This window comes from Gopherus flavomarginatus, chromosome 3 (genome assembly GCF_025201925.1).
Source record: "Gopherus flavomarginatus isolate rGopFla2 chromosome 3, rGopFla2.mat.asm, whole genome shotgun sequence".
NCBI lineage: Eukaryota > Metazoa > Chordata > Testudines > Testudinidae > Gopherus > Gopherus flavomarginatus.
The window spans coordinates 182,929,000-183,001,088 of NC_066619.1; the positions used below are offsets into that span (position 1 = coordinate 182,929,000).

At 44.3% G+C, this 72,089-nt stretch overlaps 1 protein-coding gene across 2 annotated transcripts; it reads right to left on the bottom strand.

Moving 5' to 3' along the window:
• Window positions 1–8,108: 8,108 nt before the first annotated feature.
• Window positions 8,109–58,270, bottom strand: QRFPR (pyroglutamylated RFamide peptide receptor). Of its 2 annotated transcripts, none has more exons than XM_050946552.1 (6): window positions 57,931–58,270; window positions 28,101–28,259; window positions 22,241–22,302; window positions 20,030–20,265; window positions 15,684–15,781; window positions 8,109–9,345 (listed from the first exon to the last, which is right to left on the bottom strand). In XM_050946552.1, exons 1-6 carry the CDS (start codon window positions 58,268–58,270, stop codon window positions 8,942–8,944), a joined length of 1,299 nt encoding a protein of 432 aa, XP_050802509.1. In that variant the 3' UTR covers window positions 8,109–8,941. The 2 variants fall into 2 exon arrangements, with proteins under 2 accessions (XP_050802509.1, XP_050802510.1); XM_050946553.1 differs by having other exon boundaries at window positions 8,980–9,181.
• Window positions 58,271–72,089: the final 13,819 nt, after the last annotated feature.

Here is a 72,089-nt window from a genome sequence, read left to right on the forward strand (position 1 = left end):
CCCTACATGCAAGTTAGGCACGTTGACACCTACCTTCCCTCCATTTGTGAGTTGCTCTGGGCTTGGGTAGGTGATAGGTCATCTAGATATCTGCAGTGAGGCACCAGTGCACATGCTCAGAGGTGGAAACCTAGGTCACTTTTACCCTGAAAATTTAAGCTCTAAGTGAGTTTAGCACCTAAAATATTCTGTGGGAGATTTCTGGATCACAGTATAGCCTAAGACTGGGGCTTAGGCATCTAAACTCGAGGTTTAGCACTGTCTGATGTTTAGGCACCTAAATATTTTGTGAATTCCATCCTACATGAATAACTTTATGCATATGGATAGTTTCATTTAAATCAATGAGATTACTCACCTATAAAGAGTTAAACATGTTTTCAATAATGAAACTTTTCAGATGTCATTCCTGGCTTATTAAACTTTCTTAATAAGCATAAAATTAGCTTCTATTCATGTTGTACATTAGTCAGAAAGGTAAGTGGTGGTTAGTAACACTCAGATTGATTTTTATGCAATCAGTCCTCCACACCAAAGAATTAAACGGTTGGTAATTGCATCAGTGGGATAGCACTAGACATACTTCTGCATGCCACACAATTAGCCTGTGAAATTCATGGTCACAAAATAAATTCCTGACTTAATTTTTTATCAGGAGTCAGATTAAAAACTGGACACTTTTATGGACAAGAATATAGCAAGTTATAATACTAAGGATAAAAATGCAAAACCTTTAGAAGGTATAAAGCTTCCAAGTTCAAAGTGTAAGCCAGTTTCTAATTAACAGGGGTTAGCAAGAAACTTTCCCTAGTGTCACAGGGTGCTCTATTCACCCTGGAGCACCTCCTTGTGGCCACAGCTGACATGCTTTTCCCCTGGGTGGGTTGGGTCAGGAGAAAGGAGGTGTGGCACAGCTTTGGCCAGCCCCAGGCTTCTCCAGGTTTGTGGGGGAGAGGCTCAGGGCTTTGGCCAGCCTGGAGCTACTCCAGGTGGCTTGGGGCTTCCGCGAGCCCGGGGCTCCTGCAGCAGGGGGGAGGGGCTCTCTGGGCTGGATGGGGCTTGTGGTTCTAGCCACAAGGGGCAGGGATCTCAGGGCTCCTCAATCATAGGGAGGGTGCAGGTGGAAGGGTCAGAGCAGTGTTTTCCCTAGGAATTGAAACTCGTGTGTGTGTGTGTGTGTGTGTGTGTGAATTTACAGGGCAGAGGGTCAGTGCCAATGAGGGGTGAAACCGTGAGGGTTAAGGTGGGCTGTATGGCACCATAGTAAAAACCGAGAACTGTTTCATGATCATTTTATTAGATTTAACTCATGTTTTGAAATCACACAAATTAAAAGTTGGCTACTCAAGCCTTCTATGAAGCACTGCATCTATATCCTTCTTGGTTTCTTGTTATAATTTTGCACAACTATGTTAATGAACTTCTTGAATGCAATGCATTCATCTTTGGTGGCTTCTCATGTGTCCAGTACTTCCATTCCTTCAATTGATATGTTCATTCACATGGTCAGGCAGAAGGCGACTTCTTTCAGAACACAAAATTCTATTCGGTGATGAAAAAGAACACTCAACTGTAGCTGTTGTGACTGGGAATAGCAAGAGATGAATTCCTACTTCTTTCATCCCAGGAAACATAGCATAAAGATCGGGTTGAGCCACTAGTGATGATAAAAAAGAAGTTGCAGTCAAATCTTCATTAATTCGTCATATCATACTCCACTCTGTGTTCAAATCCTCTAATCTGTCCTGAGAACATGACAACCCATGGCTGGTAGTGCCTCACTCCACTCAACTGTCGGTATTTTATAGGACAGGGATCTGTAAAAGTAGAGATTGAGTAGAATCTAGAAGTAGCTGTTGTAGATTTAAGATTCAAGTCTGTGTACTTTTTCAATTGTCTTAACAAACACATCTTGTCCTCTTCACTTAAGGATTCAATATAAATGCCTTCATTAGTCAACTTCTGGACTGAATTCTTTGCTTCTTCCAGTACTTTTTCAACGGATAGCTCTGATTGTCCAGCAATAGAACCTACATTTGGATCAAAGATCTGCTACTGTTGTAGCAGATGCCTGGATGGCATTGTTTAATGACCCAAATGGTTTCAAACAGTAGACTTACAAGAGACTGGCAATAGTTTTCTCCGAATGTGCTAGCAAAAGTAATCCATCAGCCTCACTACTTAGATCCATCCCATCCTTCCAAAGTCAATAATAATGGCTGGAGTAATTTTAAGACAACAGCCAAGGATCACTCATGAGAAAGCCAGAGGGTTTTCCCAGGTTGGACTAATTTGAACTTCAGTCCCAGTGTCTCTTCTATATTTTCCAAGATATTCAGTCTTTTTGGACTCTTGATGAAAGAAGAAAATAATGAAGACATTAAATTTATAGCTTTTTAAAATGTCCTTTGAAGAGTCTGCAGTTTGTACTAGTGCTAGTTGGAGTAGATGGCCTCTGCAGTGTGTATAGGAGAAACTAGGGTTATGCTTTTCTCTGAGCAAAGCTTGTACTCCACCATGTCTTCCAGAGAAGTTTGCAGCACCATCAAATGCACAAGCAGCCATCTGTTTGGGGTCCAACTGACAAGCATTTAACTCTTCTAAGATGTGGGTTGTCACAGATGCAGCTGATGTGTCTTCTATAACTTGAATATCTAGAAATGCATCTACTGGCCTACCACTGACATCAAGATAATGTTCACAATAACTTAATACTTGATGCCCATTTGCATCAGTGCATTCATCAGCCGTGTATGCAAATTTTTTTGACTATGGCGAGAGTGTTCTTCACTTTTTCCAACTGTTGCACCACATGCTTCTAGCCAGTCAGTTGAGTTTCTTGCCAAAAGATAGTGAGCATTTGCTGATCTTGTTCAGAACCAATGTTCAACTTCAGAATGAACAAGTGACAATGCACTTAACACTGGCCTCCAGTTTGTAGTGTGTGGTATCTCTTGCTTAAATAGAAAGTAGGATGCCACAGCCATGTTTGTTCACAAGAACTGTGTTGTATCTCCAGCATTCTTAACAGCGTCATTAACACTCACCGGTGTTGTCCTTGCTCAGTGGAGACTCAGAGTTCAGAGGTTCTTTCACATGAGCTCACCTCCCAGGTGCGGGGCAAGAAGGCGCCTTACTTGTTCCTCCAGCTTCTCACCGCTCGCTCTGGCCACTGTTGTTCATTGTGCCACCATTCACTCCATCGCTCTGATGGCACTGGCCAGTGTGACCTCTGTGAGCTGGTCTTGTGAGGTTTCACCCAGCTCTCAGTGATTTCAGCTGAGCTCTCAGTGGGGGGGACCTTGCTGCTAGTGCAGACTGGGCCATCTCAATAAGACGACCAACATTTCATTACCACCACCCCACCCCCATTCAAGTGATTTGTAACCCAACCCCAGCCAAAAAATCTATCACTTCAGCAAGACCACCCTGTTTGCTGGATACCTAGGTAGATTAGGTGTGACTGTAAATACAATCTGGTCCTGAAGCCTTTCCCCCGAGCCTCCAGCTCATCACTAGCTATCAGTGAGAGCTCATGTAGACTTTGCTTACAAATCATAATTTTAAATTATTAGGTTGTCCAACATCACCAAAATGAATGCACTGACATTGTCATAAAAACAAAAGCTGTATAACGAAGCTAGTCTATGTTCATACTTTTCAAATCTTTTATACTTTTTCAGATACACTTTATATGCTTTTAAAGTATGTATTAGTGTTTCAGTTTCAATTCAAATTTCCAAACAATCACTACACTGGCAACACTGCATGTAACTAGTCCACAAAACTGGGAGGGAGGTGGGTTGGGAAAATTCAGGGGGGTGTGCGGAAATCTCTGGGGCAGAACCAGGGGCTAGCCTCTCCAAAGAGAGGCTCCACCCATCGCCCATGTTAGTACTGATAGGATAAATCAGGGGTAGGCAACCTATGGCACGTGCGCCGAAGGCAGCACATGAGCTGATTTTCAGTGGCACTCACACTACCTGAGTCCTCGCCACCAGTCTGGGGGGCTCTGCATTTTAATTTAATTTTAAAAACCTTATTTAGTTTACATACAATAATAGTTTAGTTATATATTATAGATTTATAGAAAGAGTCCTTCTAAAAACGTTAATGTATTATTGGCACATGAAACCTTAAATTAGAGTGAATAAATGAAGACTCAGAACACCACTTCTGAAAGGTTGCCAAGCCCTGGGATAGATATTAGAATTACAAGAAAGTGTTTAGTGTTTGGACTCTATTAAATGTTTGTGAGCTCTTGCATGCACTAATCTTACTTGCAATCTTTCTGTTCCATACTGTAATGTTATTATATTACAATATGGAATACAGATATAGCAAATAAGTGAGTGTAGAGTGAGTGGTTGTAGTGTGAGCCTCTGTGACTCCATGAATCACTGTTCAGGAAAGGTGAAGAGCTGCTCTTCTACAGAAATTATTAGGTCCCTCCCAAAAGAGGAGACCCATCCATATCAGACAGGGTGTGGTTGGATCTTACAACTAGAAACTCCCTACATCTGGATTGAAGAATTGTCAGCCAAAGGACTAAAGACTCTTGTAGTTGTTCTGCTCTTTTCTCCATGAAGATAAATCCTGCTAGTGGATTTCTCCTATACATGGGCTGGGGTTACCATGGGCTAGGGGAGGCTGAGCCTCCCCAAACAGCCAGGCATGGCCCTGCCCACACTCCACCCCCAGTTCTCAGAACACTCCTGCTTCTCTCTCTGCTGTGAGTCAGTTCTTCCCATGTGCTGTGGCCCCAGCTTGGGCTGGGGCCATGCCACCCACCCTGCCAGCACTGTGGGGGAGGCAGAAGGCTGAGGCCACACTGCCTGCCCTCCCAGCACTCTGGGGCTGGGGCCATGCTGACTGTCCTCCCAGTGTTCCTGGGGCAGGGGGCTGGTGGCTGCAGTGGAAGGCTCTGGGCTCTGGTGGGGGGCACAGAAGGGATGATGCTTCAGGCAGAAGGGGCGGGGTTGGGGGCTAGCCTCCCCAAGCCAGTCATTCACGCACCCATACTCCCATAAGCAGAGAGCACATGGCAGGAGGAACATAGAAACTTCAAACAAAAGGAACTAAGATTCCCTGTGTTGCTGGGACTCTGGGAAGCAAGAGATTTCTAGGCATAAGCAAGAGATCCCCAGCTGCTTAGCCTAGGTTACCTCAAAGGACAAATCTTGCTGATTATAGAAGCCTCAATTACTTTTATAACCTAAGGCTGTAACTCAGTGTGTCTGTATTTGCTTGCCTTAACCTTGTAAATAAGTGTAATATCCTTTTCCTATTTAATAAATCTTTATATAACTTCTTGGATTGGCTACAAGCATTATCCTTGGTGTGAGACCTAAAGTGCAGCTGATCTGGGGTAAATGACTAGTCCTTTGGGACTAGGAGCAATTTGAATATTGCTGTGATTCTTGGTTTAAAGGTGTCAAGTATCAGAGGGGTAGCCTTGCGTTAGTCTGGATCCATAAAAGCAGCAAAGAGTCCTGTGGCACCTTATAGACTAACAGACGTATTGGAGCATGAGCTTTCGTGAGTGAATACTCACTTCGTCATATGGATCCCCATCCGACGAAGTGGGTATTCACCCACAAAAGTTCATGCTCCAATACGTCTGTTAGTCTATAAGGTGCCACGGGACTCTTTGCTGCTTTTGGTTTAAAGGGCCGTCTATCACAGCGACGCACTCACCTGGGTGGCAAGACAGACCAGAGCACCAAGGGAACTGTCTAAGATTCCATTAAAGCTGTTGAAGTGCCGGAGGAGTCTGCACTTGGTGCAGTTGGGTTGGTGAAATTTAACTTAAGAACTCAAGCTATTTGGGGTTTGTGCCCTGTTTGCTTAACAGTTTGCCCTGAGGTTGGTATTCAGGCTCTTGTCCCACCATTAGGAGCAACACAATGTGAACAATGCTACAGCAGATCATTTTTACTGTAAAATTTAAACTGCTATAATTTCAGTTCTTTATACAATAAGCCTTATAATAAGAGACTAAGTAGTACACAAAGCAGCATTCACTTGGAAATTTGACAAAATAACTATCAATATTTCTGGTCGAAGTCTGTCATTGAATTTACTGGTACAAGTAAACAAAAAGACTCAAGCAAAGCTACGCATAACGGGGTGCTGTTCAGTTACAGAATCTGTAAAAGAACAGACTCTCATATCACTGACCAAACAATTTCCCCTAGTTAATGTACAGTGTATGAGAACAAACTAACATCACTAAGCTGCATGCTCCAATCACAATATAAATGTACTGAAACCTTACAGAGAGATTTCCTGCCTATTGGAAACATGAAAACCAAAAGCTAAGATCAGATAATCTCCTCAGACAGATGCACAAATCCAACAGACTTCAAAGGAAGTTAGGCATGTATAGCCAAGGGCAGACTTTATCCCCAGAGTTTCCCAGTAACATTCTCTACTACTGTGTTCATCTCTGAGCCAGATTCTGATCTCTGTTACACAATTTACACAGTTGGAGCTCTACTGAAATCACTATTTCATCTAATTCATACACTGGTGTAAATAAGATCAAAAGTCATCTGTCTTCAAATCTGGCTTCCTTTTGTGAGTAAGTCTGGAACTTTAAACTATCATTTTAGACAATTTTGTGCCCTATAAATAATAATAAATAGCCTTTTAAAATAGCTAGGATCTCAAACCAGCACTGAAATTTCTTTTCGGATGTGAAAATGTGGAAGCATTCTGATGTGGAACAGATTTAGGGTCAGATTCTCATTTACATTTAAGTTCCCTTAACAACACTAGCAGCGTAAAGGAGCCTTAAGATAGGTGTAAATTACAATGTCAGAGCAGTGGGAAGGGTCATCTCTCAGACTTGAATTCAGCAAATCACAGTTAGGGTGAGGTCAGAGGTGGAGATCAAAGGGCACTGAAATCTCGATCTCTTGTTCAGGGATTCCAGCTGCATCTAAACTGAAACCAAAAAATAAGCAAGTTGTGGTTTTGGATCCAAATCTGAACCAATTTCGGTGTGGAATCAAATCAGAGGATAAGAAACTAAACACACTTCTTCTCCCTGGCCCAGAAATGCAAATAAGTTCAAATTCAAAGTTCTTGTTTTCACCCACTTCTAGTAATTCACATTTGTACTGACTTCACATTTTCACTGTGTGCCACTTCAACCTTGTAGTTTGCTAAAAGCTCTGAGTGAGTGATTACTGGGCTATCCCTGGACAGAAAGCAAACCATTTAGGAAACAAAGAAATTCTACACAGAAAAATAAAACTAGAAGATTCTACTTATGATTTTACTGAGGAGGGACCTGATCCAATGCCCACTGAAATGAATGGAAAGCCTCCTATTGACTTCAGTGGGTTTTGGATCAAGCCCTGTACTCTATACAGGCCCTATAGCAGGGGTGGGCAAACTTCTTGGCCTAAGGGCCACCTCGGGGAATAGAAATTGTATGGTGAGCCATGAGAATGCTCACAAAATTGGAGCTGGGGTGCGGGAGGGGTGAGGGCTCTGGTTGATGGGGTGGGCTCTGGGGTGGGGCAGGGGATGAGGGGTTTGGAACACAGGAGGGTGCTCCAGGCTGAGATAGAGGGGTTTGGAGAGCAGGAGGGGGATCAGGGCTGGGGCAGGCGGTTGGGGCATGGGGAGAGTCTCATGGATGCAGACTCTGAGTGGCGTTTACCTCAAGTGTCTCCTGGAAGTATTTTCTTTCTCCGGCTCTTACGCAGGCACTGCCCCTGCAGCTCCCATTGACGCACTGGAGGGGACCTTGGAGCACATAGGAGCCAGAGAGGGGCTATGCCACAGCTTCCGGGAGCTGCATGGTGCAGCCCTTGACCCTGCGCCCTGGCTGGAGCACCAGAGCAGGACCGAGCCGCGTGATGTGGCTCCCCTAACCCAGTGCCCTGGCTGGAGCAGGGCTAAGCCATGTGGTGCAGACCCCTCGACCCAGCAGCCTGGCCGGAGCACCGGAGCCTGCTCTCCAGCAGAAGCTTGTGGGCTGACTTAAAACGGCCCACGGGCTGTAGCTTGCCCACCCCTGCCTTAGAGTGATGGCATTGCTATAGTTAGTCAGGCAATGTATCTAAATTGGGACCTTAAACAACCAACTATATTTTAGGGAATGCATCCTCCAATTTCTACACTGTATTGATGACTTTACTGCACTTCTTGACATTATACATTTTTCAATTAAAAAGTGATGCAGGCCAGTCCACTGTTACATTTATATTTGTATTCAGCTAATTATCCTATGATGACAGTACATCAGTTAGACACACATACGTACATTGTTGACATCAAATTGACTTCCCTTAACAAATGCCTTAGTATGCATACAGTGTGTAAGTCTTACTCCATACAGACAAATTCTGGCTGGCCTTTCACATACATAGCACAAGAGAAATGCATAATACACCTGATGCGTCTCAACCTTGCTTCCTCCCAGACTCTAATCTGCAGTTCCTTTGTCCACTGAGCCGCAGAGGGCAGGTCTTGGTAGAAGTAGCATAGTCCATATGGAATCCAGACCTGCCCAGAGACAGTATGTGCTCACCCCACTGATTATACCTTCAGGCAATTTGCACAACCAGCTGTGCACATTCCCATGGCCAGCCAGAACACAGGCACAAAGTAAACACAGAGTTGCTAATAGAAGAACGGTGTTAGTTTGCCCGCATTTGGGGGCAAACTCCATAGACCCAGAATTTAGCATAAGAAAAATATGTCTTGAAATCATAATGGAACTTCTTTTCCAAGGTTTCATTCTTAACCTCTGTAAAATATATTACTGTTTTGAAAACATATTCTAGAGTTATCATAAACCATAAAATATATTCTTTTCTCACTTCAATGTGCAAAGTAGAAAATAAAACAAAATGGTTTGTTGAAAGATATCAAATATAGGAAGCAATTCTCTAATACTGAAAAAAAAAACCCACTGTTCATGATGCTAGGGTCCATTCTCTAATGCAGAGTGCACAGTGAGTTCTGAGGCAAACAAAGCAAGGTGCCTTTTTGTATTCTTTTTTGCAGCTGGCTGATCACAGAATTTGACTTCAATGTTGCCATCACTGAATGCTTCTCTCCTGGCCTCCTCTAAAGCACTGGGCTCTCTTTGAGAAAGACTTGCCTTTTGCTGCATCATGGTAATCCCTGAGTTTCCAAGTCGCCTGGAAGGGGATGGGTTTTCCTTGACAATACAAAAGCAGATTGCAGAGAGGAAATTTTTCTTGAAGTTCTCGTTCATAAAGGCATATACCATAGGGTTACAAATGGAATTGAAAAACCCAATGATCTGAACAATAGCAAAGATCATCTTGATAGTGACATCATCATACTCACTTTCAAAATTACCTGAGAAAAAGGAAATATAATTATATAGATACCCATACCCCGTACCCATCCTTGCAGGTCAGAAGTTCTTGTTCGGCTTCAAGAAAAAGTTCTTAGATGTTTTTATCCATTTTAATTATGGGTTTGACCAGAAAGCAAAGCAAAACACAGTCATATCAAGATAGTCTGAAAATTGCAATTTATGAATTGCAAAATTAACAGACAGCTGAGTGACACAAAACTACCAGTCAGTTACATACTTTGTTTATTTAAATCCTATTGTCCTCCATGTTCTATCTTCACTTCCGATTTGTAAACATTGTTTTTGTCACCCTACACTGTCTTCTGCCATTTTTACAGCTCACACAGTGGGAAACTAGCGCTCTCCTCTGTGCTCACACACTTTGGGTCCAATCCAGGCCAGATCTAAGCAGGTAATGCTCCAGCCATTTAAAATAAATAGCAATAAACATGAGTATTTATAGAGCACTCATATGTTCAAAGCACTTTACATATTAGTTGGCAGTGTGGCCTAACAGAGAGTGCACTGTATTGGGACTAACAAGAGCTGGGTCCTATTCCCAGCTCTGCCACTGGCCTGCTGGGTAAATCTCTGTACCTCAGTTTCCCCCTTTGTAAAATGGAGATAATGATACTGACTCCTTTGCAAGGTGCTTTGAGATCAACAGATGAAAAGCACTATAAAAGCAAATTGTCATTAGCTGAGTAAATATTAGCCCCAGTTTAGAGACAGGGGAAAGGAATAAAGGGGAAGTGACAAGCCATGCAATGAGCCAGTAGCAGAGCTGGGCTTACAACTCAAAACCAACTCACAATCCTGAGCTTAACTCACCAAGCCTCACTTTTGTCCACCTGTACCAGGAATTGAATTTCAGAGTCTCATCTCTGGTCAGTGTAGAAGCAGGGTTTCACCTTCAAGGAATGGGTGACCTGTCTTTTATATAAACATGCATATCCTCTTGCATTCACAAAATCTCCTTAAGGAATGGATTACAGTCTGGCTGTAACTAATGACACTGGTCAAATCAGGATACAGCTTTGAAATATTCACTGATAACCACAGTCAATCACATGCTGTATATATATGTCTTGAATTTCTGTATTTAAGTACAGTTCACACTGAAATGGATGTAAATCAGACCAATGTCTGATGACAATTACAGAGCACAGGAAACCAGCTTCCTCAGTGAAGTGAAGTGGAAACACTGGCCCTACATAATTTTCTCTGTCTCTCTCTCTCCATTCATACACCCTTGTAAGAACATGCAAGTGTAAACTCCCCTATAAACTCTTTTCTTATCTATTATCTCTCATCTGGCTCTCACCCCAATTTCTGAATATTCAATATCATAAAATATTGAAAAGTGATTCTCCTCTTTCAATTCTTCCAAAAACAGGATCTCCATACTACACGTTTGCAATGAAAGGTGACGGTGTTTGTTTTGCTTTGTTTTGTTTTGTTTAACAATAAAACATTTTGATCAGAGTAGTGTACAAGTAGCAGAGAGTGATTCATGACATGGAGAAAAGTATAAGTTTAAGAAAGGTACAGGCTAATAGTTCCAAAAAAAGCATTTTTATATAATGGATGAATGGCTTTGGTTGTAGTGAATTGTGTGTTTTCAACTGATGAATCAATGTAGTGAGGAAGAGAAATGCATCAGCCCCTTTGTTCTGCGCTGATACTTGGTTGCTTGTGTTTTAAACAAGATCCTTGGCATCTGAGGCACGTAGAAACAAAGAAAGACTGCAGTAGTCAGGATCCACAATTTCGTTTGAAATTGCTATGAGACAACTGCAGCAGCAATCAAAAAGTAACTTAGGGCAAAACCTCAGATAGTCTCTGATTTGCATTGAGGATGTTTACCTGCAGGGCAACTCTGTAGCATACTCTGACATTGCACTATCTGCGGGGCCAGTTCTGACAGCTGCAGACCCTTCATGTTCACGGTGAGAGGAGCCCCCACAGGGAGACAGTACCGTGAGCAGTGCTTGAGTCCTACTGGAATGTTACGGGTCACTGTTCTGGCACTGCTTGGGGGAGCTAGAAGGTGTAATGGCACTTCCAGTATTTCCAGTACTTGCATTCTGCCACCTCTTGAGCACAGCACTCACATGCTGACTGTGAGTGCTTGTTCTTTGCTCCTCCTCCATGCACCATAAAAGGAGAGTGTGTGAGAAAGGCAAGCCTACGATGGGCCTCCTAGACCCCGAGGCACAAGAACAGATCTGCTGGGTGCCAACTCCTTGTCTTGTGAGATTTGACTCAGGCTTGAGAAAAAGCAACAGTAGGAAGGAGACATTTTAAATTCAGATTTGGGAGCAGGTGTCAGTGTGTTCCTCATTTGAGACCAATTGTCTTAATTGCTGTCCCCAATCAGGGACTGTAATGAGGCAGAGAAGCCCCACATCCACAGAAAAGGGATAAAGGAGAGTCTATGGGCCTAGCTAACCTCATCTCACTATACCTGCAGCCAGTTCCAAGCCTGGAGGGGCAATAAAGGAGATAGGCTAACTCAGTTCAGGGCTGAAAGAGCTAGTAATGATGAGAATGAGAGTACAGCTATCTGTGAGAGGAAAAGAAAATGCATTGAAAAAACCAATGGGGTATTGAACAGGTGGGAGAGGAAGATGAAACAATTTTAAATGAAAAACTTCAGTTAGAAGGAACTTCCAAAAGCTATAAAAAAAGAGCAAAAGTACTTCTCCAGGCCGAATGGTATAAGCTTTGAAATGCTTAAACACCTATCTGAGAGAAGTCTGAGGGTGATACTAAAATTGGGCAATAGCATATGAGGAAAAGATGATCTGCCAGTTGAGTTGAAGCATGCAGTTACTGTTCCAGCAAGGAAACCAGGCAAGCTGAGATCTTGATCTGATGCATACAGGCCAATTTTTCTGGATATTGAAAGAGCTTATGGAAAGTTCTGGAGAGAGGGTTTACTTCATAAAGTGGCTGCCATGGGCATAAAAGGAAAGAAATCTAGGTGGATAAGGGATTTCTTAAGTAAAAGAACTATGCAGTGTGAGTAGGAAAAGCCTACTCCAATATATGTACCCTAACAAATGGCACTCCACAGGGTGATCATGATGAATGATCTTCCAAAAGAATTAAGTGTAGGAATGGACATCACTTTATTTGCTGACGATTTTGCCACAGGGGTCACAAACAGACACCCAGAAAGAGCTGCTAAAAGAGTAAATGTACTAAGGACAGGCGCAGAATGGAGAAACATGAGGCTTTAAATTCTCAAATGACAAAACTAAAGGAATGATATTCACTAAAAGAAAAATTTTAAAAGATTATAAATCATATCTATATGGATAGCAAATAAGTATAGTTAAAAGCTACAGATTTTTAGGGCTGATATTTGATAGCATGCTCACTTGGAAGAATCATAGACTCATAGACTCATAGACTCATAGGTCAGAAGGGACCAATCTGATCATCTAGTCTGACCTCCTGCACAAGGCAGGCCACAGAACCCCACCCATCCAATTTTATACAACCCCTATCCCAGGACCGAGTTATTGAAATCCTCAAAAATGGTTTGAAGACCTCAAGCTGCAGAGACACCACCAGCAAGCGACCCGTGCCCCACGCTGCAGGGGAAGGCGAAAAACCTCCAGGGCACCTGCCAATCCGCCCTGGAGGAAAATTCCTTCCCGACCCCAAATATGGCGATCAGCTAAACCCTGAGCATGTGGGCAAGAGTCACCAGCCAGCACCCAAGAAGGAGTTCTCCGCAGCAACTCAGTACTCATCGCATGCAACATCTCCCCGCAGACCATTGAGCAGACCTGTCTGGTGGTAATTCAAGATCAATTGCCCAAATTGACGATCCTATCATAACATCCCCTCCATATACTTATCAAGCTTTGTCTTAAAGCCAGGAAAGTCTTTTGCCCCTACTACTTCCCTCGGAAGGCTATTCCAGAACTTCACTCCCCTAACGGTCAGAAACCTTCGTCTAATTTCAAGTCTAAACTTCCTAATATCCAGTTTATACCCATTCGTCCTCGTGGCTACATTAGTACTAAACTTAAATAATTCCTCTCCCTCCCTAACGTTAACCCCCTTGATATATTTATATAGGGCAAGCATATCCCCCCTCAGCCTTCTTTTGGCCAGGCTAAACAAGCCAAGCTCTTTGAGTCTCCTTTCATAAGGCAGTTTTTCCATTCCTCGGATCATCCTCGTAGCCCGTCTCTGAACCTGTTCCAGTTTGAATTCATCCTTCTTGAACATGGGACACCAGAACTGCACACAGTATTCCAGATGGGGTCTCACCAACGCCGTATACAACGGTACTAACACCTCCTTATCCTTGCAGGAAATACCCCGCCTGATGCATCCCAAAATAGCATTTGCTTTTTTAACAGCCGTATCACATTGGCGACTCATAGTCATCCTGCTATCAACCAGTACCCCAAGGTCCTTCTCTTCCTCCGTCGCTTCCAACTGATGCGCCCCCAACGTATATCTAAAATTCTTATTATTAATTCCTAAATGCATGACCTTACACTTTTCACTATTGTATTTCATCCTATTTCTATTACTCCAGTTTACAAGGTGGTTCAGATCTTCTTGAATAGTATCCCTGTCCTTCTCCGTGTTAGCAATACCCCCCAGCTTCGTGTCATCCGCGAACTTTATTAGCACATCATATGGAAGGTACTTCTCGAACCTCCTGGTGTCTGAATAAAAGAGTACTTCTGATGTTATATAGAACTCCAGTAAGACCAATTGATCAGTACAAGTACCAGGTTTTTGGTTCAGCATAAAAAATTAATTTGAGAAAGCTTGAGTCAGTCCAAGCTCTGGGGTTGCAAATTGGGTGTGGTGCCTTCATCACAACACCGCTGTGTGTAATTCAGATAGCTGCAGGTGAACAGTCCATTGCTTTAAGAATAAAGCTTTTAGATTTAACTTTTTGGGCTAAAGTCACTGGAGACTGTGAAGATGAAAACACCAAACTGATATAGGATGAATGCTGGGAATTAAGTGGGCAATGTGTAAGGCAAAAATTCAAAATGCCTCATGTAAGCAAAGTTAAAGTGTGGACAAAAGAGCTTGGTGAAAACAAAGACCTAAAGAGCTTAAAATCTATAGCTTTGGGGAAAATATATTATGACTGGAAAAGGAGCATTAAATGTGCAAGCTATAGCAAATGAAAACGTTTGTGATAAGTGGGAATGCTACTGTCCAATATATACTGAGGATCCAAAGATGTAAGAACAGGAAGAATGGGAACAGCTTTCTGTGTTCCTGAACTCAGAATCAAGCAAACTACACAGCTATCAAATTTTGTAGCCATTTTGACAGCTGAACTGGCAGGGATAATGCTGGCATTAAATTGGGTCATAGATGTGCACCAGACGCTATGGTCACCCTGTCTGTTTCCTTATCTGGACTACAGGCAATTGGCAATGACTCTTCAAAGAGCAGAAATTATATTCTGAATGAAATATTACTGTTAATAGATTTGATGTAGCTGGGTGTAATCATAGTGATAGCATGGATCCCAGTGCAATGACCTGCCAGACAAAATGGCAAAAAAATGCTGTTGAAAATGAGCAAATTGATTGAAAGAGCCCTTTAAATACATTGGAGTTTAAAAATCTAATTAAAATGAGTTGAGAAGAATGGCAAAAACTATGGGCAAAAGAAACAAGGAGAATTTGAAATATGCCCAAGAGTAAAAAATGCTGATATACTCCAAGGCCCTGAGATATAGAGTGAAGTGACTATTTAGAATTGTAACTGGCCGTTGTAGATTAATAGTAATTTGTTTCTAACAAACAAACAAAGATGGATTATGTGGGGTGTGCAAGGTCCAGGAAACAGATGATCATCTTCTCTGGGAGAACAAAGAGTGCACCTTGAAAGGGAGTATTTTATATGAAGAAAAAACAAAAATAGAGGTTTTAAAGTTCAAATTTTTTCATGGAAACACCTAGTAAGAGCACTGAGAAAATGAGGCCTATTAAAAAGATATACTGAAATTCTTTCAGAATGCTAGGAATTAAAAATGAAAGACTTTAATTTTTAATTACCTATCGTGTCCAGTGCTTGGGGATCACAGACTCAGCAAGTAAGTCTGCTTCACCATAAAACACAAGAAGAAGATGACAAAGTTGATAAATAGATTAAGAACTACTGTTATATCATGAGAGACTGTTTATTGTTCCAGATTTAAAGGCACATATTCACTTTAGCTGGCAATGGGCACTAGAGCAGCAGCACTAGAGTTTGATACATCAGTGATTCCATTACTAAAAAGAAAAAGACACACAAAAGTAAATGCTCTAATTTAAGAAGTGTGGCAGGTACTCACTGTATTCTATCATCATGTGAATCACATGGAAAGGGGCCCAGCAGACTGCAAATAAAACCACCACCATCACCATCATAACGATTGCTCGCTTCTTCTTCCTGAAAGTACACTGAGGTAGAGTTTACGGAATAACTTTGAATAAACTGTTGATTAGCACAAATGCCTCAAGGTCAGCTTCTAAAAGTATTTAGGTACCCAAAGATACAGATAGGCACTTAATGAGATTTTCAAAAGTGCCCACTTGCTTAACCCTCCTTGAAATTGCTGAACCATATCAAATAAGTAATAAACAACAAGACCAATGTCATATTTTCCTAACTCAGGATCCAATTTGAAATGCAAAATCTACTTACCTTCACGCAACTGCACTAATAAACTCTGTCATATACTTATTCATCTCTAAATATTTAGACAGATGAGTTTTTGTTGATGCATTGAAATGCAGTTTTTTCCCCAAACAGATACATACTAGCACATAGACTGAAATGTTTTCAAAAGTGACTAGTCATTGAGTGTCTCAATTTCTGGGTGCCCAATTTGCAACACCTTAAATGGGCCTGACTTTCAAAAGGTGGATGCTCAGCACTTTCTGAAAAGCCAGGACTCCTCTGGGAGTCAGGGAAGAGGAGCAGGCTGGGGCTGTGTCACTCCACTTCCCACAGGAAGTGGCCAGCCTTCCCACCCCCAGCATAGGCTTGAGGGGCTGCGTAGGGCACCAAAATAGCTAGGGATGGCCCTGCTTGATGTAAGTGAAAAACCTGCTTAGACAAAGATTGTAACTTGCTAAAACTGAGTTTCAGTCACTTGAAAAAGTATTTTGTTTTTATTTGTAACCACACTTATTTAAATATCTATTCTTTATTAATAAACATTTGTTTTATTACAAAACCATCTCAGTATTGTGTATTAACAGTGGAATACAAGTCCTCAGCTAATCTAACATGCTGGTGCATGCACGGTCTCTTTGGTGGTAGTGATGTCTCTATGGAGCTCAGGAAATGGGGTTTGGAAAGCAAGATCTGGACTACCAAAGTCCAGAAGAGTTCACTGGCAAGACAGACAAGCTATTGTGTCGGGGAACTGAGGCAGAGCAGTACCACAATGGCTCACAGTTGTGTGTGTCCTGAGCCAGAAGTCACAGGTAGCATACTCTGGACAGGATTTTCAGACAACGTGCTGGTTGACTAAGGTTCACACTTCAAGCACTGGTAACATAGATTTGTAAGTGATTCGGAGAAGGTATTATTAGGGAGATTGGCATGCTGTATGGAAAAAGGGTAGAACTCCTAGTTTTGGGAAGTTTTAAAACCACTGTGCCTTTAGCTAAAAGTGTACTTAGAGTGCGAAGGTCTGGAAGGCATTTTAAAATTTGGTGTATTGGATTGCAATCCAGCAGAAATTATCATGGGAAGTAACATACTAACTACATCTAAAGCCATTAATATAGTAACCTGCAGTAAAAGTGAATGTTGCTTTGTAGTCCCAGAAAGGAATTGTAAAGACAGAGAAACAGCTCAGAGGAAAGGGACATCCTTGGCCTTGACTTATCAGACAGACCCAGTGAGTCTCCAAGGACACGTGGGGCAGAGCCACTCCCAGTGCCAGTGGAGGAGGCACTGATCAGAGCTGACAGCCAGCAGGAATTTGCACCAGATTAGCATGAGACCTATCCTGGGGGGGGCCCCAGTTAGGGAAACAGTGAAAGGTTTTTTGAAGAGGAGGGAAGGATCTATAGAGAAAGTCCTATGGGGAAAATTAAAATCCTGGAAAGCTTTACAAACAGCTGGTTTTGCTTGTTAAGCATTGTAGGGAGCTAATGACATTACCCCCACAACTGTCCTTTTGCAGGTCACCTGGGGACTTATGAAAGGTTGAAAAGGAACTTTTATTGTTCAGATATGAGATGGGAGACTATTGTAGGTCTTGTGACTTATGTCCAAAGTGCAAGGACCTGCAGGGTCTCACAAAGCTCCCAGATAGCCCTTACCTGCGATCAATGAGGCATTTCTTAGGGTGGCAATGGATATTGTGGGCCTTATGCCCCAGCCAACCCAGAGGAAAAGGAAATATATTTTGGTGGTAGAAGGGCTTGTGGTCACAGGTACCCCAAACATGAGTCACTGTTGAAAATCTTAGCCCAAAGGTTCTGTTTAGGGCTGAAGTTAAGGTGCCCAGAGACCACAGTGATATAATAAAAACAGATGGATCATGTGTAGCTGTTTCAAACATATATGTAAATATGTGATATTTAATAATTTAACAGCTTTTACTTAACACTTTTAATGCAAAAGAGAAGTGTTTAAGTTATGGTAGGCAGTCTAGAGAATATTGTATTTTACAAATCAATTTTGTTGTTATAGCTGTTCAAGCAAGTCTAATTCTGATACCTAGAGATGGAGAAACTACTCAAAAACCCATGATATATCAAAAAGCGAGGATCTTTTCCTGGGACCTGGAATATTGACTGTATCTGTAATGCCTCATTACTCTGTCAATGTCCAACATAGATAAGGAGCTGGATGGAACCTCACTACCTGATTATTTTTGTTGCTAGAGGATAGTGTTTGGAGGAATGGGGTCTGTACCAGCTCTTAGGAGTACATGCCCTGCTTTCACCAAAACACTTTGCAGGCTCAGAGTATGTCTGGATTACTCATGAACTCCCATATAACATTATTACCAGAAGCTGTTATGAACCCAATATAAACTTCCACCACTTGAGCTAAAGTAGCAGCTCTATTGGCAGACAGAAATAGTAGAACCTTATCCTCTATGTGGAGTTGTCACTAGCTGGGGATTGGCACATACTTTACAAGCATGTTACATTACTATTTTATTCAGTTTTGCAACTTCATCCTTATCCTCATTTTGATTGATGTTAGCCACTTGACTGAGCAATCTTTTCTCTTTAAGCTGCTACTTATTATTCTCCTTGGATTCAATATTTAATATGGTACTCTCCTGTTTTCTGTGCACGTATTACTAGAAGTTGCCATCACACCAGGAAACAAACTTGCCAAATTAAAGAAAAACTGCAGTGTAATATATAAAGTAGGGTAATTGCTACACTAAATTACAATTAAGCGTAAGTAATTATACCATTTTGTTGTCTGCTTGTTAATTATTCATTTTTTTAATTGCATTTCAAAACACAAAGTTCCCATCTGGATGGTCTCATGAAGCAGAAAAAGACTGAGGGCATTTATATATCTTTGGAAACTACCCAATTAGAGTGTATCAAATTAGTTTTCAGGTAAGATCCAATTTTTTTTCATTTTAATATACTACTTTCATTTTTAAAAGGCTGATAGAACAGTGGCTATAGACACACAAATACTGAACTCACCTTAGAAAACTTTTGATATTATTGATCTTATTGGATTCTAGGTGGATTCTAAACAGAACTGTATTTGATCACTCCCAATCTGCCTCAGGAATGTAACAAACTGCTTCTTCCTCCCAACTCATGATCTGCATTTTCAAAAGTGTTAATTATAGGTGCACAATGTGGCACACCTGAAAAGGGTCCAATTTTCAGAGTGTGGGAGCTTAGCACTATTTGAAAATCAGGCCCTTATAAAGTGTCTCAGGTTGGGCACCAAATATTAAGTCATTAATAGGCTCGTATCAAATTCACAGCCATGAAAAAAGCGTCACAGACCCTGAAATCTGGTCTTCCCCCATGGAATTTGGTCTATTATGTGCTTTTACCCTATACCATACAGATTTCAAGGGGGAGACCAGCACTTCTTAAATTGCACTCCAAAAGGGAGTTGCAAGGGGATTGCAAGGTTATTTTCGGGGAGTCACGGTATTGCCACCCTTACTTCTGTGCTGCCTTCAGGGCTAGGTGGCTGGAGAGCGCCCAGCTCTGAAGGCAGCACCCCACCAGAAGCAGCACAGAAGGGTGGCAATACCATACCATGCCACCTTACTTTTGTGCTGCTGCTGCTGGCGGCGGCTCTGCCTTCAGAGCTGGGCTCCCAGCCAGCAGCCTCTGCTCTCCAATTACCCAGCTCTGAAGGCAACACAGCTGCCAGCAGCAGCACAGAAGTAAGGATAGCAGTACCACAACCTTTCCTACAATAACCTTGTTACCCCCCACAACTCCTCTTTTGGGTCAGGACCCCAACACCATGAAATTCCAGATTTAATTACTGAAATCATGACATTTACAATTTTTTAAATCCTATGACCGTGAAATTGACCAAAATGGATCATGAATTTGGTAGGGCCCTAGTCATTAGTCACTTTTGAAAATCTTGTTGATAAGTTTTCTTGCTGCCAGTCCCCATATATGCTTTTCAAGACTGAGAGTTCTAAATATATGGTTTTACTTTACAAACCTTGATATTTTAGACATTTCATTCCCATGAATGGTTTGAAGAACTGAAGCATCTCCCACTCGTTTCTTAATCCAGAGTTCATAACCAATCTTACTGTACAACAGAAGCATCAGCATCAGTGGAAGAAGGAATAGTATGACAAGAATGAAGGTGGTATATATCTTTTGGTGAACGGCGCTTGTCCACTCTTCCAAGCAGCAAACATACTCTTTTTCATACAGAAAGTCGTATTTAATCTAAAACAAATGAAACAGAAATGAGTCACTTTAATAAGGACCCTAACTATGAAGAGTGTCATATGTTCTAAAGCCCCTTGCTTTATAACAGGAATTCAGTGGAGACACCTTTCTAGTGAGACTATTCTTCTGATGCATTTTCCATGTGAAGGACTGTGTTCACCATAGCTTATGCAGGGTAAAAACTGTACTTCCTCTCTGCAGCAGAGGGATTGCCCTCTAAGAAGAACAAGAGGTGTTTTAATTGACACCCTCCTTCAGGGTTTATGCTGAGGAGGGAAGTGTCAGTTTCTCCTGGAAGCAGCTGCTGAGATGTGCTGAAACAATGTACTGTTTGGGCTAATTACTTTTAAGGTTATGCTGGCCATCTTGGCCAATACAACAGGAATTGAACTGGGGTTCCCCAGAACCAAATATGAGTCTATACAGCTTGAGCTAAACATATAAGGTGCTTTCTAGCTAGGGCTGTAATGGGAGCATGTTTTCTGTGGACCAGGTACACTGGCTCTCTGTGTACCACTGGTCAAAGTCAGGTTGATTTGTATTGCCACAAAGGAAACATAAGCCTGCTCCAAATGTCTTATTTTAATTTTCCTCTACAACTAGGGTTGTGGCAAGGACTATTTTTCTATAGCAGCTATCACACTTTTAAAGTGGCTAAAGTAATATTAGTAAGTAGTAGTATATTAATAATTAATACAAATCAATAAGTTAATGACAAACAGTGCATTCAATTTATTTAATCTTTCAAGAGACTTTTGATAAATAACCTCATTTGAGGTAATTTATCAAAAGCTCCTTGGAAGGCTAAAAAAAGCCAAACATATCTAAAAACATTGTTTAACCCTAGCATTTTTTTAATGTATATAATTTAAATGCCAATTTGGTTGGCACATCCATTTTCATGTGAACAAAAGGTACAGCTGCATATCTAATTATGTGATCTGGGCACTAATCCTGCAACTAAATCCACATAAGCAGTCCGCTTTCCCCTCTCTTCTCCCCCTCTGCACGCACAGAATCCTACTGAAGTCAGCCTGACCCTGCACTGGTGCAGGACTTCTGCCCAGGTGGATCAGACTGCAGGTCAGGGCTTTGGTTTGCATGCACAAATGCAGGTATCTGTACACAGCTTTTGCAGTTGTAGTTATGGAGGCTGACTGACAACTTCTCAAACTTTAATGAGTTTTCAGAACAAACTTGTCTTGTCAGCCAACAAACAAAGATTTCCCAAAAAACAACTGTCTATACACAAACACAGCTTTTAACCAACAGTACGTAGCTCATGTCTGTATAGACTACTGCCCCTTTGTCAAACACCAATATGCCAAGTTACACTTTTAAAAAGGATTTTTTAAAACTCCAGACTCCCAAATAGCTGCTTCTAATAGTTAATGAAGGTTTTGAATGGAGTAACCGTTGCTTAAAATGTAACAGCTATGGAGAAATAATTATAGGAACACGCCATGTCATGTAAAGATATTCATTTTCAAAGTCCCAAGCTATTGTGTGTCATTGCAGATATAAAGCAATGGGAAGGTGCAGTGCAAGGCACAGATGCAACTATTCATCTTAAAGACAGAGAAAGAGGCACAACTACAAGAAGGCACTATATTCTGGAAAGCCAGCACAAGGTTACCGGGAGGCAATCCAAATGCCCCAGGTGCCAAATTCTATCCACACCCTGAAGTAAAGGCTTTCCAAAACTGCCCACAGTCCTTTGCCAGTTTCCTTTTCCTTTTCTCTTTTTACAAAGAGGGCCCAGAAAGTCAGATTACAAAATCAATTACTCTACGTAAAGAAACACTGAGAACTTTTACAGTAACTTGTGACCAGATTCTGCTTTATCCCCACTCATAAATATTTGGAGTTTATTCAGCCTTGTTGCTATCCCCTGCAATGAGACCCTGCAAAAGCTAAGTCTGAAACAAGGGCTCCCTCTGAAAGTGTGATTACATGATATATCATACCATACCTCCAGTCGCTGTACATGCCACATAGGTGACCCAACAATAACTGCCAGCAACCAGACTATTCCTGTAAACAAACAAACATCTTTTTAATGCTCAGCAGAATAGGGAACTTAACATGAATTCGTTTTACTTTAATAGCTTCAATTAGCAAAACAAAGTGATGTGGAGCTTTGTGCTGTAAACTGAACTCGACATTTAAGGTGAAATTTCACAGTCAACATTTGTGGACAATTGACTTATTGTAAATATGAACAATAGCAACACTGTTCTCTTCATCAAGGCCTTTCATCAAGCATTTCCTTCCTAAGCCCTGGTCTATACTACAAGTATAGGTCGAATTTAGCAGCATTAGATCGATTTAATCTTGTACCCGTCCACACGACGAAGCCATTATTGTCAACTTAAAGGGCTCTTAAAATCAGTTTCTGTACTCCTCCCTGACAAGGGGATTAGCACTGAAATTGACCTTGCTGGGTCGAATTTGGGGTAGTGTGGACGCAATTCAACGGTATTGGCCTCCAGGAGCTATCTCAGAGTGCTCTATTGTGACTGCTCTGGCCAGCACTCTCAGTTCAGATGCACTGGCTAGGTAGACATGAAAAGCCCTGTGAACTTTTGAATTTCATTTCCTGTTTGGCCAGCATGGCGAGCTGATCAGCACAGGTGACCATGCAGTCCCAGAATCGCAAAAGAGCTCCAGCATGGACTGAATGGGAGTTACTGGGTCTGATCGCTGTACGGGGAGATGAATCCATGCTATCAGAACTCCGTCCCAAAAGACGAAATGCCCAAATATTGAAAAAAATCTCCAACAGCATGAAGGACAGAGGCTATAACAGGGACCCGCAGCAGTGCCATGTGAAATTTAATTCGCTCAGGTAAGCCTACCAAAGAACCAGAGAGGCGAACCAGAGAGGCAAACAGCTGCTTCAGGTCAAAGCCCCAGACATGCTGCTTCTATGAGCAGCTGCATGCCATTGTAGGGGGAGCCCCAACAACTACCCCACCCCTGTGCGTGGACTCCATCAAGGGATTCTAACGCAACAGGGATGCAGATTTTGGGGATAAGGAAGATGATGATGAGGAGGAGGTTGAAGACAGCACACAGCAAGTAAGCGGAGAAACTGTTTTCCCCGACAGCCAGGAACTGTTTATCACCCTGGAGCCAGTACCCTCCCAACCCACCCAAGACAGGTTCCTGGAACTTGAAGGTGGAGAAGGGACCTCTGGTGAGTGTACCTTTGTAAATATAATACATGGTTTAAAAGCAAGCGTTTAATGATTAATTTGCCCTGAAGACTTGGGATGCATTCGCAGCCAGTGCAGCTACTGGAAAAATCTGTTAACGTGTATGGGGATGGAGAGGAAATATTCTTTATCTCTCTGTGTTATCCTCAGGAGAGTGATATCATTCACGGTCACTTGGTTGAAATATGGGAATTTTATTAAAGGGACATTCAGAGGTGGCCGTTCCTGCTGGGCTGTTTGCCTGTGGCTGAACAGAAATCATCCCCGCAGTTAGCCACATGGTGGGGGGAGGGGGTGAAGCGATCATCCCAGAGAATTGGGGGTGGGAGTTCAGTTGGGTTTGTGCTGCACATTAACCAAAAAACTGCAGCACCTACTTTTAAATGGTCAACCCATTTTAAATGGCCAACCCAATGAGTGCTTGATTTGGGAAATGAGGGCGCTGCTGTTTGAAACCATTCCCACATATTATGAATGTTAAAGAAGCCAGAAAACTGTAGCTTACCATGGCTGCCTGCAAGCCAAATTCTGTTTTCTGCTGGCCCTGCATGTGTGATCTCTCACACCAAACTGGCAGGCCCTCAACATAAGAGGCAAAATGCGACCTTGTAAAGAAAGCACATGCGCTATGTAACGTTAACAGCTTGGTTCACCGTGAAAGAGTCTACCCATTGTTCTCTAAAATGTGTCTTTTTAAATATTACTCTCCCCTTTTTTTCCTCCCGCAGCTGCAAATGTTTCAATGCTCACCCTATCATCTCCATCCCAGAGGCTAGCGAAGATTAGAAGGCAAAAAAACGCACTCACGATGAAATGTTCTGAGCTCATGCAGTCCTCCCACACTGAAAAAGCCCAGCAGAATGCGTGGAGGCAGACAATGTCGGAGTGCAGGAAAGCACAAAATGAACATGAGGACAGGAGGGACACGTGAGAGGACAGGAGGCAGGAGCAAGAGGAGAGGTGGCAGGATCAAGATGATAGGTGGTGTAAGCGTGATGAGACAAGGCAGGAAGCAATGCTGAGGCTACTGGAGGATCAAACTGATATGCTCTGTCTTATGGTTGAGGTGGAGGAAAGGCAGCAGGAGCACAGACTGCCGCTGCGGCCCCTCTGTAACCAATGGCCCTCCTCTCCAAGTTCCATAGCCTCTTCACCTACACGCCCAACGCTTGGAGGCAGGGGGTGTCTCCAGGCACCCAATCACTCCACCCCAGAGGACTGCCAAAGCAACAGAAAGCTGGCATTCAATAAGTTTTGAAGTGCAGTATGGCCTTGTTCTTCCCTCCTCTCCCACCCCTCCCAGGCTACCGTGGCAGTTATCCCCCTATTTGTGAGACGAATTAATAAAGAATGCATGAATTTGAAACAAGGACTTTATTGCCTCTGCAAGCGGTGATCAAAGGGGGGGGTGGGGAGGGTGGCTCGCTTACAGGGAAGTAGAGTGAACAAGGGGGTGGGTTTTCATCAAGAGGAAACAAACAGAACTTTCACACTGTAGCCTGGCCAGTCATGAAACTGGTTTTCAAAGCTTCTCTGATGCGCAGCGCGCCTTGCTGTGCTCTTCTAACCACCCTGGTGTCTGGCTGTGCATAATCAGCAGCCAGCCGATTTGCCTCAACTTCCCACCCCACCAAACATCTCCCCCTTACTCTTACAGATATAGTGGAGCACACAGCAAGCAGTAATAATGATGGGAATATTGGTTTCGCTGAGGTTAGTAAACTGCGCCAGTGTGCTTTTAAACATCCAAAAGCACATTCTACCACCATTCTGCACTTGCTCAGCCTATAGTTGAACAGCTCCTTACTACTGTCCAGGATGCCTGTGTATGGCTTCATGAGCCATGGCATTAAGGGGTAGGCTGGGTCCCCAAGGATAACTATAGGCATTTCAACATCCCCAATGGTTATTTTCTGGTCTGGAAAGTAAGTCCCTTTGCTGCAGCCATTCACACAGACCAGAGTTCTTGAAGATGCGAACGTCATGTACCTTTCCCAGCCATCCCATGTTGATGTTGGTGAAACATCCCTTGTGATCCACTAGTGCTTGCAGCACCATTGAAAAGCACCCCTGGTGGTTTATGTACTGGCTGTCTTGGTGGTCCGGTCCCAAGATAAGGATATGGGTTCCGTCTATTGCCCACCACAGTTAGGGAATCCCATTTCAGCAAAGCCATCTACTATGACCTGAACATTGCCCAGAGTCACCTTGATAGGAGCAGGTCAGTGATCGTGTTGGCTACTTGGTCATAGCAGCCCCCACAGTAGATTTGCCTACTCCAAATTGATTCCCAACTGACCAGTAGCCGTCTGGCATTGCAAGCTTCCAGAGGGCTATCACTATTCACTTGTGAACTGTGAGGGTGCTCTCATCTTGGTATTCTTGCGCTTCAGGGCAAGGGAAATCATGGAACTTTGTGACCTGCAAGTGCCCTTACTCATGCAAAAGTTTCGCAGCCACTGGGAATCATCCCAGACCTGCAACACTATGTGGTCCCACCAGTCTGTGCTTGTTTCCCAGACCCAGAATTGGCATTCCATAGCACGAACCTGCCCCATTACCACCACGAAGTCCAAATTACCAGGGCCTATGCTTTGAGAGAAGTCTGTGTCCGTGTCCTCATCACTCCCATCACCGCACTGCTGTCGCCTCCTCGCCTGCTTTTGAAGTTTCTGGTGCTGCATATACTGCAGGATAACATGCATGGTGTTTATAGTATTCATAACTGCCGCAGTGATCTGAGCAGACTCCATGCTTGCCATGGTATGGTGTGAGCAGGAGAGCAGAGTGGCAGCGGAAGCGGTCGTTCAATGACGATGGTTTGCAGCCCTACTGCACCGTCTGCTGCCAGCAGCACCCAGGACAACAGCGGTGGCTGAGCTGAGCAGGCTGCACACTTGCCGTGGTATGGCATCTGCGCGGAAAAAAAGCAAACGATGGTCTGCCGTTGCTCTCACGGAGGGAGGGGCGACTGACGACACGGCTTACAGGGTTGGCTTACAGAGAATTAAAATCAACAAAGGGGGCGGGTTTGCATCAAGGAGAAACACACACAACTGTCACACCTAAGCCTGGTCAGTCATGAAACTGGTTTTCAAAGGCTCTGTGATGTGCAGCGTGCCTTGCTGTGCTCTTCTAATCGCAAACAGCCTAGTCAGCAAACAGTGCCCGCGAACTTTTAAACGTGCAAAGGCACATTCTACCACCATTCTGCACTTGCTCAGCTTATAGTTGAACTGCTCCTTACTACTGTCCAGGCTTCATGAGCCATGGGAGAAAGGGGCAGACTAGGGTAGATGCGACCGCGCAGTGCTGCCGGCTGGGAGAGCAGCCTGAGGCAGAAGCCTCCAGCTCGCATGATATTCCAGGCAGGGCTGAATCTCCATGAGATGAAACTTAAAGAGAATGACCTGGAGTCACTCCCATTTATGTCCAGGCGCCCCTGACTGACCTCACCAAGGTCAGCCAGGAGCACCCAGGAGACGACAACGGCGGCTAGCAGTCATATTGCACCTTCTGCTTTTGCAAAGGCAAGGAGCTGCTGCTGTATCGAAATGCAGTGCCACGTCTGCCAGCAGCACCCAGGAGACATACGGTGACAGTGAGCTGAGCGGGCTCCATGCTTGCCGTGGTATGTCGACTGCACGGGTAACCCAGGAAAAAAGGCAAGAAACGATTGTTTCCTGTTGCTTTCATGGAGGGAGGGGAAGAGGGAGAAGGGCCTGACAACATGTACCCAAAACCACCCGCAACAATGTTTTTGCCCCATCAGGCATTGGGAGCTCAACTGAGAATTCCAATGGGCAGCGGAGACTGTGGGAACCGTGCAACGCTCCGAAAGTCGACGCTAGACTTGATACTGTGGATGCACTCCGCCGACTTAATGCATTTAGTGGGGACACACACAATCAACTGTTCAAAATTGACTTCTAAAAAATCGACTTCTATAAAAATCAACCTAATTTTGTAGTGTAGACATACCCTAAGAATCTCAAGAGCCTGCAATCTAAAGGGCAGCTACATTTGATCCCCAGGCAACATCTGCCCTGTGAAAAATAAGATCAACATTACCTTATGTTCTCTTTGCATAGCAGATATGAGTAATGAATACAACCTTGCAAATGGTGTGCTTCTTCAGCAGTACTTGTGTACTTTGAATATCTCTTGCAAAATGGCTGTAACAAGGTTATCAAAATCCTCGTCAAAACCTATTCAAATAGAAACTATTTTGGAACAGAAATCAAGGCTTTCCCAACTACCCACAAATAGGATATCAGCAAGGATGGCCACTTCAGTTTACATTAGCCCATTAGTTCGTGAAAAACAAAATCAGGCTTTTGAGGCAGGCAGATTGAGAAAGTTGTGGATGGTGTTAATTTAAAAAATAGGAGATAGAGGTGTAGTAGAAAGACAAGGGATTGTCCCAGTCTTGCATGGACAGTATTTCTGAGTCGCTTCATAGAATATGGCTAGACTTAGCAGTAACTCTGTACCATTGCACAGATCAATACCTTCTCTACTATGGTGTAGGAGGTTTGCAGTTACTCACAACGAAATCATTCAACTCGCAAATGATGCATGTTGTATGAATACTGCAGTTGCCTAAGATCTTACCCAGCATTGTGAAAGCTCTTCTGTTGGTGTACTGCCATTTCATTTTTAAAGGATGCACAATTCCCTGATGCCTTTCCACAGCAATGCAGGTCATTGTGAGAATCTCAGCAACAATAGCAGCAGACTGAACAAACGGTACCATCTTGCAAGCAAATGCACCTGTAAAGATTAAAAAGTAAAGCACGTAATCATTGAGGTTAGTAAAAATAATAAGCTCAGGGAGTCAATAAAGTGATATTAAGAATAAACTAACCTATCTTCCTCAGATACATTTATTTCAATGCCTAGACTTCTAGGAAGCTCCTTTCAAGTGCTTGTCGTATGTGGCCCCTTGAATTTCTATAACATTTAGAACTATTCAAAATTTCTCCCTTTTTGTACAATTTAAAGATGAAAAAGACCTCTTATGTCACCTTGCCCAGCTCCATAACAACCTAAGACTCTTCTCTACTATTTTATTAGGGTTTTATTCAGTCTACTTTTAAATGTCTCAAGTTACATGATATAATCATTTCCCTTGGGAGGTTGTTTTGCAGTCTCATCTATCTATCAGGCAGTTTTTCCTGGTATTCATCTGAATTTTTCCTCCTGACCATCTCATTACTTCTAGTTATATCCCAAGTTATTCTCCTTCCTCCTAAGTGTTTACATCCTCCAAAATATTCATAGCCTTAAGTTGTCCTTTTAGGCACCATTTAGCCAAGCTATGCCCTTTTCACTTTTTAAAAAGTTCTCTTGTAAATCAACACCTTAACTATTTTTGCACTTTTCCAATCTTATTCTTATTTGTCAAGATATTTTGTTAGCAAGACTGTCAGAATTGAATGCAATATTCCAATTCCAAAAAACTCATACGGCGATTCCTGCCACAAGACATTATGCTTCTGTATAGCTGGCCCCAAACAATCGTACTTTGTTTTTTTTATTGCTGCTCTAACTCATCGCAAATGCATATTTAATTTGCAGTCAAGTATTATTTAGTCATTCTGAAGTATTGATTTTTAAGTATCTCCCAAGATAATAGCTGTAATACTGATCATCACTACAAAAGCTTTTTTTTCTCCTGCTGATAATAGCCCACCTTAATTGATTAGTCTCGTTATAGTTGGTATGGCAACACCCATATTTTCATGTTCTCTGTGTATATATATTCCTACTGTATTTTCCACTGCATGCATCTGATGAAGTGGGTTTTAGCCCACGAAAGCTTACGCTCAAATAAATTTGTTAGTCTCTAAAGTGCCACAAGTACTCCTCGTTCTTTTTGCTGATACATACGAACATGGATATCACTCTGAAATCTTTCCCAAAATGTATTCCCTTATATTAACCTCTTCCCAAACTGAATCTTGTCATTTTCTGTCCAATATTATAAATCCTGATGTCCTTTTAGATTTGTTGTCCTCACAACTCTTCTTTATTTAGAATAATTTGTTAACTTCATCAATAATTGCCCTATTCCCTTTACTAGATCATTAACAAAGATTTTTTGCAAACTGTACCCAGAGTAGGGTGACCAGGTGTCCTGTTTTCAACCGGAACACCTAGTGGAAAAGGGAGGCAGGCAAGTCCCTACCTGTCCTGGCACCGTGCTGCACACCAGAAGCAGCCAACAGGTCCAGCTCCTAGGTGGGGAGCCATGGGGCTCCATGCACTGCCCCCGTCCTGAGCACTGGCTCTGCACTCCACTGGGCAGTTCCCAGCCAATGGGAGGTGAGGGGGGCAGTGCCTGTGGGCGAGAGCAGCATGCGGAGCCTCCTGCCCCTTCCCCCGCCCACCTACTTGTGCTGGACCTGATGCTGGCCGCTGCCGGGGTGCAGCAGTGTCAGGACAGGTAGGCAGCCTGCCTTAGCCCCACTGTGCTGCTGACTGGGAGCTACCTGACGTAAGCCCACACCCCTACCCCATCCTCAACCCCAACCCCTGCCCCAGCCCTGAGCTCCTCCCCCAAACCTGGAGCCCCCCCTGCACCCCAAAGCCCTCATCCCTGGCCCCATCCCAGAGCCCTCACTCACCCCCACACTCCTAACCCAGCCCTGAGCCCCGCAAAAAACTGGAGCTCGCTCCTGCACCTCAAATCCCTCATCCCCAGTCCCACCCTAGAGCCCGCACTCCCAGCCCAGAGCCCTCACACACCCCTGAACCCCAACTCTCTACCCCAGCCCTGAGCCCCCCCAAACCCAGAGCTCTCTCTTGCATGCCAAACCTCTCATCCCTGGCCACAGCCCAGAGCCTGCACCCCCAGCCCAGAGCCTTCACCCCCCCACACTCCAACTCCTTGCCCCAGCCCAAAGTCCTCTCCCACACCCTGAACCCCTCAGCCCTGGCCCCACCCCAAAACCCTCACCCCCTGCCTCAACCCACAGCCTCCTCCCACATTCCAAATCCCTTGGACTCACCCACTAGCCTGGAGTCTCCTCCTGCACCCCAAACCCCTCATTTCCAGCCCCACTCCAGACCTCGCACCCCCACCTCCTCCCATGCACCAGTCCTGCCCCGGCCCAGTGAAATTGAGTAAGGGTAGGGGAGAGCAAGCCTCAGAGGGAGGGGGAAAGTAGTGAGTGGGGGCAGGGCCTCAGGAAAGGGGCAGGGCTAGGGTGTTTGGTTTGAGAAAGTTGGCAACCTTAACCCAGAGACAATCCCAATAAAGCCAAAAGAGTTGTATGGGTGAAACTGAGAATATTATTTCTTTCCCTATATATTTGATTTGTTTGAAAATTAAAAGTGTTTAAGCGCACATTACACAAACAATGAAATGCAGAAAACAAGGGTGGAGGGGGGACAAGAAATCAAATCAAGGCTCAATCCTGTCCTTTTCTGTAAAAGGGGTGATGGGAACAGGCATGGGGAAACTTCCTTGAATGTGAGCAGCAGGATATGCTGCCATCACAGCACACAGGAAGGAGCAAGGATGGAAGCCCAGTTTAAGCACCAGCCTGGACACCATGGGTTTGCTACTGCTCATTGATTTCAACAGGCACAAATTCCTTTGAGTTTAGCATTGTAGGAGTAATCTCCGAAGGTGCGTTGGTCAAGAGTTAGGGCATATGGCCCAAATAATCCTCAAAGGTTATTAAAGCACTTAATTCCCACTGTAGCCAGATGGCAAGTACATCAGGTCTTGCTCAGAGGAGTAGCAAATGTACCTCACAGTACAATACCCAGCTATCCTGGCCAGCAGGCACCACATGGAAGAGGATTCCCTGGGTTGCATCTATACTTCTCACTGTTCTGCTGGCCAGGGAAGGATTTGTACTACTAGGTATTTTACTGAACGGTTACAAACAGCAGGATAAGGCCCCTGTGAAACATGAAGACAACCATGACTCATAATAAAATACCAACCACTTCTTCCTACACTTCCATGAATGTCTACAGCAAACCCTTAATGAGACTGATCCAATAACTCGCTAAACAATACCTCATTATGTCCAGTGCAGCGTAGGAGATCATATGCACACCTGTAGTTGGATTATATCTGCTCTGCAAAGTTGGTATATTTACCTCCTCAGTAAAGTAATAAAAATAACCCCTAGCACCACTTCGTAGTTGCTAAATGAAAAAATAAGCAGGTAAAAATTATACCACATAAAACTTGGTTATCTTTGAAAAAAATCAGCATCTCAGTGTCATTAAGCTAAAGGCAAAATTATGTAGGGCCTGATTCAAAGCCCAGTGAATCAAAGGGAATTTTTCCCTTCCCTTTTTGACTTCAGCGGGCTTTGGATCAGACTACCAAAGAGAATAGGAGGGGATGTACATGGGTAAAGTGAAAATTAATTCCATTGAAGCCAAGGGAGTTAACACTAGTATGTTAATAATTCACAATAGAGAAAAGTCCAAATTGTTCTATTTCAGTTGTCGCAAAACCAAAACAGTCATATATTGCTCCTCATAGTCTGTAAAACAGACAAGGTATTTAGTAGTTCCCATTTAAATCATGCAATTTTTAATAAGTCCACTTGAACAAACATTATAATACTCAAGATTTCTAGAGATAGCAATGCACTATGCTTTTTAAGGTAATAAAGCAGGGGTGGCCAACCTGTGGTTCCGGAGTCACATGCGGCTCTTAGGAAGTTAATAATGAGGGGGGTAAGCTGATGGAAGGGTTGCTGACATATTACTGTGGCTCTTTGGCAATGTACATTGGTAAATTATAGCTCCTTCTCAGGCTCAGGTTGGCCACCCCTGTAATAAAGGGAAAGTGTAATATTAGTAATGAATCTATGATTTTTAGTGATACTGTAAATACTCTACTGGAAGTTTCATGTTTATTTGACATCCAGTCCAACCCAGCCAAGAGTGGAAAAACTAATTTAGATCATTGTTATCCACACCCCCTCCAACTCCATCTCTTTTGGTTTTTGCTTGCCTACAGCAGTTTCCAGCATGCCTTACTAGGAGAGGGCACCTCTGTCGGGGTGAAAGTAACTTAAAGGACTTAACGGTACGCCAGAGTCCTGGGTGGAGGCGTGCCCTCAACCGGAAGAGGCGGGCTCCAGCTGTGGGCTGGGAGCCCCAGGGCCTTTAAATCACCCCAGAGCTACCAGCTGCAGAGGTGGCTGGGAGCCCCAGGGGCAAATTAAAGGGCCCGGGGCTCCGGGCGCTGCAGAGGTCTAGGCCCTTTAAATCACTGTAGGAGCCCTGCCGCCACTACACTGTGGTGGCAGGGCTTGGGCGGGGATTTAAAGGGCCCAGGGCTCCAGCCATGTGAGGAGCCCCTGGCCCTTTAAAGGGCCGCCGGAGCTCCAGCTGCAGGGTTCGGGCAGTGCTTTAGAAGGCCCGGGGCTCCCCACAGTGGCTGGAGCCCTGGGCAGCGGTGGTAGGGCTCCGGTGGCGCTTTAAAGGGCCCAGGGCTCCCTGCAGTTGCAGGAGCACAAGGCCCTTTAAATTTCTGCCTGAGCCCGACTGCAGGAGCCCCTGGGCTCCAGCAGCAATTTAAAGGGCCAGAGGCTCCAGCCACTGTAGGGAGCCCTGGGCCCTTTAAAGTGCTGCCGGAGCTGCAACAGCAGGGCGCGGGCAGTGCTTTAAAAGGCCCAGGGTTCCCCATAGGGGTCGGAACTCCAGGCCCTTTAAATCTCCACCTGAGCCCGGATGCCGGAGTTCCGGTGGTGATTTAAAGGGCCCGGGCCTCCCCACAGCGGCTGGAACCCTGGGCCCTTTAAATCACCACCGGAGAAGCCAGTCCAGTCCAGCACGGCATACCAGCTCTTGCTGGTATGCCATACTGGTTTACTTTCACCTCTGATCTCTGTCCATGCCTCTTTAACGGAGACCTCGAATATGGAATGAGGGTCCAGAAATTCCTGACCCTTCACTACCTCTCCTTAGGGTCAGGAATCTGGGCCTGCAGCAGAGCTAGTCTCCAGGCCAGCTTCATCATACAGCAGGCTGCAGTCAGCTGCCTGATTGGGCATGCCACCTGGTTACCTGGAGGGGCTCAATTCTCGTGCTGATCACTGTGCCTGCTCCTGTGTTACCTGGCTCCTGATGCTCCTGCCTTGCATCCAGCCTTCCCTCTGTCCTGTCCCTGCCTTGAGTCCCTCCTTCCTCCAGTTCCTTACTTCCAGTTTGTCCCTTGGCTCTGGCTTCTGATTACAGACTCTGAGTTGACCCATGGCTCTGGTACCCAGTTCCAGTCCTCTGGTTTGGCTTTGGTATCTAGCTTGACTCTGGGCTCCAGCTACTGACTCTGGCTCTGACCCTAGGCCTTGGTTCCTGGTGTCTGCTCTGACCCCAAGGTCTGGTGTCTGCTCTGCCTCATCTTGGTCACCTGACACGTACAGATAATGGAGCTCTTGTCTCTTTGGGGCAATCTGCATGAAATTACCCAACCAACAGTCCATGAGTCAAATAATTGTGTTAAAAACAAGACTTTAAAAAAAAAAGGGAGAGAAAATGGTGGTCAAGGAAAACATAACATCTCTAGACTGATACGTCTCGTGAGCTAAACTAAATAAGGCATCTCCGCTTTCCCACAGAAACTTGAAACAAAAGGTATAAGCCCTCTTCTGAATTTAATTTGCATACCAAGTTGACTGGAATGGCAACAGATGACTGGAGTCACATGGTACGCATTCTGATTACCTGAGTTGTTGAAAATCTAACAAAAGCCATTCTCACTCTTGTTATAAGGGAAAAGTTAGGAGTTACATTTTTGGCAATTTTCTACCAAACTTGCTACCATAAAAAGTTCTTTAAAAATTGAACTATTCCAATCTCCCTGAGCCCAGCTGGTCACCTTGGCCAAGGGCTCTCCCAGTACCAACATTTCTTTTGTATTAATCTTATTGTATTGCATTAGGGCTGGTCTCCTTACTGTTACTTTTTGAATTTTTGAGTGATGACCCTGTATAAAAGGCACCATATTTGTTTCCTTCAGAAATTGAGTGCTCTTGTGTGCCATTTTGGAGATACTGTAGCACATTTCAGCGACCTTTTAGCAAGTGAATCATCTTTAATTTGTACAGGAGCACTCTGCACTATGAGGCAACATCTTTTGTAAATACAAAATGCTTAGAACGGAAGGACTCGATTCAAAACCCAGTTTTTCAACTGGCATCAATGGACAAGCAGAAAGCACGCACTCACATATGGGACCAAGTTCCACCATGGAATGAGCCAATAACATCAGTGGGGACTACACATAAAAGGCTATATTTGAGCCTGGAGTTTGAGACAGACGCCTTTCTAGAGAATCTTACTTTTTCTCCAGGGGAGCAGCAATTCAACATAGTTTTGTCCCACATTCTCATATAAAACAAATGGCTTCACAAAATGAATTTTAAAAAAATATTAGAGAACATTAAAAGACGAAGACTGATGTTCCTTTCTCAGCTGGCTGCTTTTCAGCTCTCTTCTGAAAAAAAGAAAATCACATATTTGCCAATAAGACATTGATGTTCTCTTTTGCTCAAGCAATCTTCTATAATTTATGCTTCCTGCCCACTCAGCTCATTTGCTTCACAGTGGTTTGAGTCCTTTTACTGAAGTACATCCCACACACTTTACAGAGCCCATCACTACAAGGTGGGCCTGAGGCTGTGGTGCCAATCACTAGCAGAGAAGAGGAAACACAACAAAGGGAGATAAAACACCGTGCTTAACCATGGAGCTTCTCTCCTTTGGCCAGTTTACAGTGAGGTAACGTGAGAGCTTTCCTCAGCTTAGTTCAAGGGGAACAGTCACCAGACCTATGCCCACTTCAGCCAGAGAGTCCAAAATAAGCAGTTATCTCTCAGGCCCAGTGGAAAGGGGGAATTGACAGAGACCTGATCACCACTCCCTGATTCTGCTCTGCCCGACTTCCAGGGGGCAGCTTTAAGTGACACAGCTGGCAGAAGACCTTCCACACGCAGAGAATCACTTCCTTCTCTCCTTTGCCTTCCCTCACTTGACATACCTCTTCCCTCTCATGCTGGGGAGCACAACTACAGCAGATAAAGCAGCAGGTATGTGAGAGGAGCTGGCATAAATGGCAAAAGAGCCACCTCCACCAGCTTTATACCAGCCCTCCTAAATAAGAGGCTTCATCGGGGGGGGGGGTTTCCAGCTCAAGTTCACTTTGTGCTGTACAAGCAGACTTAGAAGACTGAAGAACATGGCTGGCCCTCTGTCTCTGGCAAGAAGCCCATCCCTTTGGTGTAACTAAGCAGGCAGTTTCTAGGGTATTCATGTCTTCTGGTTCTATCATTTCCCTGAACAGAAAAAAGAAAGAATGCTTCCTCCTTCTCTCAGAGAGACCCTAAGCTGTCCCTTTACTGTCTATACGTCTGTATTGATATCAGGCGGGAATCCACTTCTGGCTGTTAGCAGAGCAGCTTCTCCAGAGCAGAGGAGAGCAGGACCTTTGCCTGGCTCTCTTTGATGGAAGTAAAATCATTCCCTGACCGACTTTAAGCATGTCCTCTCCCTTATTGCTATATCCCTGGGCTACTTCCTACCTTCAGGGCCGGCTCCAGGCACTAGCCCAGCAAGCAACTGCTTGGGGCGGTCAACAGTGAGGAGCAGCACGTCCGGGTCTTCAGCGGCAATTCGGCAGCAGGTCCCTCACTCCCTCTCGGAGCAAAGGACTAGCCGCCAAATTGCCGCCAAAGACTGAAATGGTGGGGGTAGAGCTGCAGGTCGCGATTGCGGTTTTTTTGTTTTTTTGCTGCTTGAGGCAGCAAAAACCCTGGAGCTAGCCCTGCCTACCTTGTCTTCTCTCTGACAGTGACAGGCATAGTCGCCGACACAGTGGGTGTTCCAGGGCTGGAATACCCATGGAAAAAAAGTTAGTGCCCACTGGCAGCCACCTCTTCCCCCACTTCCCCAGCTGTTTTGCAGCATGCAGGAGGCTCTGGGAGGGAGGGGGAGGCATGGGGACAGGGAATGCTCAGGGGAGGGAGCAGAACTGGGTGGAAAGAGGCAGGACAGGGATGGGGACTTGGGAGAAGGGGTGGGGGCGGGGCCTGGGGCACAGCAGGGATGGGAATAGGTGGGATGAGGGTGGGGACTTGGAGGAAAAGGGCAAGTGGGGGAGGGAGCTGGGGTAGAGTGAGGAGTTGAGCACCCCCCAGACCCGAAGGAAGCCAGCGCCTATGATGACAGGAGCCTCTTTCTCTCTGCAGCCCCCCTCTATTTTATACAGGCCTTTCCTGTTCCTGTCCAGCTGCACTTCCTCTTTAAATCTACCTTCATTACTCCCTGGCTGCCCCTTCAGGTGCAGACTAGGTGGTTAATTGGCTCAGCTAGCCACCTTACCCCCTTCAGGCTGTACACCCCATCAAGAAGTGGGCTGCTATAACCATCTGGAGGTGGCTACCCCAGACTGCTACGGGTGCATAGCTAACCAGTTTGGTGTTGGAAAGTCAACTGTATGATGTGATGCAAGGATGGTAATAAACATTCTGAAAAAAATTAAAAAAAAATATATTAAACCATCACCAGGCAGGTCAACTACCATTAGCACACCCCCACACAAAACCATTAATAAAACAAAGTGCATTAACCAAACACTGAATAGTGCAAACAGTGAATTCATTGCCAACAAATCAATCCCTTCACAATGCATGTCCCTTGACCCTCCTCTCCACTTCTCCTTGCCTTTTCTTCCACCTCTCGAGTGCACTTGGTGCCACTCCCTGGGGGTGGAGGCTTACTGGGAGTCTGCATGAAAATGGATGCCTGCACAGGTTAGATTTACCCTGTCCAGCTGCTAAATCCCATTTGCACAGGCCACCAAACTATGGAATTGTCCAAAATGTTCCTGATCTGTAGCACATGGTATTGTGGAAGGGATCCAGGTCATTGTGCGGGTGCACTCTTGCAGCCATAAACATGAACAGCCCCTCGAACAGGTCTTTCTGCTACACTTTGTCTTCTTCATCTGACATTCCTGCTCCCGAAACTGCAAGCCTCTCCTTGAGCACAGAAATTCTGCCCTCTCGCCCTGCAGCCTGCCTTTGCCTTTTCACTTGCTGTGAGTCCCTCTCCCTCTGGTTGGGGTGACTCAGCTTTTTTGCCACCCCAAGCGCGGCAGGTAGGTTGCCTTTGGCGGTGTGCCTGCGGGAGGCATGTCCCATACCCACAGCCGAATTGCCAAATTCGCGGGACTGGTGGACCTCCCGCAGGCAAGCTGCCGAAGGTTGCCTGACTGCCGCCCTCACAGCAACTGGCAGGGCGCCCCCCTGCAGCTTGCCGCCTCATGCACGTGCTTGCAGCACTGGTGCCTGGAGCTGCCACTGCCCTCTGGTATTACATCTGCTTGCTGGGCCTGTCCAGAATGTCCACCATAAGTTCATCATGGAAACACTTTTGCTTGGACCAGTCTGTGATAGTTCTACATCCTAGGTACCTGCTGCAGTGCCCTTACTGCTGAGGTGGACAGACAAGCAGTGGTGGGAGGAGCAGTAGAGGGAGAGGGACCAGCAGAGGTCAAAGAACCTAAAAACAGACATCAAACAGTGCATTATTGTTTAAGTACTGTGGCAAATTGCCGGTACTGTTATGCTGGGTCTCGCGCTTTCTCTTCTTAGGGGAAGGTTCAGGGCACCATTGCTTGCCTCTGAACGGGAATTTTAATTACCTCACTAGTGTCCTTGAGGAGGGGAGTGGAGAGGGAGGGACCTGGGCCCGCCCTCTTCTCCAGGTCCCAACCCAGGGGCCCTGAGGTTTGTGGTGAACCACTTGAACTAGCGGTTCCTTCCCCTGGGCTACTTCCCTCTCCTGCCCTTCAGCTTGTGAAGGGGCTTCTTGCCCTCCTTCTACACAAGCCAGGTGCCCCTTACCTAGGGTTTCTTTTGGATTTCTCAGCCCACCGCAGCACTCCTCCAAACTTTCCTTTTGTCTCTCTTCAAAACTGTTCTCTTCTCCAACTCCTTCAAATTGCTCTCTGCTCCAAATCCCACACTGTCTGACTGAAGCAGGGGGGTTTTATCACATGACTGGCTTCAGGTGCTGTAATTGGCTTCAGATGCTCTAGTTCATCTATAGCAAACCTTCCTCCCCTTGCAGGGAATAAGGCTCCCTGCTAACACTCTCCTGCTGCCCTCTGGCCATGCTGTATTACAATAATAAAAAGCCCTACCCTTCCATGTCAGCAAGCTTCAGTCTCAAGAGAGAAGAGCAGAGTGTCTCTGTCTCTCTCTCTCGCTTGTCGGCAGGCATGTACGCCCAGCCTCCCTCCTCCCGATGGTGATCAGCCATGCCGGCATGCGTGTCCAGGCCCCCTCCCTCATCTCTGAAGCTGCGCCAGGCACACTGGAACAGACATGCTGTCTGGGCTGACAGGGAAGAGGCTTATGTCCTCCAGCAGATTTTTGTGTGTGTTTTTCTGCATAGGGGTAGGGGGCGAGGCACATAAAAATACCAGCCATATGAATTCTGTGCCCCCACATTGAAAATGGTCCATTCATCTCGAGGAAAGTATAAGCTAATGGGATACCTATATTTCATTCAAGAACTCCCTGCAAAAAAAAAATCAGTAATAATATGACCAATCTTTATCTTCTATTCTAGGAAAATGGTGCTCTGGACTGTTCATATATTCAGAATTCCAAATTATAAGTAAGTAGCTAAATAATGAGAAACTCTGACACTATGAACATGATATTAAATTGGATATATTTGTTTCATATCTGTGGGTGTAACTCTTTGAAAAGTAGTCTTGTTTTTTAAATATATATTTATGTCAATTACAGTATTTAAACTGCACATACATTAGGAGAGCAAAGAAATTAAGTGACAAATTGAAACCCTTTCAACTTGCATTTTTACTTGGCTAAGTGTTTTAGTAATTACAGAGTTAATTTTCTCATTTGCTTAATTGCTTGGTTAATGAATGGTTTAAATGTCATTATCAAGCCAGCTGAATTATAGATTATAGTCATATTATATTATCCATAAGCACTGAATATTTTATAGGGGATGACAACTGAAAGACAAGCGAAATACTTAAATACTAAAAATCCATGAATGGTAAAACTTCCAGTGACTTCAGTGGAAGCAGAATTTGATCAAAAATGAGAGCTTTTGAAAATCCCATCTTTAGAATTATTACTTCATGCCTTTTATTTAAAAGAAACTCTTTTGTCTTTATCCCTAATTACCTTTCATCATACAAACCAGTGCTTTCTTTAAGCTTTATAAAATTACTCTTTTTCTTGTTAGCATTTGGAAATGAAACATTCACAATTCTTTCACATAATTCTTTCATACTGCTTGGCTATAAACAATGACATACATTGCTACAAATAAGAACAAAAAATTAGTACAACTGTTCAATATTTTCCGAAGTGTTGTGCATTTAAAATTAAATTTCAATGGGCCTTATGGGACATGCTTATGAAATTCATTTCCTGAATTTAAAGATACACAGGTCCTGAAGGACTTCTAAATAAGACACATTTTATGACTTTATATTAAAACTTTCTAAAACACAAAAAGACCAAGTTTCATGTTTATATTCGTTTGAAAGAGCTCCTCATGTATTCTTAATCTTTTGTGCAACTGAACTATTTCAAAGAATGGACTGAATAATAAAACAAGTTGTTAAGAAGAAACTTCAGACATTTTCAGAACAGTTTGTGCCAGGAGTTTGATCAGAATTTCCAACTTTTGCACATGTGCAAACTGCAAACTAATATCAATTAAATTCTATTTTAAAAAACCCAGTCAGGATTCACTCATTTTATAACTAACTTTGCTGTCATAAACTCTCTGAATTATTTGTGACTAGATAGGCACCATTATTATTTCTGTTTACCTATAGAACAATGACCTCTGCACATAACACGTGTCAGTCCTAGAAAGTGTAAGGTTTGCCTTGCTCCCCACAAGGAAGATCACAGAAAAAGTTGGAACTAAAACTCTTTTTGTCTGTATTTTTGTTTTATTATTAATAATAACCTTGAATGTTTGTCTAAATCATTGTGTCCTCTAAGGAATGGTAATAACCTTTGTAACAAATAGAAGGGTCTCATACTTGAATTTGTATAATGAGAAACAATTACTAGTTCAGCTTCTCTGATCTAAAACAACAAGGAGTCCAGTGGCACCTTAAAGACTAACTGATTTATTTGGGCATAAGCTTTCGTGGGTAAAAAACCTCACCTTCTTCAGCTGCAGAAGAAGAATCACCGGATTCCTTGTTGTTTTTGTGGATACAGACTAACACGGCTACCCCGATACTTGACACCTCTCTGATCTGTTTCCCTAAACCACAGAGGTGGGATAAAACGATCTGCTACTGAATAGCCCTTTCATAACCACACTTAAAACTCACTTCTTCCCCACAGTCTTTTACATGTTGATCTTCAGTCTCCTCAACAGTTACCTTGTGTCTTCTGTCTCTCTGTAAGGGGGACACTTTGTCCAATATACACATACAAATATAAGGTTATAAGTACAAGCAGACTCTTGTTTGCCGGTAAGTAAATATTTTAAAAAGCTTGTGAAGGCTGCCAGATTGGTATAGCTGTTGGAACAAGTCTCTCTCTGCATACACATTGCAGCAGCACAGGCTTTCCCACAGTACTCTGCTATGTGCCTCAAGCCTGATCTGGGCTCCATGAGGTGGTGGTTTGATTTCTAAGCCAGTTCAATTACTAGCCTCTCTGACAGCACAGGTAACAATACCACTTTTGATATGAGGATTGATCTAAAGTCCACTGAGCTCAAAGGGAGCCATTAACTGCAATAGGATTTGGATTAGGCCCATGACCCCTCTTTACTAATAACTAGACTGAATTCTCCAAATGCACTGCATATATCATTTAACAGTCACCAGGGGTAACAGCTTTTGTACTGATCCAAGCTAGATTAGGACCTGGAAGCAAAAGACTCCCCAGCCCATTGCTAATCCCCCTCTGCCATCTTGTCCATCAAAAAAACATTAGCAGCAAGTAGTATTTTAGGTGGCTAGTATTGTGCTGGGAAGCACAAATTGATAAAACTGTCAGTTGATGAATTCAGAAAAAGACTTGAATGACATTAGTCTTAACTCCCAAAACACCAACATGTAATCATCACATTTGAGGAAAGAAGTTACTCTGTCCTGTGCATAAGCTGTGCATCAGCAACAGCAGCATGCTTTCCTTTAAGATTCTTCTGCCTTCCATAACCTGAATACAAACACACGAAAAGCATAGCTTGACAAATGTGAAGTATGACATGCTGCATCTGACACAGCAGTACTGTTTTTTTCCTCTTATTTTAATTACACTCAAACTATGACTTTTTAAAAATGTGATCTATTTATTTCCAACTTCATAGGCCTTTTGATGACCCTGAAACTGGAATTCACCAGGAGGACTTAGGCTTTGCAAAGAGTTGTACCACCTACCTGTCAGGCATCCTACTGCCTAGTGGAATTCACAACCCTGATTTAGGCCCCCAGGCTCCCTATAGAATGGACAGTGAGAGTTAGTTGCTGAGGAACAGGATTCACAAAAGCGAGCATGCTGAGTAGAGCCGTCTAAATTAGCCAGTAAGAAATGGTGAGGAGAAGGGTGTGGCCTAAGCTCTGCCCCACAAGAGGTTTTAGCACCCAACTCCTGGAAGTTAGGAATCTAAATATCTTTGAGGAGCTGGGCCTAAGTGCAAACTCCCAGTTAGAAGAAGGTACCTATCTGCACTCAGGATTCACAGCCAGGAACTCTCTCTTGGAGTCAGGTATCTAAGCCAAGACTGTCCTTAAAAATAATGGAGGTACTCCTCCTTTTGCCTTTAACCGAAGTGATTAGAGCACTCACCCAGGAAGCAAGTGCTTCAAGATTGGTTCCTTCTTTCCCCTCCCCGCTGCAAAGGAGGGATTTGAACTTGGGTCTCTCACTTCTTAGGAGAGTATTTAACCCCTGGGCGTAGAATTCTTCTCGCACTCTCATTGGCCCAATGACTATTTATTGTTAACAAATACACCCCTGTATTCACACCCCACATACTATTGTAGTAACCCTGTGAAAAATATGCATTGTAAGGTATCATTTGACAACCAATAACTCAATGGTCAATAATATCATAGTAAAATGTGTGTAGCAACATTACATATAAAGTTATGAACATAAGCTGAAATTATGACTGAAATGTGTTTACCAGACAAGTCTGAGGAGGGGAGTAAACTTGTTTCTCAAAGACAAAGGGCAAGATGACACCTCTAACCAGGTGTCATCAAAGCTGATTGCCCAAGAATTGCCAGTTGACTCATGATTGGCAAAGGAAGAGGACAGAAACAGATTGACCTGCATTTTAACAAACAACAACATGGAACCTCTCTCACCATGAGACTCCATGTCTCTGACCTCACAATGAGAAGGAACTTGAGCAAGGGGTAACCCTCAGGAAAATGCATTTCAAAGGATGACTGGACTATAAAAGGGAGCGGGGAAACAAACCAGGCATTCTCTCTCTATCTCCTTCTCTCTCTCTTTCACCTAAGACAAAGGAACCAGCTTTTGGACTTTGTGTGAGATTCTGACATGAGAATTTGGTCAGCCCTGTTGCTGGGATCATGTGGCAAGAGTCTTACCTTGAACCAAGTCTGGTTTCTTAAGTTTTAGCTACTAGAAAGCGTTTTATCTTTATTTCTCTTGTAGCTATTTCTGACTTTCATGTCTTATACTTATTCTCACTTAAAATCTATCTGTTTAGTAGTTAAATAAACTTGTTTTATTTTTTTAAATAAGAATTAATCCAGTGTTTGTGTTTTAAACTGAGCTGTTTGGTAGCTGCATTTCAGGTAGCAAACTAATGGATATTGACCCCTTACAGTGGCAATAGACCTCTAATATCTGATCTGTCAAGGAGAAGGCTAGAGAGTGCAGACCATGTTTCTGTGGAACATTTGGGACTGGGAGTGTGTTGGGGTCATGCTGTAGGTAGTAACCAAGGCTGCTGGTAGCCAGAGTGTGGCTGGTATGTTGCTGACAGGCTGCTGGGGTCAGAGTTGCTGGATCAGGGCTGCAGCTCTACACAGACATTCAGACTGTGACTTGCATATTAGCAGGCTGTTTGTGAGTGGCCCAGCTTGGAGCTACAACAACAACAGCATTGTGAGGCACCCCAGGCTATAGAGCAGATGGTGACACAGTCCCGCATTGGTCTGGGTTGCACCCTGGAATGTAACATTTATTTATACACAGCTTCAACAAGAGACACCCAACCCAGAATACTCCAGTGGTTAGGACAATCTATTGGGAAGCGCGAGATCCAAGTTCATGTCACTACTTCATATCAGATAGAGGACTGAATTGAACCTGGGTTTCCCATGCCCTTGAACCTGGGTTAAAAGTTATAAGAGGGCATCGCCAGTTTCTTTGTGTGAGGTTAGATGTGCTTGGATCATGTTTACCAAATTAGGTCCTAAAGGCAACACAGATGGGGGAATGTCTAGTTTGTAAACCTTGCTGGGGCTTAGGTCTAGCTTCTGGTTCAAGTAGGCTGCTCAGTGTTTAACACTTTCTTTTTATTCTGACAGCTGAACTGCAAGCTGAGTGAATCTTCTCCAGCATTTGTAATAGCCACTGCCACAAAGAAGTCCTTTGCCAAGTGCACTGGTAGTTGGTCATCAGAACACAGTCAGATTTTGGTTAATCCCCGGTGTGAGGTGATCAAACAGTTCAACTTCAATAAGAGTTCCAGGAATGACCGTGTATACAAGGAAATAACAAAGAACCTGGCAGAGTTGGGGATTCATTGGGCTGGTGGCCAGTGCAGGGAGTGGATTAAGTTGCTCAAGATTGATGACTGGAAAGCCAGGGATGAAAATTGCACCTCTGAGAACTCCTCATCGCCCTGCCTATTTTAGGAGGAGTTTGACCAGCGGCTGGGTACTGAGCCAAGCACTGACCCACCATGATTCATGACAGCTGGGACAGTAACCTTCTGATTCTAGAATCCAGGATAGCATTGGAGGGGAACTGGGCTGTCAAATGCTGGATCAGGCTGTTGAAATGAGTCTGGTGCTCACGTGGGTGCCCAAGGAGGTTTTGCAGATGGAGCAGATGCAGCATGTCCTGGGTCCCTGCTCAGAGAACCTTTTTCATGATTTCACAGAGGAGTAGCCTGCTGTGGAACTGGCAGCAGAAACACAAGAAACAAAAATAGCCCCTCAGCTTGGTAAGTTTCTGGCTCCATGTTTATTGTTATTATATGCATAGGAGGGATTTCTGGTTTATGACGGGCTCAGTGCAAAATTTATTACAAGCCATGGGCACCACTGTGTATTCACTAATGCCAGACTGCATGCTAGCACCTCCCCCTCCGTTCCCCCTTTTCCCCCCCAAGATGTGGAATTCAAATGGAGACTGGAAGAACAAACAGTCAAACAAGCACTTAAAATTAACTTTTTACAAAAAACTCCCACATTCTTACGAAGAGGAGCTGAAGTGTTAAAAGATGTTATGTTGCCTTCTCTTTTAGGATGCCATGCTATACAAATTGGCCATGCCACAATGTAATGAGCGGCACGTAAGTGCTGTCTGGGAGGCAGGGGGAGAGGTTAAATGTAGTCCATAGGTGATGGAATCAATGTCCAAAGTATAGCTGGGGGGGGGTGAATGTAGTCCAGAAATGTGCCTTTTGGGGTAGGGAGAGGGAATGCCTATGTAATTCTTTGAGAATCCATATTATCATGTGTGTTTGCATGTAGTCACTGGATAGATGTGTTCAGAGCAGCCTGCATCAGGATCCTTAGGGAGACAATAATCCAAGTGGACACCAATACAGCATCCTATCAGTTTCCCCATAAATTTTGGCCCAATTCTGGGTGCTGATAGCCACAAATAGCTGATAGCCCATAGAAGGAACTCCAGACAGGTACTCACATTTTGGGGAAGTGCATACTTTCCAGGCTCTGTAGGTCACCAGCCTCCTCCACTCATATTTGTGTTGTTCAGTCATCATAGATCTGAAAAACCTCTGTGGTATACAAGACCATAGGGCAGCTTGCAATAAAATGTCCCTTTGCCATTCTGCAATCTCTAGAACTGTGATGTCTTCCAGAATGGGGAATACCAGGAACAGAGAAAGCTATGTCTGTAAGCTCTGCCCCCTCCCCATAGGCAAATCTGACTTGCAATTTTTCAACAAAAAGCAATTTAACATTTTAACTTACTGTTGTTGGTGCACTCTTCTCACTCTGTTGTTTCTACGCAGCTTCTGGGAACTGAATATATTGAAGTTCAGTTTTATAAAATAGCATTTTTTGGATTCCAAAAAACACAGTGCCTGCAGATTACACTGAATTTTTTTTAAAGTACTGTGATACAGCATGGCCAGAGGGCAGCAGGAGAGTGTTAGCAGGGAGCCTTAGTCCCTGCAAGGAGAAGAAGGTTTGCTATAGATTAATTACAGCACCTGAAGCCAGTCATGTGATAAAAACCCCTGCTTCAGTCAGACAGTGTGGGAGTTGGAGCAGAGAGCAGTTTTAAAGAGACAAAAGGAAAGTTTGGAGGAGTGCTGCGATGGGCTGAGAAATCCAAAAGAAACTCTAGGTAAGGGGCACCTGGCTTGTGTAGAAGGAGGGCAAGAAGCCCCTTCACAAGCTGAAGGGCAGGAGAGGGAAGTAGCCCAGGGGAAGGAACCGCTAGTTCAAGTGGTTCACCACAAACCTCAGGGCCCCTGGGTTGGGACCTGGAGAAGAGGGCGGGCCCAGGTCCCTCCCTCTCCATTCCCCTCCTCAAGGACACTAGTGAGGTAATTAAAATTCCCGTTCAGAGGCAAGCAATGGCGCCCTGAACCTTCCCCTAAGAAGAGAGAGTGCGAGACCCAGCATAACAGTACCGGCAATTTGCCACATTATGCACAAGCCAGACTAGAGGCAGAAATGTAGCAGCCTGACTGTGTAGTAAGGTTGTTAAAATTGCTGTTAATGGTTAATTGATCTCATTATCTGAGGCAGAAATGTAGCAGCCTGCCTAGTAGTAATATTGTTAATGTTCCTACTGTTAGTTAACTGTTTCCATTATCAGTCAGTTCCCCCAGGAGCATAAAACCTGTGAAAGTTTTAAGGCCCCTACACTGCCAGAGTGATGTAGGAAGATCTATGTGCTTTCTCACTTTTTTCCTTATGCCAAAGTGGCACAATGAGGTTAGATTACAGCTCAGGATTTATTGTACTTGCCCATTAAAAGAAAAATAAAAAAAAAAAAGGACAATCAGAACCTAGCACTTCCCCAAGTACCCAGCCAGATCCAGGGTAATGACTAGCAAAACTGTATAACTTTAATGTGTGAAAGTCTGAGCAATTTAAAATGATTTTTTATTTTGATTTTTTGCTGTTTGATGTTCTGTAATGTAATTTAAATAAAAATCTAGGATTATAACTGGAATGCAAGGTATTAGTTACCAAGTGTTTGTAACTTAACTTTCACGTATTTAGGAAATGCTGAATAGTTATTGTGACTTTTTTTTGTATTGTAGTTTAAATAAATTATCAAAACAATTGAAACCGGTGTGATTATATTGCATTATTTTGACAAATAAAGTCTGCAGAATTTTGACTTTTTGGCACAGAATCCCCCCAGGAATAGATTGTGTAGATTCCTACCCATGTCTGATCTAACATGTCAGTCATAGGAATGTTAGCTCAGATCAGATTTGGAATATACTTGATCAGATCAGTGCTTCATCTAGTCCCACACTATATGGTCACTCAAAGATGTTGCAAGAAACTGCACCATGGTCAACTGTGACATAAGAACACGGTTTCTTCCCAAGCTTGGTCAGTTTGAGGTTGGCTTACACCCTAAATTGCTCATATTCCTATTTGTTACAGTTAATTTAAAAATCTAAAGTTACCCTATCTAATGTATGTGTCTAATTCTTTTTTGAATTCTACTAAACTCTTTACCTCAATGCCTTGTATCAGAGTCGAAAAAGTTTCCATTTGTAAATTTTTAATTTGCTGCCTTTCAGTTTTATCAGATGTTCCTTTATTCCTGTATTCTGAGAAAGGATAAACTAAAGCATGTTATTTCCTTCTCTTTGCCATTCATTATTTTGTATAATTTTATCTTGTGCACACATCCCTTATTTGATTAATCTCCTCTCTAAATGTAATGGTCACAATATTTTTAATCCATCCTTATATGAAAGTTTTTGCATGCTTTCAATCAGAAACGAGCATCTGAAAATACCAATCAACTCTGGTATACAGAAAGGGTGAATGATACTACATGAGTTCACTAGTACAAATGCCCATGAAATCACCTTGCATTTCATAGAACAGAGCAGATTATAGATTATCCTCATTCTAGAATAAGGACAATATAAACTACAATATTTTTCTACTGGGAAAGGGGAGGAAATGCATTTGTGTCCATGTCCTTACTTTAAGCTGCATACAAACAATTGCCTAATTTGGAAGTCATATCAACTTCCTCTTTACTTTGAGGTTTTTCAGCTAGCCAAATTCCTATTGTCTATTTATGAAGTCTAACACTGCACTTTCTAATACTGTCACTAGAGTAGGTCCAGTTAACTGAAAAAAAAGGAAGGGAGGGAGATGGAAAAATATTCAGTGCCAAGTCCAATTTTAAGGAACATTCCACTACCAAGCACAGAGAAGTTTCTAATGCCCTGTACATAGGCATGCATCTCTGCTAATGATGCCTGCACTGTGGGGGAAATCTCTTTGCATTACTGTACCAAAAAAGAGGGTGGGGGAGCAGTATTGTATTGTGATGGTACAATTGCTGCAAATGGGACGGCATACTGTCTAATGCAAACTGTTAAACCAAAGAGCAGAAAGCATCCGGTAGCCACCCTAAACACAGACCTGGCTACTAAGTATAACTCTGGTGTCATTCCAGCCTTTTCATGCTATCAGGCCAGTGGAAACTCCTAGGGAGTCTCTCTCCAATAACTTGTTTCTCTCTAAAAGATTGTCTATAAAGTAAATTCACATCTAATCTTAATCCAAATTTAAAGTTGAGAAGTTACTCCTGATTAATGCCCTGTGTGGACATCTTATTCTGGAATAAGAGCATCCACACAAGGTGGTGATCAGGAATACCAACTTCCCATGTAAACAAGTCCTAAGGTCCATGGCAGAGGAGCAGTGTCACTCCCGGAGTCCCTGGCATCTGTAGTGAGGAGACTATCTTGACTGGGAGAGGGGAAATGCTGAGAGAAAGCCTGCAGGGTACCAACTCCAGCACAACCAGGCCTCTTTCACCCTTGCCAGTGCCACCATGCCACAGTATTTAAAGCAATTTTCCATCCACCAACTCCCCCAGGCAGTAGCACAAAGATACTGCTGAGGGTTCCTAAGCAATTTCATACAGGAGCAAGTCTTGTGGAATTTTCCCCTATTGGGGGAAAACAGGAGGAACCCCTTTATAATAGAGTTGAACCTGAACTCATCTTTGTTTTGTTCAGATATAATACAGCATCACAAACAAGAACAATGTAAATCACCCCTTTCCTTCTAACTTCACTAAGTGTGCAGAGGACTTTGACTAGATAATGTGGGAGGAGGTAATGTACTGAGTTACTGTATGATGACAGGTTTCAGAGGGTAGCCGTGTTAGTCTGTATAAAAAAAAAAAACAAAAAAAAACAAGAAGTCCCTGTGGCACCTTAGAGACTAACAAATTTATTTGGGCATAAGCTTTTGTGGGCTATAACCCACTTCATCATATTCATGGAGTAGAAAATACAGTAAGCAAGTATAAATATATAGCATATGAAAAGATGAAAGTTACCTTACCAAGTGGAGGGTCAGTGCTAAGAAGGTCAATTCATTTAGGGTGGATGTGGTCATTCCCAACAGTTGACAAGCAGGTGTGAGTATCAGAGGGGAAATTATCTTTTGTAGTGACCCAGCCACTCAGTGACTTTATTCAGGCCTAATTTGATGGTGTCCAGTTTGCAAATTAATTCCAGTTCTGCAGTTTCTCATTGAAGTCTGTTTTTGAAGTTTTTTTGTCAAAGAATGGCATCTTTTAAATCTGTTATTGAATGTCCAGGGAGATTGAAGTGCTCTCCTACCGGTTTTTGAATGTTCCAATTTGAGATGTCCGATTATTCTTTTGCATAGAGACTGTCAGGTTTGGCCATTGTACATGGAAGAAGGGCATTGCTGGCACATGACAGCATATATCATATTGGTAGATGTACAGGTGAACAAGCCCCGATCGTGTGGCTGATGTGGTTAGATCCTATGATATTGTCACTTGAATAGATATGTGGACAGAGTTGGCAACGGGGTTTGTTGCAGGGGTTGGTTCCTGGGTTAGTGTTTCTGTTGTGTGGTGTGTAGTTGCTGGTGAGTATTTGCTTCAGGTTGGGGGCTGTCTGTAAGCGAGGACTGGTCTGTCTCCCAAGGTCTGTGAGAGTGAGGGATCGTCCTTCAGGACAGGTTGTAGATCCTTGATGCGCTGGAGACGTTTTAGTTGGGGGATGTAGGTGATGGCTAGTGGCATTCTGTTACTTTCTTTGTTGGGCCTGTCCCATAGTAGATGACTTCTGGGTACCCTTCTGGCTCTGTCAATCTGTTTCTTCACTTCCCCAGCTGGGTACTGTAGTTGTAAGAATGCCTGACAGAAATCCTGTAGGTGTTTGTCTCTGTCTGAGGTATTGGAGCAAATGCGGTTGTATCTAAGGACTTGGCTGTAGACAATGGATCATGTGATATGGTCTGGGTGAAAGCTGGAGGCATGTGAGTAAGTATAGCGGTCAGCAGGTTTCCAGTCTAGGATGGTGTTTATGTGACCATCACTTATTTGTACTGTAGTGTCCAGGAAGTGGATCTCTTATGTGGACTGGTCCAGGCTGAGGTTGACGGTGGGGTGGAAATTGTTGAAATCCAGGTGGAATTCCTCAAGGGTCTACTTTCCATGGATCCAGATGATGAAGATGTCATCACTGTAGCACAAGTAGAGTAGGCCTGCTTGGTGACAAGAGCTGAGGAAACGTTGTTCTAAGTCAGCCATAAAAATGTTGGCATATTGTGGGGCCATGTGGGTACCCATAGCAGTGCTGCTGACTTGAATGTATAAATTGTTTCCTGGAAATTTCCAGGTTGAGGCACCAGATAATTTAAATTGAATCCAGGGATCATTTACACCAACGCCACAACTGTAATCCATCTCCCACAATGTTTTGCAAGTCAAGGTAATTTGATAAATTTACCTTTGATAAAGTACTTTTAGTTTAAAGAGCAAAGGTTTTCTAGAAGTGATTGAATTTGCAATTCCAAAATATAAATTAAACTCACTGCAGCATCCACTCTCCCATCATCAGAGCTGCACAACTTTACAAGACTCCTGAAGAGGGTCCAAAGTGACTATGACTATGGGTGAGATGGAGATGTTCCCAGTTACTGATTTTATGGAGTTAATAGCTTTCTGTGACCACTTCACATCATCATGACAAAAGGTGGCAAATATTCAGCTTCCTGCAAACCACAACTACTGCATGTGAAACTGAAATCCAAGTTGAAGATGTTGCAATGTCAGATGACAATAGCAGAATCCTTCCCATCTCTGCCAGGATTAAATTGTACTCTCATAATGGGTTAAAATGGGAATTCTTCCACAGTTTCTTAGGCACATAGTAGAATGTTTAAAAACAAAAACACAAAAAAAACCTACATGTCAGGCATTGTAGAGAAAACAGACACTTGGCGATTTAAATTTCTTTTAAACTGATCTTCAGTTCAGTCCTCTATTCCCATCACTCCCTTAGGTCCTTGATACCAGTCATCTCTGTGTTCTTGGGGAACCAGGGCACAGTATCCAGCCTATTTGACTCTGTCTGATACACTACCACCACCAGCAGCCTCTGCTTAAACCAAAACCCATCAGAGAAAAGACTTGCAGAAAGCAATGAAGAGCAGATGGGAGACAAACCTAGGCCCCTCCTGACAAGGGTGACAAGATTAAGACATCTCCATTAGCATACAGAATGAAGAACAGAGACAACTCGCCTAGCCTCATCTGCATGAAAGATGGGACAGGCAGACTTCTCCAATTGCATACAGAATGGAGAACAGAGAACTGCACTGAACTCTGGGACCAGAAAAAGCAGAGAAGCACTGCATCATGGGAATCTCTGTTCCAGATGTTAATGAACCTATGCCTGCCCACACCCAGCTCAGCAGTTATCAGACCAATTCTAGTAAGGAATCCTTGATTGATATCCAAAATACTGAAGCAACCTAGTTGCATTGTGAGCTCCCTGGAAGAAAACACTACCCATAGCCAAGAGTGATCTTGCTATTGTCTAGCCTAAAGAAAACCCTGAGTCATCAGTTTACCCACAAACAAATCTAGAGTTCTCCCTTGAACCACTGTATTTTCTCTACAAAAAAACCTACCTATGTTCAAGTAAGTGTTCTGATGCTTAGATCCAAACTATGCATCAGTTCCACTGGGACTCCATTGTCTCCTGACTGATCATGCTGGGGGCCCTGCCTTTCTCCAGCACTCAGGATCCTGAGCTACCACCATCCCCTGGGAACCCTGACCAGTTCAAGCCTCATGGAGTGGGTGAGATCCCCCTCTTGATGTGTGTGATGGTGGACTTGATTGAATGGACATTATTGAAAAATTGGACTTACCTAATTTTTGTGTAACTTTGAGACTGGCAGGGGAGTTGCCTTCTTTCTAACATTTAAGAGCCACACAGTAAAGACTCCCATGGGGGAACAGAACATGGGTGCAAATAGGCCGAAGTTTCACAAGATGCATGCCAAAGAGCCACACATGACTTCAGTGATATCATTTGGCAACGAACTCCATAGAACAGTTGTGCAATGAGAAACAAGTATTTCCTCTTATCAGTTTTAAGCAATTACCTTTCGATTTCATTGAACATCTCCTTATTCTTGTACTGTGAGAAAGGGTAAATAGAAGTACCTGATTTACCTTCTCCAGAGCAGGTAGCCTCTATCATGTCCCCTCTTGTTCACCTTGGACAAGATTCACAAAGAGATTTAGGTACCTAATTGCCACTCAGAGGTGAAGCACAACTGTTGATAGTGGGGGGCACAATTTAAAGGTTCTGGTAGGAACCTGGCAGCAGAGGCAATGCATGGGCAACGTATGCCATATAGCCCCGTGGGCTGCAGCCTGGCCTCACAGTCACTCACTCCATTTTCTTCAGTGCAATGCAGAACTGCTTCCCAGCACGTCCCAGCTCAGAACCATCTCCCAGCCTGTCCCACCAGCCTTTGGCCACAGGATCTGAGCCTTCCCTCACCCATCCCAGCTCTATTCCTGGCTCCATGATAGACTCTGTGAGCTTGGACAAGGCAGTTGGGCCCAGTTCTCAGGGTTGCAAGTGCAGCCCCTGAACACAAATGCCCACACAGCTGCATAAAGTTAAATTCTAGGCCTCCCCCTCTCTATAATGAGAAATCCCCACCCCGCTCCCTGCAGTATGCTGCAGCTTGTAAAGCACTTTGAGACCCCTGGAGAGATGTTCAGTACTGGGCTTACCATGGTGCCAGGCCCAGAGTCAGAAGGAGTTGGACTTGCTGCTCCAGCCCAATCCCCCGGCCAGCTGAGCTGGCCAGGAAAGCTGCCCCCACCCCTGCTCCATGCCCGCCCCGCTTCTTCCCATCCCTAGTCCACCCCTTCCCCCCAAGCCTCCTCCCATGAGCTACGCATCCCAGGGGACTGCAGCAGGGGTCAGGCCCACCCTGCACTCACACGACAGCGGGAAGTGGAGGAGCAACCCAGCCCCAGCCCACTCCACTCCGCCAGCTCCCAGATGCTCCACGGGTGAGTGCTGGGGGGCGGTTCCCCTCTTCCCCTAATGTCAGGGGAGCAGAGCAGAGTGCGCTCGGGCTGGGGCCGGGTCACTCCACTTCCCGCCGCCCTATGAGTGCAGGGTCGGCCCCACCCTGCAATCACCGGGTGGCAGGAAATGGAGGAGCGACCCAGCCCCAACCCGCTCCACTCCACCAGCTTGTGCTGGTGGTGGTGGTTTCCCCTCTGCCCCCGAAGCCTGGAGAGGAGACGGAGAGGTGGGGAAGGGGCATGGGATGGGCAAGAGAAGGGAATGGGGGCAGGGGGAAGAGGCACAGGGAGAGGAAGGGGGTGGGATGGGAAGGAGATGGAGCTGTGGGGTAGAGGCATGGGATGGGAAAGAAAAGGGGATGGGGAAGGGAAAGGGAAGAGAATGGACGAAGCAGGGAGGAAATAAAGGGGTGGGATGGGAAGGAGACGGAGCGGTGGGGAAGGGCCATGGGATGGGGAAGAGATGGGAAGGAGATGGAGCAGTGGGGAAGGGGCATGGGATGAGGAGGAGATGGAGCGGTGGGGAAGGGGCACGGGATGGGGAAGAGAAGGGGATGGGGAGGAGATGGAGCAGTGGGGAAGGGGCATGGGATGGGGAAGGGGATGGGGAAGGCGGGGGTAGGGGGGAATCTGGAGCCCAGCATGTGGCATCCCCTTGGCAGAAGCTGAGGCTCCTCTGTTAAGCAGGCCCATTGAACCTTCACCCTGACAAGCCCCACCTCCCCTGCATCTGTACCACCCTAATGAGCCTCCCGAGACACCCTCCCCACTGAGCCCAACACCTACATCTGGATCCCCTGCAGAGTCCCATTGCCCCTGCACCTGGAACCCCCAATGAGCTTCTGTGCATCCAGATCTCCCACTGAGCCACCCGCACCCAGATTGCCCCACAAAGAACTCTCTTACCCTCACCCGGATGCTACCACACTAAGTCTCTCTGCACTTGGAGGCTGCTGCCAGGCTGAGCCTGCTCACCTGCACCTGGCACAGGGCATCAGTGTGTTTCTGGGGCAGGCCTGGCCCTTGCACTGTGTCAGGGTCAGGTGCAGCCTCACTGCCAAGTCCCTGTCCCAGGGTGGAGTGGGGAGAGGCTGCAGGGTAATGCTCTTTGCTCCTTGGGCTGTGCCCCTCCATCCTTCCCCCATCTTCAGCAGGTAGCTTGGGCTGTCCAGAGCAGGCCATGCCCCTGTGTTCTGTCTGTAACCCTCAGCCCCCACAGTCAGAGGCACATGCAGAAGGCCACCCTATCTATGCTACTGGCTATGTAGAAGGACAGAACAGACAAGAGGCACCTCCAGCCCAGGATGGCATTGGTGCAATTGGCAGGGAAGGGAAGGAGCCAGGCTGCACTGGATGGACCCTTCATCACACTCTCCCTGGGCTGGGATTCAGTGTCATTTCCTCCTCCTCTCTGACAGAATCCAACTACTCCTGCAGGTGTCCAGGGGCTCCAGGGCACAATCCATCCTTAACCCCTTCCTGCCCATGCTGCAGCCAGGGGACAGGAGGCAGCTGGGTTATGCCAGTGGCCAGCAGCAGCCTGGAGGTGTTAGCTGTATTTTGGTGCTGCACAAGCAGGGAGGGATGTCCGCTTTCAGCTGCAGGGGAGAGGAGAGAAAGGATGAGCTCTGCAAAGACATGGGCCAAGGGCAGCCCCTGGGCAGGGCAAAGGGAATGAGGGCAGCAGTCCTCACCAGATGGTTCTGACATTTACTGTGAACCCTGGCAGAAATCCAGGGGTGCATGTGACCCTACATGCCCGCGCACACACACAGAAAGAGCCTCTGCTGCCACTTAAGACACACCAACACCATTTTTTATGAGAAAGGTTCTCATGAAAAATGGTGTTGGTATGCCTTAAGTGGCAGCAGAGGCACTGACCTAACTTAGGCCTCTACCTCCAAGAAAGGGTTCACAGCCACGAATCCCAAGCAGCAGGAGTAACCTCCTATAGGCCACTTAAGTGAGGGCGACTAGATGTCCTGATATTATTGCGACCAATTCAATATTAGGGACTTTCCTATATAAGAGAAACTATACTCTTCCTCCCCCTCCCCCCACCCCCAAAAAAAAAGTGTCCTGATTTTTCACACTTGCTATCCGGTCACCCTATCTATCCTAAGTACCATTTGAGGGGCTGGACGTAAGTCCCACCCCTCTCCTCAGCAATTCCTACTGGCTATCTTGGGTAACTCCTCATTCATTATGCTGGCTTTTGTAAGTCCCATTCTTAGGGACTTCTTCACATGCATTGTATAAGGAGCCTAGGGGCCTAACTCAGATCTGTTGGCTCCCCTAGGCATTAGGGGGCCTAAAAGTTAGTTGTTGGAACAATAAGTCTAAAGATATATCTACACTGCAAAAAAAACAACAAAAACAAAACAAAAAAACACAACAACAGTGAGTACTCAGAGCCTGGATCAAATGATTCCGGCTTACAGGGCTTGTGCCATAAGGCTAAAAAATCAGTGCAGACATTGCAGCTCAGGCTCTGAAATCCAACATGCATTTCCATTATAATCAGCATCCCTGGCTGCCATTCATGGCAGAAACATCCCTTTTATTTCTTCACTTGCAATTGCCAAGATCAAAAGAGCAGAGACAGAGCATTGAGCCTCTCTCTTCAGAATTGTTGTTTAGTAGCACTAGTGCATCTGCCTGTCCTTTTCTTTAACTTCATGTTTCTGCAGTTCTATGTTGTGACAACAATATACACTCTAAACGTCCACTGAACTCAATGGGAGTCTGGCCTGTGGTCCCTCACCCACAAGAGGCAAGTAAATCCTAAAGACAGTGCCTTTGTACACTGCTCTTAACTTTCACATTCAGATGGTAACATGAAAACTTCCAGAGCCCTGCAGTTTGTGAACATTTATCTATTTCACCCATTCATCATGTTATCTATGTACATCTATCAATGTAAAACAAAAGGAAAGCCATTTATTAAAGAAATTTAGTCTGTGAAACACCTTTAAAAACTAAAGACACTTTGTCCTAAAGTATAAATGAGCCTACTTGAAGAGGGGCTTTTCCTCTCCTCATTCTGTCTGGTCAGTGACTTTGACCAGCCCCAAATGAATGGGACATCCTGTAATACAATCAACCAAAGGACCCATTTTTGCTAACAAAGGCAAAAAGGACCTGATTTGAAGCCTATTCATATCAATGGAACTTCAACAAGCTTTGGCTCAGATCTTCTTTTGCACTTGTCAGCACAAATGTATCCTTGGAACAAAAAACTACAGGATACATGTGTCATGTCACCACCATACTACATCAAAAATTCTGTTTACTGCAACTTTCACCAGAATCTCAAGACACAGATGTTTCAAGTTGAATACAATCTGTTAATGGTGATATGATTTAGCAGTTCCTGAAACTCTGCAGAATAAAGAGTACACTGAAAATTTAGATTAATGGGTCAGATTTGTAGATTCAGAGCCCTAATCCTAAAATACAATAACAGACTACAAATGAGTAGGCAAAAGCAACAGCTCTAGAATGAACCAGGAAAGCTATCTGTTGTGAACAGAGACTTTCAAAGGTTTGAAGCATCAATTCGAGCTACGAAAGTAGGAGAGCTTTCACACTAGTAGTGATGCCAATGGAGCATTATAAAATAATGTTGTAAGATCCCCTAGTACAAAAGATTGTCAGGAAAAGAAAAGAAAACGGCTGCCCTTTCACAAGAAGATTGCTACACTCTGCCTTGTCTAGTCAAAACTACCCATGTGTCCTAAAGGAAAAACAATTTCCCAAGAAAATATAAACCCTAAAAACCAGGTGTTGTGTCAGCAGTTAAGAAGGGGGGCAGCTAAATAAATGCCTGCCTCCTTTTGAGAGACAAGGTGGGTGAGGCAGTATCTTTTACTGGACCAACTTCCTTTTGATGAGAGAGAGAAAGCTCATCTTCAGAAAAAGACCTGAAGAAGAGCTCTGTGTAAGCTGCAGAGCTGGCTCCTGGCACTAGCTTAGCAAGCAGGGTGGCACGTTCAGCTATTCGGGGGCAATTGGGCAGAGGGTCCCTCACTCCCACTTGGAACGAAGGACCTCCCGCTGAATTGCCGCAGATCCAGATCCCTGCCTGCTTAGGGCTGCAAAACCCCTGGAGCTGGCCCTGATAAACTGGAAAGCTAATCTCTCTCCCTAAGGGAAGCTAGTCCAATAAAAGTTATCACCTCACCCTCCTTGTCTCTCTAATATCCTGGGACCAACACACCTCTACAAGTAAACTGCAGGTCACCTGTTGACTCATTCCCTACGCAAAAGGCATTTGCAAGTTGCTTTAAAGATGAGAAGTGCCAAATAGTAGCATCTTCCCTGGGTGACACAGCCCACTCCTTAGTCCTGTGGGACCAAAGCGTCATTTCCCACCCGCATCCCCCGCTCTGTTCCAGAGATCTGTTGCAGCCAGGTGTGCTTGATGGGACAGGAGCAAGCCCAGCAAGCAGGGGAGTGGGGGAAAGAGAGATGCGAACTCCCGGGGGCCCCGTCCAGGAATGAGAGGGAAGGAGGGGGCAGAGGCAGGGCTCCCCGTGCAGGAGGGGCTGGCTCCATCCAGAGATCCCCGGCCGGCTAGAGGCGGGAGCAGGGGGCGTACTCACCCCCTAGCCAGTTCGAGGAAATGTTCTGGAGCATGGTGACGGGCACGCAGAAGAAGGCGATGAGCAGGTCGCTGAGCGCCAGGGAGCAGATGAAGATGTTGGTGACGGTCCTCATGGCTTTCCTGCGGGTCACCACGTAGAGCACCAGGCAGTTGCCGAAGAGCGCCAGGGCGAAGATGAGCACGCAGACGAGCACAAAGGCCAGCTTGGTGCGGCCGGGCAGCTCCGGGACGTAGACCAGCGGCTGCAGCCCGTAGAGCGCGATGAACTGCTCCCGGGTCACGTTATTCTCCCGCAGCAGCCAGGCGAACTGCTCCGGGGTGATGTTCAGGGACTGCATGGCCGCGGCCTCCGGGGCGCTGCTCTCCGCCCAGCCAGCCTCTCCAGGGAGCGTCCGGCCGCTGGGCACAGCGCGGGGCTGCCCGCCCCTGCCAGGCTCTCCAGGCACTAGGGCTGCTGCGCTGAAGGGCTCTGCATGGCCAATACTCCTACAGGCTAGGGGGCTGCCTTAGCCACTCAGCCCGGGGGGCACGGGGGGGGGAGAAGTAACCCTTCCAGGTCCAAGAACAATTGAAAATACTCCCGGGCTGAGCTGCTATTTACTAGGAAAGAAAGAAACTAAGCGAACCAGGGGAAAGAATGGAAGTGTGACATTGACAAGAGGCGACGGCTCCCACTAGCTCCTGGTCCTTGTTTTGAATGTAGCCCAAATCTGGGGGCAACCTGAACCGTCTCCCTTTAACGAGCTAGGAGCTGCCATAGCAGAGGAGAAAATCCAGCCTGAAGCTGAAAGTTTCCAGCCAAACTGAGAAGTGTAAGCAGCGCCGGCTGGGGCTTTATCTGGGGTATCAGCCAATCAGTGCACTAAGGCGCCCTTCCCCTCTCCCCTTTTAACGCCCCCTAGCAGGAGCGGCTGTAGGGATTTTGCCACTTCAAGCACAGCAGGTAGGCTTGGTGTGCTGGGGCCTGGAGCTGTCCCTGCCCCCCCTAGCAGTTTCTAGCCTCCTGGGGGAGCACCTAGGGCCGCTGGCGTTTGCTGCCTTCGCAGGAAGGGGGCTGCCAGACGACTGAGCTGCTCTCTCCTTTGGCAAGACCCTGGATGGGAGGGCGCGGCGAAGGAGGGAGCCGTGGAGTCTCCCCTGGGGGTTAGCCGATGTGGTTTTTTTGCTTTCAGGCTTTGCCTCCTTGTCGGTTAACATTGACCTTCAAATTATCGCCTGGGAGTGGGCTAAGTTTGTATGATCGTTGCACATCCCCGTGGTTAAAGGCTTTAAAACACTGTGCAATACCCTCAAGAAAAAATAGCCACTTACCTGATCCCCCCATAGGGTGGTTCCTTGCTCCAGTGCAGTCCCAAGGCTGGGACTTCACAAACTGCACACCCCCCTTTACCCTTTGAAACAGTCACTGGTCTGTACGAATCTCAACGCTGGTCCTAGAACCCAGACAATGCAATGCCCTATTTTTCAATATCGTCTGAGAATATCTGAGTGTTCTTCTCTCCTCCACCCCCATTTCTCATCTCCTCCTTTTTTTCGTTTCAGTAGAAGACTAAGACAAATTTTTAGGTGCATCCAGGTAAGTGAAAGCTTCATTTGTTACCATTAGATCATGGAGATTTATATGATAAAGAGTTGCCTCTCCCCAGAGAAGAGCTAGCAGCTGGAGTGTCCTCTGCTCATGTAAAACATTTAACAGTACAAATACACAAAACAAGGCTTGAGATTTTCAAAAGGAGTCGGTGACAGCTCTGATTCTATTATGAGTGGAATATAAAATGGGATTTAAGTGTGGACCCTCAGTGCAGGAATGGATTTCATCCCAACTGAATAATATATTTTGTATATTGTTTCCATGTAATAAAGGTCTTAAAATAACCTAAACCTTATAATAAATAAATATAAGCTTTATCTACATGGCGATCTTAGCCTCTATGGCACCTACTCCAGTCTAAAACTTTAATGTTGACACAATTTCAAACCAGAGTAAGCTATTCTAGTGAATGTTGAGTGGCAGACTATGTCTGCACTGAGGTTTGTACTGACACAGCAATGGAAATCCTAGTATAGACAAGGGCCTAGTATCTGGATTTAAAACTGGAGTTCCAGATAGACGTGACTGAGGGCATTGTTGGATTCCATGTTTATTTTCACGCACTGAAAGCATGGCACATTCACTCAAAATATCCTAATCAAAAGAGGATTTTCCCAACTTTCAGCCATGCAAACCCACCCTGTGATCTGAACATCAGAAAGTTTTCTGACACATACATCATCCCTAGTAATACTTAAAGATTTTGCCATCAGGAATTAGTTGACAGTTTTGCTAGACATAATAGAATATAACCCAATCTTCCTTGGCACTGCTGTTCTAACTTTTGTAGCAATAACTTTCCTCTCCATCAGTAACAGTAGTAAAATATCAAACATAAGGGACCTACAAGGAGCAGCAATGTTAAGGGTAAAGATACTGGTCACTTTGCTGACTACACTGCCATAGTTTCAGTTCTTTAACTATGACAGCATCATTAAAAGTAATGAATAACAGTCAGCTTTTTGTTTCTGATCAATTCTTTGGAATTGTACTAAAAAAAATCTTAGCAGAAGCACTCTGTTCATTATGTGCCTGATAGCTGGTTTCAAAAGAAAAATCTAGAATAAATAGTACTTCCAGGCAGTAAATTTCTAGTAGTAAATAACTATTCTTAGCACTAATAAACACAATTTGACTCGTGTTGTTACGGCTGATAGGTGACCTATAGAGTGAGATCATTTCATAAGCAGGAGTAACCATTAATGCTATTTATGTGTGTCCAATAGCACCCACAGACACTGTCTGCACACAGAGGAAAGGACAGGCCCTGTCCCAAAGAATACTCATGAGGAGATTAGAAATTCAGCAGCTGCCCCTGGGGCAGTGGTGTAGAGTTCCCCCTACCCCATGTACAAACAAGAGATTCAGGTTCCATAATCAACAGATCTCCTGAGATCCACAGATGCCTGGGCCATCTATCTGCATGGAGTTTATCACAATATTTTTCAGAGGAGTAAACACTGAGTCAGAGAGAGTGAGACTGTCCCATAGCCTACTGATCTGGTAGGTATGCTCTTAGTGGTCCCTACAAATGCCTACCAGATCGGGCCCTGCAGACAAGGTAAGCAGGGGAATGCCTAGTTTGAGAACCCTGCAAGGGGTTAGGCATGAGCTGCTTGGCAGCATCAGGACTTAGGCAGCTTTGCATGAAATTTTAAGGGAGTTTGCCAGCAGTAGCTTAGACCGCTACAGGCAGAAGATGAGCAGAGGTCTTGAGGATCAAAATTTTGGACTTAAAGTGGTAGTTAAGCATTTAAATCCCCTTGTGGATGCAGCTCTTTGTTTCTTGGATGTAATGACTGGGTCTGATCCAAAGCCCACTGAAGTCAATGCAAGTATTTCAACTACTTTGGTTCTGATTCAGCAAAGCACATGCTTAACTTGAATCATGAGTATTCCCATTGATTTAATGAGACTACACACATGCTTAAAATGTTGCACATGTTTACGTGCTTTGCTGAATAGTGGCCTACAAGTGCAAAATACTATACACTATTTATAAAAGGTAGATAAAAATATTAACAGAAAATTGATCCACATTAACAGAAGCATTTTGCTCTATAATGTGTTTTTAATCTGCTCAGTTCTAATACAAACACATCTCTGAAAGGTCAGAAGTTTAATTCAGGCATCCAGAGATAAGTGGGAGCAGAAAATAGGAGAAGGAATTGAAGAGTACAATTAGGTGTATGGCTTGAATGTGCTAATGGATTTTTATTCAAACCCCTAACATACTATTGGCATTTTTAGCAAAGTGATACTTTCCCCCACCTCTCTCTAATCCTCTTTTCCATTCCTTTCTTTCCTCCAATAACAAGAGCAATTGCTTTTAGATTTCATGTCTCCTGTAAAAGAATCAAGTTTAAAGCAGTTTCAGACTTGTACTTTTTTTATAGAAGAAATTAAAGCCTAAAGGGAGATCAATCTTCTGTGAATCAGTGTTAAATGTAGTGACCAGGTGTGTGTATATCAAAGGGGGGGGGTTGTATTCATTTTAATTATTATTGTTTAGATTGGAAAGTGTCTGGCACACAGTAGCTGCAAACACAAATGAACACCGTTCCTGATCCAAATTATATACAATATTTAAATATTACTGTGGCCATTCCTTTTATGCCTATTTTTCTGTTGTATTACTGTGATTACTGGCTGTTGAAAATAATGTAAATGTTCAGTTTAAAATAGCAATAATAGGCAGTACATCTGAAAATTTATAATTCACATACTCCAAACAATATACTCTGAAGCTGGAGGGCCAGATTTTCAGTAGATCATAAAGATGTGCCATTACATTTGGTGGATGTAGCCATCTGAGCACACAAAGCAAGTAAATGTGCAGGTGATGTTTGGCTTGTGCATTTATCCATTTGGGGAGTGTCAAACAGATAGCTAAGGGTTAATGTCTTTCACCTGTAAAGGGTTAACAAACAACACCTGACCAGAGGACCAATCAGGAGACAAGATACTTTCAACTCTGGGTGGAGGGAAGCTTGTGTGTGTGTTCTTTGTGTTCTCTCTGGGATCTGAGAGTGACCGGACGTACTACAGGCTCTAATTTTCTATTCAAGTAGTAAGTGCAGGTAGAAAGGTGGTTTAGTATTTTTAATTGGTTTTCTTCATTTGACAATGTGTATCTGGCTGGTAGAGTTCTAATGTGCATTTGGCTGGAAGTATGTTAAATTGTATTTCTGCTGGAAGAGGTTTTTCTTTCTAGTGTCTATAAGCTGAAAGACCCTGTAACTTTTACCATCTAAATTACAGAGACAACTTTCATTTTTTTTTCTTTTTATTAAAAGTTTTGCTTTTAAGACCTGTCTGATTTTTTTTCCCTTGTTGAGGCTCAAAGGAACTGAGTCTGTACTCACCAGGGAATTGGTGGGGAGAAGGGAGGAGGAGCAGTGGGGGAGGAAAGGTGAATTTCCTCTGTTTTAGATTCACGGAGCTCAAATCTGTCTCTCTCTCCAGGAGCCCAGGGAGGGAACACCTGGAGGGGAAGAGAAGAGGGGGGGAACAAACCTGATTGCTCTGTGTTGTGATTCAAGGAGTTTGAATCACAGTGATCTTCCAGGGTTACCCCGGGAGGGAAAAGCCTAGGAGAGGCACTGGTGAGGGAAAGAGTTTACTTTCTTTGTGTTAAGATCCAGGGGGTCTGGGTCTTGGGGGGACCAGAGTTTATCAGGCACTCCAAGTCCTGATTGGTGGCAGCTTATCAGATCTAAGCTTGTAATTAAGTTTAGAGAAATTCATGCTAGTACCCCAATTTTTTGGACTCTAAGGTTCAGATTGGGGAAAGATACCATGACAGGGAGTATGTATGTGGGGTTTGTATATATATTTTTCCTATCTATGGACATTATAAAAATCAATAAGCCAAACTAAAATTACTGATCAGTATTTTAATATGATAAAATTACACCAGGGATAAATGTGGTCCAATTACAAAATGACAATATTGGACCTGACGCGAAGTCAATGACTCCTGTGGACTTCACTGGACTTTATTGTACAAAAGACCTGATTTAGATAGGCACAATGTTGTCTAGCAATTAGAGGAGGCAATGGTGTTTCTGGATCACTGAGTTTTCTTTCCAGCTCTGTCACTGACTTGCTGTGTGACCATAGCATGTTCTCTGATCCTGTTTCCCTCTCTATGAAATGAGTATAAAAATGTTAACACAGAAGCTAGTCTTCACTGTGGCACTGTACCTCATATTCTTTATAGAGAGATTGTTTATGTTGTGATTATGGCATAACTAAGATGTTTTATGCAAGATGGGTCATGTGCAGGGCCAGTGCAACCATTTAGGCGACCTAGGTGGTCGCTTAGGGCACTGGGATTTGGGGGGGTCGTCATTTTCTTCAGCAGAGACTGCAGCGGCCGGATCTTCGGCCGCCCCGGACGCTGCCGGCACTTAAGCGGAGGAAGCTGGGGCAAGGGAGCGTGGGGAGGGCCACCTGCAGCAAGTAAGGGGTGGGGGCAGCACTCAGGGGAACTCCCTGCCCCAGCTCACACCTGCCTCACCTCCTCCCCGAGTGTGCCATGGCTGCTTCACTTCTCCCACCTCCCAGACTTGCAGCACCTAAGCTGATTTCTCCAGGCTTGCGGTGCCAGTGAAGCAGCCACGGTGTGCTCGGGGTGCTCGTGCGTGGAGCAGGGGTGAGCTGGGTGCCTCATGGTGGAGGGGGGTGTTATAACCTAGTCCCAGATTTGGACCTTAGCGTCCAAAATATGGGGGTTAGCATGAAAACCTCCAAGCTTAGTTACCAGCTTGGACCTGGTAAAGCTGCCACCACTCAAAAAAATAGTGTTTTGGGGCACTCTGGTCCCCCCAAACCTTCCCTGGGGACCCCAAGACCCAAATCCCTTGAGTCTCACAACAAAGGGAAATAAACCTTTTCCCTTCCCCCCTCCAGGTGTTCCTGGAGAGACACACAGAAGCAAGCTCCGTGAATCTAAACAGAGGGATTCCACCCTCCCCGTTTCCAGCCTTGGAAAACAGAAGTACGGAGAGCTAATCTCTCTTCCCCCGTCACCCAGAGCGAATGCCAAGTCAGGCTAGTAAATCTAACACACACAGATTTCCCCCTGACTTCTTCCTCCCACCAATTCCCTGGTGAGCACAGACTCAATTCCCTGGAGTTCCCCACTAAAGAAAAACTCCAACATGTCTTAAAAAAGAAAAATACATAAAAAATGGTCTCTCTGTATTAAAGTGACAAATACAGGGTCAATTGCTTAAAAGAAATATGAATAAACAGCCTTATTCAAAAAGAATACAATTCAAAGCACTCCAGCAACTACACACATGTAACTACAAAAAAACAAACCTATCTTTTTGTACTTACAACTGGGAAACAGAAGATTAGAAAGCAGGAAATAGAGAAATCCTTCCCATAGCCGGGAGGGACAGATACAAGACCAGAACAAAGGACTCACACACAAACTTCCCTCCACCCAGATTTGAAAAAGTCTTGTTTCCTGATTGGTCCTCTGGTCAGGTGTTTCAGGTTACTTCTTTTCAGGTGAAAGAGACATTAACCCTTAGCTATCTGTTTATGACAGGGGGGAGCTGCCACGGGGAAAGGAGCGCCTCGGCGGGGGCGCGAGTAGGAGGAAGGAGGGTGCAAGATGGAAGTTTCGCCTAGGGCGCAAAACATCCTTGCACCGGCCCTGGACATGTGAGGTATCATTGGAAACGTGATGATTTACTGAATGGGATTATCCTATTTGCATGTATCATTTATGTATCTGAAGTTAGGAATATTGACTATGTATCAATTACTAAAGTGTTTACACCTGGGGAATGCCCACCAGAGAGTAGGCATTCAGCCTGGATGGGCCATTAGGAAGGATAACAGAACTTTGAAAATGCTAATCTCCCACCTTCCTGAGAAGCTTCCTGGGATGCTGCTTGGACACAGCAGGGTCATGTGATCATGTAACCTAATACTGGACACCATCTTGGACTGCTGGTATTTTGCCATAGGCAGGGGGTGGGCATCAAGCTGGGAAACAAAGGATTCCCTCCATATGTAAATCCTATTTAAGGCTAGGAAGTGAGTTAATCAGGGTCAGTTCTTCACTGAATCCTCACCCAAGATGACTGCTAAAAACACCTAAGGCTGAACTGGGGAACAGCTGGACCCAGACTAGAACGTGTCTGGCATGTGAAGGGAATATCTGGAATTCTAAGCCACAAGCAAAAGAAGTTTGTCTTCAAGAATCTCTGCAACCTGCTTAAAACAACATTTAGGGTGAGAAATCACTACTTGTAGGCAGTTTCTTTAAGTGTATTAAGCGTCGTTTGTGTGTTTGCTTTATTTGCTCAGTAATCTACTTTGATCTGTTTGCTATCCCTTAAAATCTATCCATTGTAGTTAATAAACTTGCTTTGTTTTCTAAAACCCAGTTTGTGCAATTCATAACAGGGAGGGGGGACAAAAAGCTGTACATATCTTCCTCCACACTGAGGGAGAAAGCAAATTTCATTAGCTTACACTGTACAGATCTCTGTGCAGTGCAAGACCATACAATTTTGGGTTTACACTCTAGAGGGGATGTGCACCTGAGTGCTGGACGCTCCCCCAGCTGATTTGTGTCCGTGTCTGTCTTTCTGCAGCTGGGTGTGTCCCTACCTGTGTGTGTGTGTATGCACACGTGAGTGTGTGTGTACGTACGTGCTGGAGGAAGCTTCAGGGCCTGGCTCAACAGGACAGGGTGAGGGAGCCCTGGCTAATGGAAAGGATGGGCTCAGTGGGACAGCAGTATAGCAAGTAGCACCTTGGAGTAGGGGACAACCTGTCACATCCATTATTCCTTTTTTTTTTTTTTAATTGAGTCCTTCCTCTTCATCGTGAGCATCAACCACCATCTGCCTCTGATGTTGCTTATAGTTAGATCCTGTCAAAGCAGGGGGAAGTTGCCATGGCTCTTGTCGGTTTCACAGCTGCCCACATAGCTTTTAATAGCAGCAGCTAAAGTTCCCGTTGTTGTCAATTTCCCTGCTGTACCATGAGAGAGCAGAAGCTCAGAAATTGTCTTCAGCTTCAAGATGACAGCACCACCTTTGTTTTCATATTCTAGGGCTATAATACTGTCCTTTGCAACCAAATGGCCTCTTTATTTTTTTGAGGCCTTTTTTTGTTTTGTAGAAGTTGGTGGCTTAACTGCTCCCTCCTGTGCCAGAGACTGTTACCTACTTTCCCTGATGAGTAATTTTTCGAGTTCTACTTATGACCCTCCATGTGCTCTATTTAACCTAAAGCCCAACTTTGTTCCCATTGAAATCAATGGAGTTCTCCATTAACTGCTGGATGAGGCCACTAGAGGGGATTTGTGATATTTAATGAATGTCTAAGTATTTTGAGATGCTGAAGCATACTAGAAAAGTACAAGTCCTATGATTGATTCAGACACAGAGGTAGAGATTATAGCAATTTCCAACCCACATTTTTCATTCTAATTCTCTTACCTATGACTTATAACAGTGGTATATTCATATAAACAGAGAAAACATTTGGAAAAAAAAGACCAGATCAATCAAAATTTAACAAAGAATTGTGTTTACAGAGATAGTGAAAAATGCATTGTGTTCTTAATTGCCTAAATCACTTTCCTATTAGTTACCTGTATGTTTTCCATTTTTGTATCCTGAACACAAGGAAACTTTCCACAGTGGACAAAGATATGATTAGACACTAGTTATTCCCAGCATTACTTCTCTTTCTCAATGAGAATATAATCCTCTTTTCACAAATCTACTGCCAGGCATGAGAAATGTGATCTCATAGTAAATAACCCAAAAAATAACAGACAGTACTAACTGAAGTTTGTGGTGTTGGGTGGTAGGTACCACAGACCTCTCCTGGGGAATACAGCCACACAAGTCATGGATCTGATCAGGGTGCAAGCATCAGAATTGTATAGCTTCAGTGCAAGAAGCAAATGGAGGAGTCCCCTGGACAAGAGAGAATTTTAAAAGCATATGGGGATGTTTTCAAAAGGTGACAGATGCCTCAAAAGAAAGCTGCAGCTGGAAGTAGATGCCACAGTGGAACCTGTGCTTACCATGAAGGAAAATTCCAGTGGCATTACATAATCCAGTATACAAGGAGCGTGAAAGTCAGCAGAGCAGGTGTATCATAGCACCTGCAGAGACCATACAGCATGGGTAAGCAGCATTCTGGTGATAAAGAAGCCACCGGGCAAATTACGCATCCACACAGACCTAAAGCCACTGAACCAGGCCTTGGAAAATTGCCACTATCCACTGCGCAAATTGATGTCATCTTGCCAGAACTCTCCAAAGCCTGAATCTTTACTATGCTGTGAGGAATGGGTTTTTACAGATAAACCTGGATAAATCGCCCAGCATGCTGACAGCCTTTGCAATACCATTTGGTCACTGTAGGTGGCTGCACAGGCCAATGGGCATAAGCCCAGCACCAGAGGTGCTCCAGAGAAGACTCAACCAAGTGCTGGAACGGCTGCCTGGGGTGAAAATAATTGCACATGATGTCCTCGTGATAGGTAATGTAGGGAATATAGGGAAAAGAACATAAAACTCAACCTAGAAACAATGCAAACAGCATGAGGTGACATACGTTGGACATCTGCTCATAACAGAGGGACTGAAAGCAGTTCCCAACAAGATGAAGGCAGTCAGAGACACGCCAGCTCCAGTGGATATGAAAGGGGTACAGATCTTCATAGGAATGATACATTTTCTGTTCAAGTTCTGCCTGCGCCTAGCTGCTGTAATGGAACCCATACATCAGCTCACAAGACAGGATGTTGCTGTTGGGAGACCTACCCAGTCCCAATCAAGCATCTGACACACTCAGAAAAGTGACAATAGATGCCCATGTCCTGAAGTACTACCAGCCAGGAGAGCCACTGACATTCCAGCATGATGCATCAGAGAAAGGACTGAGTGTAGCTCTTTTGCAGGAGCAGCTGGTCACAGGGCTGCCCAGAGGATTCTGGGGACCTGGGGTCTTCAGTGGCAGGGGGGCCCTTCCGCTCCGGGACCCGCTGCTGAAGTGCCCCAGGGACCCGGGGTGGGGCCTCCCTGCCGCCGAATTACTGCCGAAGTGGGACCTGCCGCCGAAGTGCAGCCGGGTCTTCGGTGGGAGGGGGCCCCCACCACGCATCTCCGGGGCACTTTGGCGGTGGGTCCCGGAGCGGAAGGGCCCCCCGCCGCCGAATTAGTGCCAAAAACTGGGCTGCACATCAGCTTCAGCATTAAGGGTCCTGCTTCGGCATTAATTCTCCGGCGGGGGGTCCTTCCGCCCCGGAGTGGAAGGACCCCCCCGCCGGAGAAGATCGGGAGCAGAAGCAGCTCCAGGGGCCCTGGCCCTGCGAGAGTTTTCCGGGGCTCCCAGAGCAAGTGAAGCACCCCGCTCCAGGGGCCCCAAAAAACTCTCATGGGGGCCCCTACATGGCCCGGGGCCTGGGGCAAATTGCCCCTCTTGCCCCCTCCCCCCCGGGTGGCCCTGGCTGGTCATTTATGCCAGTAGAGCCCTGTCTGAAACTGAACATGGGTACACCAAATAGAAAAAAAAGCTTCTGACTATGGTATTTGGAGTGGAGCAATTCCATCAGTACACTTATGGTACATTGAATAGTGCAATCAAACCATGGACCCCTAGATACAATCATGGCAAAGCCCTTTCTTAGTGCTCCAAAGAGATTGCAGCATGTGCTCACCTGACAGAAATCAGATATTGTCTAGGCTAGGACAATTACTAGTGTTAGTGACACCCTGAGCAGGGCACATATACCTAGCATCAGCAAGTTGGGGGCGGGGGAAGAGGATCAAGACAGTAAAACAACTAATACACTGCACGGTGTCCCAGTTTCAATGGTGAAGCGGATGGAAATTAACGAAGCTACAGAGAGAGACTGCAATGCTAAAGAAGCTATCATTGCAGTCTGTGGCTCTCTCTTCTAGCAGTAAGTGGTAAACTCACCATATGGCAGCTATGAAGAGGAAAATGAAGTGTTTACAAACATTGAGCTCTCTCATACACTTGAAAAAATACTAACATCAGGCCTTCAGAATCCAGAAAATGACTTCTTATCTTGTATATATACACATCTAATCTCCAATGTACAAATCCAAGATCAACCTTCCCTTTAGCTATATCTCTGCCAACAGGCTCCACTACAAACAAAAGAAGAGATGATGAAGCTGGCACTAAAAGATCCTTCCCAATCTCTTCTCCCTCACAGGACACTGCCTCAATCTTTGGAAAGTATTCTTGTGGAAAATTCAGATTTTCTTAGTTTATTTATATAAATAGCTTTCCTGGAATTTTTTAAATCAACATAAATGGAGCTATTGAATACATTATATTTTTCATGTTCCTAGGAGATAGACTCTAGACAATTATCACGTAACTTCTAATACTGTGTTTTTCCAGTTCTCAAATGTATTATCAATTTTTCTGTGCACAGAAAGAACATATTCTATTAGTATTATGAAAGCTTTTCAGTAGAGTTGATTGGAAAATGTTGTGTTTCTTTCTTTCCCCTGCTCCCTCCCCCTGTGGAAAATTTCAACTTTTCATAAACCCCATCCCCAAATTAATACATAATCAATTTTTGTTAAACAAAAAATGAAAACAATGAGTTGAAAATCATGAAATTTTCAGTCAAAAATTTTCAGTTTTCTGATGAAAAATCAAGTGTCAAAGAAGAAAATTTCCACAAAATGGTTTTGTTTAGTCAAAAACCCAGTTTTCTCCCCAAAAAAGGTTTGACAGAAAATTTTCAAACAGCCCTTTCAGTTGCATCTGACAATGCCTCTGTTAATTGGTATTATACAGTAAAATTGGTACAACTAAGTCAAGTTACAGGTAGCAATAGCACAGTTCAATATTTGTAAACCACATATTTTCGTAACAAATAAAAAAAATCAAACTTATCACTAGTACTATTCATTAAAATAAGAAAGATGTTTCAATGGGCAGCAGATTTGCTTATGATGTCAGCAAAGTGGAGTCCTCGAAGAGATGGAATTAAAATAGTAACGGATTTCTACTCTTTCCCTCATGTATTGGTATATGAAGCTAGACTAAAAATAGTCAATGGCTCCTGAATGTTTTTTTTTTTTAAAAAGTATTTTTCCAAAACCACTTTTGTTATGGATATGTTTGGTTAAAATAACTGGGAAATTAAGTACAAATCTAAAACCGTGATTCTCAAATGTATTTGATCATGCCCCCCTTCTTTGTGTTTGTAGTTGTTTACACCCCTCCCCCACCACACAAGTACACATACCAATTAAAAAAAAACAAAACCCTGCAACTCTCACTAAATATTAAAAACAGTAAGGCATTGTTTCAAATAGAGCCAACAATGCATTGTAATAAGAGCAAAACTGAGATGTGGTCAATGCTTACAATTAAATGTGTACAGCGCGTTGTAGCAAATGGATTAACGGACAGATGACAATGATTTTGTATAATAGTTTGCAAGCTTATCAAAGCAATCAAAATGCACAGTGCCATCTGAGTACCAGATATGTCTGGAGGAAGCAGCTTTTCTAGTTATTCACTGCTGTGGGTAAAACATGTGCACTAAGCTTTTTTTCCCCTAAAGCTTCTCAGTCCCTCCCCACCAGAATACATTCCGCACCTTCCCCCGGGCGGGCGCCCCCCAGTTTGAGAACCTCTGATCTAAAACATGCATAACTGCAATTCATGTTAAATTAAATTATGTATATTCTGTTCCTTTTCAGAGTATCAGTTTTCATCTCACTTTGCCTTCCCATCTATTGTTCCTTTTCCTCTTTTTCAGCACATGCTGCACAATTTTCTTACCCCTTTTGCTCAAAATTATTCTGCTCACAAACCATTCCCCCACCTCTCTCAGACAGTTCTCTTCCTCCTGCTCATATTTGCAATCATTTCCCCTTTCTTCCCATACAATCAATTATCAAACCTCCACCCACGTGCAATCAGTTTTTACCAGTAAGCACAATCAATTTTCCTCACCTCCTTTTTCCAAATCAAGTCTAACTCCTAATACACATTCATTAGCAACACCCACAGAGTCACAGATAAGTAGCTTCTACTTAGCCTCAACAATCAATTCCCCCATGGTTTTTCAAAAAACTATTTCATTCATCTTTAGACAAATAGCATGAATTTCTTCTCCATACTCAGGAGACAGTAGGAATGGTAGCCATGATGGTAAAGCTTCTTGCTCCTTTCAGTTTATGTATCCTCCTCATTCCTTTTAGTGACTCCCAGATAGCAATGTCCAAAAAAGGGGTGGAAACCTCATCCCTTTAAAGTTAACCAGTCAAAACAGTTTTTTACATCAGTTTGGTGATTTCAACTATGAATATTTCCTTCCATTTCTAGACTTTCAGCTCATTGCCATGCCAACACACAACTTTACCAGAAGCTCTGAAGACCCCTTATGACAACCTAGTTTGTACCAATCTATTTCTCTCCAACTTTTGCTGACTTTCACACAGAATTTTATGTAACTGGCTAAGTTGGGCTTTTGTTACATTGGACAATTTACAGTACATGCCTCAGCACAACATGCCCCT

Bases quoted from the DNA above. Each gene is read 5' to 3' on its own strand.
- QRFPR (XM_050946552.1), bottom strand. From the start codon at position 58,270: ATGCAGTCCCTGAACATCACCCCGGAGCAGTTCGCCTGGCTGCTGCGG. The intron at 22,303-28,100 runs GTAAGATCTTAG...GTTTGTTTACAG, and splicing joins AAGAGCTTTCACAATGCTGG to GAATAGTCTGGTTGCTGGCA. The intron at 9,346-15,683 runs GTGAGTACCTGC...CCTTTTTCTCAG, and splicing joins TCACATGATGATAGAATACA to GTAATTTTGAAAGTGAGTAT.